At 46.3% G+C, this 72,089-nt stretch overlaps 1 protein-coding gene across 1 annotated transcript; it reads right to left on the bottom strand.

Moving 5' to 3' along the window:
• Positions 1 to 13,099: 13,099 nt before the first annotated feature.
• Positions 13,100 to 38,709, bottom strand: LOC135972100 (histo-blood group ABO system transferase 1-like). The gene is made up of 7 exons (XM_065565452.1): positions 38,638 to 38,709; positions 22,721 to 22,759; positions 21,013 to 21,051; positions 19,024 to 19,062; positions 16,925 to 16,960; positions 15,526 to 15,660; positions 13,100 to 13,983 (listed from the first exon to the last, which is right to left on the bottom strand). The coding sequence occupies exons 1-7, from the start codon at positions 38,700 to 38,702 to the stop codon at positions 13,272 to 13,274; spliced, it is 1,065 nt and encodes a 354-aa protein (XP_065421524.1). The 5' UTR covers positions 38,703 to 38,709; the 3' UTR covers positions 13,100 to 13,271.
• Between the last annotated feature and the right edge of the window lie 33,380 nt (positions 38,710 to 72,089).

Here is a 72,089-nt window from a genome sequence, read left to right on the forward strand (position 1 = left end):
AATCTGTACTCTCAAAGTGCCTGAGAGATTGTAGGGATGAGAATTAGAAAGCGTGTTCCATAAATGTATCTATCCTCTTTAACTCAATTCTTTTTGAACCTCTCCCTTGTTACCTCTCCCACAGTAGGTCAGAAAAAATGGACAGGGTAATGTGGTAAAGTTTATTCTGGTGACATAGCACTGTCTACCCCAAACCGCCTCTGCCTGTCTCTGTTCCAGCCTCCCTGCTTCTTCCCACACAGTTCCACCCCTCTCGAGAGCACGCCACATCCCCGCTCTTCCCCCTCCCTCCCAGCACCTCCAGCATTGAATGGAAAGCTGATCACAGTGGGTGGGAGGCACTGGGAGGGAGGGGGAGAAGTTGATCAGTGGGGCCGCCGGCAGGCGGGAGGCACTGCAGGAGAACTGGCTGCTGGTATTGTTACGTATCCACTAATTTAATAGTTGGCACCTATGATCAGTACTGCACTGCTGAACATGAGAGGCTGATAGAACTCTCCAGAACCTCACATTCCCATATGTTACATGGACACAGTGCGGGATTATAAACACTCTGCCTCAGCCAAACCATGCAGATTGTCTGCATTTCTTTTCCACATCAGCGCTGACAATGGGAATTTTCAACTTAATTTCAATGGGGGCTGTTTGACTAAATCAACCAGGCTAACAAAAAAGCCTATATACTAACATGTGGTAAGTGTGAACCATAGATGTGTCTGATTCAGACAGTGAGGGTCCCTGTGAGTTTACAGTATGCAAGATGGACAAAGACATTGGAGAAAGGAAATGTAAACATTTCCATTCCATATGTGGGGAACAGAGGTATGAACTGAAGCCTAGATTCTCAAAGTGGTTTAGGAAGTCAAGGGTAGTTAATAGTTTAAATATCTTTGAGGATCTGGACCTGAGAGATATAGTCTAGGATTTAGGATGTTCAGAGACAACTAAATGTTCCATTCTATGCATCCGATGAAGTGGGCTGTAGTCCACGAAAGCTTATGCTCAAATAAATTTGTTAGTCTCTAAGGTGTCACATTCTTTTTTTTTTAAGGGAGGGAAGTGTCCCATTCTTACTGAAATTCAGCGAAAGCTGTCTTAAGCTCCCACGTTAAGTTGTTAGAATATAGATATTCAGGACTCCTTCTAAAGGTCTATACTTTAAGAACTTAGGTGTATTTTTATCACTTACCTAGTTACAGGCCTATAAAACAAAGAATCAAAATCACAGTCTGCCTTTGTATGAACCTTCTCTCACTAGGATAGTCTGAGGCTTGTTCTTAGGCTAAGGCCTTCGGCTAAGCAGCAGGGGCAGCAATAAGCTGGGAAGATATGGTCACATCCTCACATCCTAAACCAGTCACATTGAGATAAGGTGTTAGTGGGCTGTTAGGAAGACGATCCTGTCCTGATAGTGCCCATCACCACCAGATAAAGAAACAGATCTTAAGATGGTTAAAGAAAACTTAGTTTGATAACATCCTGTCTGGCAAGAACTCACTTATCAATAGTTGTGGTTGTGAAACCCTCATTTCTTTATTGTTTTGTCTTTATGGTGCTCACTTTTCTATTGTTAATCTATCTGGATCTCTAATTGTTTCTGTCTGCTATATAATTAATTTTGCTAGGTGTAAGTTAATTAGGGTAGTGGGATATAATTGGTTAGAGAATTATGTTACAATATGTTAGGACTGGTTAGTTAAATTTCAGTAAAATGATTGGTTAAGGTATAACTGAGAATATTACTATATAAACTGGAGTCAAACAGGAATGTGGGGAGGGAAATTGGAATCATGTTTTCTAAGGCAGGGGGAATGTGAACAGAGAATAGGGAATGGGGAACAGGGACACAGGCAAGGCTCTGTGTTGTCAGAGTGGGGAAGGAGGACATGGGCTAAATGCTCTGTGGCATTATATCTGGGATGGGGGACATGGGGTAAACGCTCTGTGGCATCAGAGCTGGGAACAGAATACTAGGGGACAGACTCTATTGGCATATAGAGATAAGCCCGACTGGTGTGAAGTACTTCAGAATATGCTTGCTTGGAAACGAACCCCAATAAATATTGCATTGTTTGCACTTTGGACTTCTAGTTTCTGTCTATGTGATAAGAAACAGGAGAGAGGTTGAAGGGAAAGTCCTCTAACATAAGTGACTTTTCCAAGGTCCCAAAAGAGGTGGAGATGAGAAGTCAGGTTTGTTGGGTCACATTCCAGAGCCTTGACCATACACAGGCTTGGAAGGATTACGTTTTTTATCAGTAAATAAAGAATAAGAGATGGATAACTGAAGAATGGAAGACGTGTTGTGATCGGCGCAATCTCTATTAGGGCTAAAGGAGGTATTAGCAGGAGTGTTGTAAGCAAGACACGAGAAGTAAGTCTTCTGCTCTACTCCACATTGATAAAGCCTCAAATGGAATATTGTGTCCAGTTCTGGGTGCCACATTTCAGGAAAGATGTGGACAAACTGGAGAAAGTCCAGAGAAGAGCAACAAAAATGATTGAAGATCTAGAAAACATGACCTATGAGGGAAGACTGAAAAAAATTGTGTTTGTTTAGTCTAGAGAAGGGAAGACTGAGAGGGGACATGATAACAGTTTCCAAGTATTAAAAGGTTGTTGCAAGGAGGAGGGAGAAAAAATGTTCTCCTTTACCTCTGAGGTTAGGATTAGAAGTAATGAGCTTAAATTGCAGCAAGGCAGTTTAGGTTGGACATTAGGAAATACTTAACTGTCAGGGTGATTAATCACTGGAATAAATTGCCTATGGATGTTGTGGAATCTCTATCATTGGAGATTTTTAAGAGCGGGTTAGACAAACACCTGTCAGGAATGGTCTAAATAATACTCAGTCCTGCCATGAGTGCAGGGGACTGGACTAGAGGATCTCGCAAGGTCCCTTCCAGTCCTACGATTCTCTGATTTTCCAGGATAGTGTGTAACTTATTCTATAACAATCCTGTAACACCCACTGTCCTCTCAGAAATGTAGGCTGGGATTTATTTCCACAGGATCTCAGTGTTCCTCTGTGGAATTCCTTCTGCAGGACAGAGAGAATCTCCATGTTTTGCCTTCAGGGCCTCGTGCTGGAGTGACTCTGTAGCCTGATTTAGGGTGTAATGATAATATTAATTTGGATAATATGATAATTCAATTAATTAAATAAATTTTATTTGATTTACTAATATTAATAATAATTATTATTATCAATATTAATAGTATGGGTTTTAGGCTTGCCAATCTGTTTGATCAGAAGATAAAAGTTTTTGTCCTGAATCAGGCTCCACAGAATTTATAAAGGACCCTTAGGGGTATGATAGGAAGCTCACACTGAGACAGATACAGTCTTAAAGACTTTTTATTAAAATCAATAATAGTAAGTAAATGGTAAAATACCCAGAGTTACAAAAGTTACAATTGCATTACTGCTATTCAAAAGATACATATGATAATATAGTATTATATGCAACAAAGCTTTGGTTAACATACTCACATCCTTTCTTGATAACCTGGTGGTAAGAAACACAGGACCAGCCTTACAGTTCAGGTTTCTCAATTCTTGAGTGAGGGATGCAGTGCTTAGAAAATGCTAGGAGCTATGAAAGCTGACCATGGTTTACTTTACTAACTTAAACCTAAATCAAAACCTAATAAACAAAGAATAAAACTTAGGGAAACCAAGCTTAGTCTAGTTCCCTTGAAACTTAAAGTTTAAGAAGAACAAGTACAGCCTACTAATAGTAGCAGTCATCGCAGATAGATAGAATAGATAGAGTGGAGGAAGTAAGTGAGAATAGACTAAAGTGAGAATGTAGATGGAGTAAAGTGAGAACCGGAATACTCTATTGAGGTTGGTGACCTCTTTTACAGGGCAAATGCCAGAAATCCTTCCTCTTATGCCCAAATTTCATTCCTCACCCACAGAAATGTTAGGGTACACTTATCCCATAGGTTAATATGTATGTGCGTGTTGATGACAGGTATGTACGCACATCAGTCTCTTGTGGTGTACTTGTTAAGTCTGTGGATATGGCATTCTCCATTGTCTATTGGTCTAAATAAAAGGTCATGGACATAGGCGTGGGTACTCATCTATTTAGGTAACAAAATAAAAGTCAAATTTGCTTTCTGAGAAAAAGGTCTTAATATAGATAGGCTAACTTTGCCTTAGCTTAACATACAGGATATGGCCTGTAGGTCTCTTGCATTACAGCCAAACTTAATTTAATATAAATTTTATAAACCTATTACAATAAACCAAATACTTAAACTATAAGAATATATATATATACACACACACACACAAGCAAGCAGGTTAGTTCTATAAGCTACAACTCCTTTAAAATCAGTGGGGAGACTTCAGATTTACCCTGATGTAACTGAGGTCAGGATCTGCCTCACTGAATGGTGCCTTTCGAAAAATAGAAAAGCCTCCATAAAGTCAGTGGAAAATGTTGGTACCTGAGTACATTTTTTTGAGTTGATGTCTTTCACCTCCTTGTTTTGCAATCTGCAGATAATGAGGGTTTAGCATGGGGGTCATCACAGAGTACAGCAGAGCAATGAGTTTCTCCCCATTCAGCGAGTGGCTGGATTTGGGTTTCAGGTACATTGTAAATAAAAAGCGGACAATATTAGCTCCCGTAAATGTAAACAAACATGTATGTCTTAGCAACTGGCTGAACAAGAAGTTAGACTGAGTGGACTTGTAGGCGCTAAAGTTTTACATTGTTTTGTTTTTGAGTGCAGTGTGGAAACAGGATTAAAGGATATAAATATAGGCCTCTCAGTTGTAAGAAACAGAGCAACTGTCATGCTAAGTCTTAGCCGAATATCGCAGGACCTGTAGAAGCAGGGTTCACATCAGAAGTGGGTGGGAAGACAGCAGAATAGAGTCAGCATGACCCAGCCTTGAGATAGCGATGTTTTGAGAACAGAAGTGAGAAAATACAGGAATGGGCAGGACATAACATAAACAAACTGCAATGTTTGTAATTAATGCATGCCACTAAAATGTATAAATGCTTGTGTGATATTGTTTGTACTTTGAAGAAACTGAGGCAGAGATGCTCTCTGTCAGCTGTGTTCTTCCCTTGCAATTGCATGTCCTGAATAAAGCTGTCTCTGATTTTGGTGCTTCCAACCTGACAGTGATTTGTTTCTTCCACAATATTTGGTGCCATGTGACTTGGATGGCTACGCCCAGCTGAGGCAGTGACCGCTACTATGGACCTTCCCCCTTCGAACCCCAGGTGCCAACTTAGAGGTAAGAGACCTTCTGAAATCTCTATCCACAGTTGAAAGGCCCTTACCAAGTTTTGCCAACTACCAACATTGCTGTGAAGTGTCAAGAACTAACTGCCTGGACCTATGGTTTTTACTGCAAAAAGGCCCCTCCACCTCAAGATGACCCTCCGACTGCTGATCAGGCTGTCCCTCCTTTTGGTATGTCTTTTCCTCCTTCTGGACAGCAGGAGAAAAGGACAAGGTGATGTACTGGTAACCTCTTCCTTGTCCACTGACAGAGCTAACCTGCATTCAGTATTTGCTACAGAAACCAAAGCACTACAGGGTGATATGCTGGTAACCTCTCCCCTGTATGATGCTGAGCCACAATTGCTTCAGGAAAGAAGGAATACTCGCTCTGCTGAAATTGCCAAAGCCCAGGAATTCCTGACTACAAAAGACATTAAGAACAACTGACCTTGGTGAAGAAACAAAGAATTATACTCCAGCACGAAGAAACTTGTTGGACCCCATACTTGGGATTGTGGTATTGATTGGATTTTGGGGTTTATTCTACAGGCTGCACCCTGTGTTTTGGATAAGTACCTTCAGCATGTATTGCCCTCCCTAACTGGATTTTAAATGACAAATACCAAAGGCACCCTTGTTGCCACTGCCCCCGCCATCTCTTCCATTACACTATTACCCCTGTAATACATCCAAATACAGACAATGCCATATATCTGATAAAACCCAGTGGCCAAGGTCTTCACACTTTAGTGATTTATTTACATATTGTTTGAAAAAAATATTTTTAAGGTTCAGGATAGCCCATATAAGCGAACAATTGAGGGGGAAATGACTGGTCAGGGGAGATAAAAGTATGTGACATCACTAGAAATGAGCTTCAAAAATGTGAAATTAAGATTTTATAATGGGGTTGATATAATGGCCATTCCAGCGGTCTGAAGTATATCAGGGGGAAGGGGTCCTTATTGTTTTGGTTACCCAATTAGTAAATAATCAGATTTATACTCAGAGAGTGTGTTCTCCCACTGGAAATTTTACTTGTACTGAAATGATCCGAGTTACTAATAATTTAACCTGTACTATATTACAATATACCCCTTCCTATGCTATTAATGTTAATGCCTCTCTAAAGTACCTGAGAATATTTAAATAATAGATGTGGTAAAATGCTATCCCCGAGAGAGATGTACTAGGACATCGAATAACAATAATTAATGCCTCACTAGGGTCTGTATAATTTACCCTGCCCCTCTCCAGCTTTCAAATCACTTTCATGTATCCAAATTGCTCAAAGGGGGCTGCTATTTGGTTAGCAGAGCAAAGGGCACAGGTCTCCTCTAGAGAGTAAAGAGATTTAGCGGGACACTTATGGTATGGTGCAAATAGTGCAGCAGCAATTTGGAATATTCTTAAGGGCCAACAACATGATAAGAAATTAGGGCAACTAGAAAAGGCCACTGATCTTATTACTGGAGCACAGCTGACCCAGGTGCAAGCTGAAGTTGGTGAATTACATATTTCTGCCCTTAGTTCAATGACCCAGGAACTGTTGACAGAGATAGTATTAAAAATCATTGAGGGCAGGAAAGGAATTGCAGTGGGATCTAGCATGTTTGGAGATTCAGGATTTCCTGAATGACCAGCTAATGGCCATTGGGAGTGATCTCAAGCATCAGGCGTGGCTTACTGCCCTTACAGTACTTCAGGAGTGCCATCTGATTTGTGACCGTGGAGACATACTTGGAGATTTTCAGGATGTATGTGCAACTACTCATAGTGCTCCTTCTAAGCATATGGGCCGGTAGGAGGGGTGTGGGCTCCCACATATCGAATCCTGCCGGGTCCATGGGGAGGAGGATTCACCATGATATTTGGGAGATTAGACTCCCTGGTAACGCCTAGCCGATTTGTTGTTAGTGCTCCTGGAATAACACCTGATATTTGGATTGGACTAGGGAATCAGTGGACATTTTGGCCCTTGGAACCCCCACAGCTTTAGTGTGTAAGGAAATTGAAGCAAGGGGAAGTTGTCACAATCTTCAACAAAGTTTATTGGGAAGATATGGGACAAGGACCTACCCTGACAAGATAGTTACTGTTCCAAGCTAATGATAGCTGTGTATATGTTAAGGCCACCACTTTGCTAGATTTAGAAGTGGGCTGTAGTCCATGAAAGCTTATGCTCTAATAAATTTGTTAGTCTCTAAGGTGCCACAAATACTCCTGTTCACTTTGCTAGATATGCATTTTAATCTCACCGTGACTGCAGGAAATTACATTATTTATTGGCCTGCAGAGAATACCTTACAATAAGGGTCAAATCCATGTGCTTCAGAATAACAAAACTCGAGACAGAGCAGAGAGAAAGAGAAGAAAAAGCCAAAGAGGAGGCCCACGAGAGAGATGGAGCTGAAAGAAAAAGAGATGGAGGAGAGAGAAAAAGAAAGGAAGCATGAACTGGAAGTAGCAAAGGCTAAGCAGGATGCACCAGCCAATGCTAACAACCCCGCTCCAGGTACCACTACCCATCCCAGAAAATTCCCCACCTACAAGGTAGGCGATGATACTGAGGCCTTCTTAGAAAATTTTGAAAGGGCCTGCCTTGGATACAGCATCGCTGCAGACCAGTACATGGCAGAGCTGAGGCCGCAGCTCAGTGGACCCTTAGCAGAGGTGGCGGCTGACATGCCTAAGGAACACATGAACAGTTATGAACTTTTTAAAAACAAGGCCAGACTCAGAATGGGGCTAACACCCGAGCATGCCCGTCGGCGGTTCAGAGCCCTAAAGTGGAAACCCGATGTGTCATTTACCCGTCATGCCTACCACATTGACAAAAATTGTGATGCCTGGGTATCAGGAGCAAATGTTCAATCTATGGAAGATCTGCTTTCCCTAGTAAAAATGGAGCAGTTTTTAGAGGGTGTTCCTGAGGAAACAGAAAGGAACATCCTAGATAGGAAGCCCAAAACTGTAACTGAGGGGGGGAGATTGGAGCCCAATGGGTGGAGGTGGCAGAAAAGAAAAAAACTAGTAGCAGTTGGAGCGAATATCAGAAGGGGCAAGCCGAAACAAAACCTTACCCCCGGGGACAACCCAAGGCCCCACCCACATCCCAAGGGAAACCCCAGACGCCTTCTCACCCCACCACACCAGTCTCCACCAACCAACATCGTCCCGGTGATACCTTAGCAGGGCGATGTTTTAAATGTAATGAACTGGGACATATAAAGGCTCACTGCCCCAAGAACCCCAACCGATTACTGTTCATTACACCCCAGTCACACCAAAGCTCCCCAAACCCAGATGCCTCTCTCATACCCTCGGAGCGAAGGGAAACCTTGAGAGTGGGCGGAAAGAAGGTTACCGCTTGGAGGGACAGTGGGGCTCAAGTGTCAACTATCCACCAATCCCTAGTGGACCCCAAACTCATCAACCCAGAGGCTACAGTGACAATTCAACCCTTCGTGTCACAGTCTGTAACCTTGCCTACAGCCACGTTGCATGTCCAGTACAAGGGCTGGTCAGGAATGTGGACTTTTGCAGTCTATGACAATTATCCCATTCCCATGCTGCTGGGGGAAGATTTGGCCAACCATGTGAAGCTAGCCAAGAGGGTGGGAATAGTCACCCGCAGCCAGGCTAAGCAAGCTTTCACCCCCATCCCTGTTCCTGAGCTGTCCACCAGGGCCCCGTCTGTGTTACCAGAGACCCAAACAAAGGTGGTGGAACCGGATCCCCTGCCAACGACTGCAACAACCGTAGTGGATCCAATCCCAGAGACCCAGCCAAAGCCAGTCCCAGAACCGGAACTGGCAACGCAACCAGCACCAGAACCATTGCCAGCCCTGAGTCCAGCGCTTGCAAACCCGTCTACAACTCCAACGCCAGAGCGCACCAGCGAGCCTGAACTGGCAGAAGCAGCAGATAACCCTACCCAAGAGGCTCAGCCAGAGCCTGAAATACCACATAGTGCACCAGCGGACAGCGGTTCACAGTCAATGGAAACAGCCCCAGCACCTGCATCGCTTCCAGAGGGACCAATCCCCAGTCCACAGTCCAAGGAGGAACTGATGTCTCCAGCATCAAGGGAACAGTTCCAGGCCGAGCAGGAAGCAGATGACAGCCTTCAGAAAGCTTGGGAGCACCCCACCGCCTCTCAGCTCTTCTAACCGATCCCGGTTTGTTGTAGAACAAGGACTTTTATACAAGGAGACTCTTTCTGGTGGGCACCAGGAAGACTGGCATCCTCAAAGACAGTTGGTAGTTCCCATTAAGTATCGGGTAAAGCTCTTGAGCTTAGCCCATGATCATCCCAGTGGCCATTCTGGGGTGAACAGAACCAAGGACCGGTTGGGGAAGTCCTTCCACTGGGAGGGAATGGGCAAGGACGTTGCTAATTATGTCCGGTCTTGTGAGGTGTGCCAACGAGTGGGAAAGCCCCAAGACCAGGTTAAAGCCCCTCTGCAGCCACTACCCATAATTGAGGTCCCATTTCAGCGCGTAGCTGTGGATATTCTGGGTCCTTTCCCAAAGAAGACACCCAGAGGAAAGCAGTACGTACTGACTTTCATGGATTTTGCTACCCGATGGCCGGAAGCAGTACCCTTAAGCAACACCAGGGCTAAAAGTGTGTGCCAGGCATTAATAGACATTTTTGCCAGGGTAGGTTGGCCCTCCGACATCCTTACAGATTCGGGAACTAATTTCCTGGCAGGGACCATGGAAAACCTGTGGGAAGCTCACGGGGTGAATCACTTGGTTGCCACCCCTTACCATCATGAAACCAATGGCCTGGTGGAGAGGTTTAATGGAACTTTGGGGGCCATGATACGTAAATTTGTAAATGAACACTCCAATGATTGGGACCTAGTGTTGCAGCAGTTGCTTTTTGCCTACAGGGCTGTACCACATCCCAGTTTAGGGTTTTCACCATTTGAACTTGTGTATGGCCGTGAAGTTAAGGGGCCATTACAGTTGGTGAAGCAGCAATGGGAGGGGTTTATGCCTACTCCAGGAACTAACATTCTAGACTTTGTAAGCAACCTACAAAACACCCTCCGACATTCTTTAGCCCTTGCTAAAGAAAACCTAAAGGATGCTCAGGAAGAGCAAAAGGCCTGGTATGATAAACATTCCAGAGAACGGTCCTTCAAAGTAGGAGACCAAGTCATGGTCTTAAAGGCGCTCCAGGCCCATAAAATGGAAGCGTCGTGGGAAGGACCATTCACGGTCCAGGAGTGCCTAGGAGCTGTTAACTATCTCATAGCCTCCCCCACCTCCAACATAAAGCCTAAGGTATACCATGTTAATTCTCTTAAGCCCTTTTATTCGAGAGAATTAAACGTTTGCCAGTTTACAGCCCAGGAAACAGATGACACGGAGTGGCCTGAAGGTGTCTACTACGAAGGAAAAAAGGATGGTGGCGTGGAAGAGGTGAACCTCTCCACGACCCTTGGACGTCTGCAGCGACAGCAGATCAAGGAGCTGTGCACAAGCTTTGCACCAATTTTCTCAGCCACTCCAGGATGGACCGAACGGGCATACCACTTCATTGACACAGGTAATGCTCACCCAATTAGAACCCCACCCTACCGGGAGTCACCTCATGCCCAAACTGCTATACAAAGGAAGATCCAGGACATGCTACAGATGGGTATAATCCGCCCTTCTAATAGTGCATGGGCATCTCCAGTGGTTCTAGTTCCCAAACCAGATGGGAAAATACGCTTTTGCGTGGACTACCGTAAGCTAAATGCTGTAACTCGTCCTAACAACTATCCAATGCCATGCACAGATGAGCTATTGGAGAAATTGGGACATGCCCAATTCATCTCTACTTTAGACTTAACCAAGGGGTACTGGCAAGTACCACTAGATGAACCCGCTAAGGAAAGCTCAGCCTTCGTCACCCAGGCAGGGGTGTATGAATTCAATGTACTCCCTTTCGGGTTGCGAAATGCACCCGCCACCTTCCAAAGACTTGTAGATGGTCTCCTAGCAGGATTGGGAGAATCTGCAGTTGCCTACCTCGATGATGTGGCCATTTTTTCTGATTCATGGGCAGAGCACATGGAGCACCTGGAAAAAGTTTTCGAGCGTATCCAGCAGGCAGGACTAACTGTTAAGGCTAAAAAGTGTCAAATAGGCCAAAACAGAGTGACTTACCTGGGGCACCAGGTGGGTCGAGGAACTATAAATCCCCTACAGGCCAAAGTGGATGCTATCCAAAAGTGGCCTGTTCCAAAGTCTAAGAAACAGGTCCAATCCTTCTTAGGCTTGGCTGGATATTATAGGCAATTTGTACCCCACTACAGCCAAATCGCCGCCCCGCTGACAGACCTAACCAGAAAGAAACAGCCAAATGCAGTTCAGTGGACTGATGAGTGTCAAAAGGCCTTTAACCAGCTTAAGGTAACACTCATGTCTGACCCTGTGCTAAGGGCCCCAGACTTTGACAAACCATTCCTAGTAACCACAGATGCGTCCGAGCGAGGTGTGGGAGCAGTTTTAAGGCAGGAAGGACCGGATCAAGAATTCCATCCTGTCGTATTTCTCAGTAAGAAACTGTCTGAGAGGGAAAGCCATTGGTCAATCAGCCATTGTGTACGCGCTGGAAAAGCTACGCCCATATGTTTGGGGACGGCGTTTCCAACTACAAACAGACCATGCTGAGCTACAGTGGCATCATACCGCCAAAGGAAATAACAAAAAACTTCTTGGGTGGAGTTTAGCTCTCCAAGATTTTGATTTTGAAATACAACACATTTCGGGAGCTTCTAACAAAGTGGCTGATGCACTCTCCCGGGAAAGTTTCCCAGAGTTAACTGGTTAACAATTGTTCTTGGAATGAAACATATTGTTAGTTTTTTATATAATCAGTAATATGTCTAAAGGTACATGTGTCTTATTAATTCTGTTTTCTCCTAGAATTCCAGGAAGAAATCACAGCCAGTGTGGAACCGAACATCCAACACTATCTGTGATTTGGGGGTTGTGTCATAACTATAAAGGGAAGGGTAATAGCTGTCCTGTGTACAGTACTATAAATCCCTCCTGGCCAGAGACTCCAAAATCCTTTTCCCTGTAAAGGGTTAAGAAGCTCAGGTAACCTGGCTGGCATCTGACCTAAAGGACCAATAAGGGGACAAGATACTTTCAAATCTTGGGGGGGGGAAGGCTTTTGTTTGTGTTCTTTGTTTGAGAGGGTGTTCATTCTCGGGACTGAGAGGGACCAGACATCAATCCAGGTTCTCCACATCTTTCTAAACAAGTCTCTCCTATTTCAAACTTGTAAGTAAATAGCCAGGCAAGGCGTGTTAGTTTTCCTTTGTTTTCTCAACTTGTAAATGTACCTTTTACTAGAGTGTTTATCATTGTTTGCTGTACTTTGAACCTGAGACTAGAGGGGAGTCCTCTGAGCTCTTTAAGTTTGATTACCCTGTAAGGTTAATTTCCATACTGATTTTACAGAGATGACTTTTACCTTTTTCTTTAATTAAAAACCTTCTTTTTAAGAACCTGATTGATTTTTCCTTGTTTTAAGATCCAAGGGGTTTGGATCTTGATTCACCAGGAGTTGGTGAGAGGAAGGAGGGGAATGGTTAATTTCTCCTTGTCTTAAGATCCAAGGGGTTTGGATCTTGATTCACCAGGAGTTGGTGAGAGGAAGGAGGGGAATGGTTATTTTCTCCTTGTTTTAAGATCCAAGGGGTTTGGATCTTGATTCACCAGGAGTTGGTGAGAGGAAGGAGGGGAATGGTTAATTTCTCCTTGTTTTAAGATCCAAGGGGTTTGGATCTTGATTCACCAGGAGTTGGTGAGAGGAAGGAGGGGAATGGTTAATTTCTCCTTGTTTTAAGATCCAAGGGGTTTGGATCTGTTTTCACCAGGGATTTGGTGAAGGTTTTTCAAGGTTTCCCAGGAATGGAATCCATTGAAATGGTGGCAGCAGAACCAGAGCTAAGCTGGTAGTTAAGCTTAGAAGTTTTCATGCAGGCCCCTACATTTGTACCCTAAAGTTCAAAGTGGGGATCCGGCATTTCGGACCTGACGTCTTTCAGATCTTTGCGCACTGACGACAATCTCTTCACCCTGATGATTTGAGGTTGGGGCAGCTCCTCATCCCAGTAGTACTCTGGGGACAGAAGGCGTGTGGGCTTGTGGTACAGGAGGTATTTATTCAGGTGGCTTTCCTCGTGCCATTTGGCTTCAATGCCATTGGCTCTGTCCTCCGTGACCCCTTTGAAGCAGGCTGTGGTCAACTTGTAGACTTCAGACACACTCCCTCCGTAGAAGCTGGCTGCATAGTAGAAATCCCCTTCCCCACTGGGGATGGCGGCTCGCGACTCTGGACGTCTCTCATAGGAGTTGCTATCCCGGGGCTTCGTGTATTGCCAGGAGCTGATGGTCCCCACAAGCGTGTCGATGATCTCCACCCCGATGTGCTCGAACATCTGGACGTCGATGTCCATGGAGTAAAGGTAGTCTACTTCGTAGTGCCAGTGGGTGCGGATGTGGTTGCTGATGATGTCCATGCGGTTCATGGAGATGTCCTGCCACCGTGAGTAGCTCTGGACAGTGATGGTGAAGAGTTTCTTCTCAGGGGCCAGCTTCATGGATGGGACCTTCTCCGGCTGGTCAGTGAAGAGATAGAAGTTGACCCTGTGCCCAGAGAGGAAGAATTTGTTGGCAGAGCCAAGAAACCCTTCTATGAACCGGACGTATCTGAAAGGAAAATGAGTGCAACAGTGAATGCAATGAGTTACCAGTGTGGAATGAATGGAACAGACAATCACTGAGTGATCCATCCCCTCATCCACACCCAATTTCTTGCAATTAGAGGCTAGGGACACTCAGAGAATGGGGCTGAATCCCAGCCCATCCTGGCTAATAGCTGTTGATGGACCGATCCTCCATGAATTTATCTTGTTCTTTTTTGAACCCTGTTGTAGTTCTGGCCTTCACAACAACCCCAGGCAATGAGTCCACATTCTCATGCTTGCTTTCTCTGGCTCAGTCTCTAATTATTTAATCTACAAGGAACAGCTTCAACAAGACAGATTGAGGGCACTCCACATCAGAATGTCCCACAGCCCAGTGGTTCAGGCATTGACCAGAAAGTTGGCAGATCCCTGTTCAAATCTCTTCTCCTCCTCCTCCTCCTGAAGCAGAATGGGGACATGAACTAGAGGGTCTCCCACAGCCCAGAGGGAGTGTCCTGAGGCAATTGGGTTCCTGGTCCTTGAGTGGGGCACCTAGGCTGCCATGATAATAATAATAGTTTACTTGCAATTTGATTTGGCATCTTCTTAATTCCCTTAGGGTCTGGTCTTCAAAGTTATTTAGGTCCCTAACTCCCACTGAAATCAATTGGAGTTAGGTGCCTAAATTCCTTTAAAAATCTGGCCATTAAGGCCTTGTTGAAATCCCGAGCCTTAAAAAATAATCATTGTTTTAAATATAGGCCTCCAGTTCCTTTCATAGTAGGAGCTGAGTTACTGCACACAGGATCCTCCCTTTAACAATTTTATCTTAGGTCTTAAGCATTCCAGATATTTTCTTTTGTGGCCCTACAGCCTGTTGAAATGGGTTAGTGAGACCAATGCTATCTGATAAGGAGTGGGTGGACCCCAATTCATGAATCCCAGGGCAGGTCTACACTACAGCCCGGATCGAATCTCTGAGATCGATCCAGCGGTGGTCGATTTAGCGGGTCTAGTAATGACCCGCCAAATTGACTGCAAATGGTTCTCCAGTCGACCCTTGTACTCTACCCCTGATGAGAAGAGTAAGATAAGTTGATGGGAGAATTTCTCCCCCTCAACCCCCCACAGTGTAGATCCCACAGTAACTCGTCCTAAGGTACATCGACTCCAGCTACATTAATCACGTAGCTGGAGTTCCATAGCATAGGTTGACTTACCACGGTGGTGTAGACATAGTCCCAGTGTCTCTGTGCTTTAATGGCTATCTGCACACCCCAGCCACAGGCCTGGTCTACACTAACACTATAAGTCAAACTCAGTTACGTACTGTAACTTAAGTTGAAATAGCCTCTGCCTCACATTGAGGTGGATTACAGACATTGACACCGCTGCATCAATCACAGCAGCGCCGATTTAGCCGTGTAGTGTAGACAAGGCCTCAGTACGCATGGAATAGAGCTAGGATCATTATAGGGAGCCTTTCAAGGATGTCTATCATGCTTCATAGTGCAGCACAGCTAGGCATAGTGACACAGGTCTTGATGTGCAAGGGAAGTCGTACTTTTTGACTGCAAACGTGGCCACCCCGACAACGAAATTTTTTTGTCTGTACTGGGCATTCAGGATGTCTCTGTTGAAGGTGCCTTCCCACATAATGGGAGCCAGCCAGGGGGACATCAGCAAGACATCAGTTCTCCTACACGAAATGAGAGAAAAAACTCAGTAACGGCCAGACTGAATCAGACCGGGGTCCATAGGGCATGATATCCCCTCTCTGTCATTGGCCAGCAGTAGACGCTTCAGGAGAAGGTTCCAGTGACCCTCTTTGGGTAAATTATGGAGCAATTTATCCATAAGTGACAAGTTGTTTGGTAGGTAGACAAAATCTACCTACCAACCAACCCAAGTTGTACATTTTCTCCTATAGATCTGAGCACATGATGCAGCGGGAAGCAAATAATGGCAAACTTCATGACTTTTCAGACAAACATATTCACAATTTCATGCCAGGATGTTTTGGTCTCTCAGAAACAATAGTTAATGTTCACAATGGCTGGAGCACATGACTTATGAGGAGAGGCTGAGGGAACTGGGATTATTTAATCTGCAGAAGAGAAGAATGAGGGGGGATTTGATAGCTGTTTTAACTACCAGAAATGGGGTTCCAAAGAGGATGGATCTAGACTGTTCTCAGTGGTAGCAGATGACAGAACAGGCAGTAATTGTCTCAAGTTGCAGTTGGGGAGGTTTAGGTTGGATATTAGGAGAAACTTTTTCACTAGGAGGGTGGTGAAGCACTGGAATGGGTTACCTAGGGAGGTGGTGGAATCGCCTTTCTTAGAGGTTTTAAAGGTCAGGCTTGACAAAGCCCTGGCTGGGATGATTTAGTTGGCAATTGGTCCTGCTTTGAGCAGGGGTTTGGACTAGATGACCTCCCGAGGTCCCTTCCAACCCTGATATTCTATGATTCTATAAATTTACAAAGGAACAGAGGGGAGTGAAACATTTGAGTCATATAAAAACACAGTGATTTGACTGCATAGCGCCCCTTGAAAATCCAAATAAGATTTTTTTTATGCATTGTGACAAGTGGAAATGTTAATTATTTACATAGGAAGCCAGATCAAATTCTAATGTGTAAAATGACAAAAAGTTGTATTTTTCCCCTTAAAAAAACCTCCTTTAAGTGAAAATAGATCTTTTGCACTTAATAGTGTGTTCTACTGAAAAAAAGTCTCTGTTAAACTGGCAGTTGACACAAAATTGAACTGAAATAATTCTGAGAATTCCCTATCTAATTTATGTTGGCAGGGCTAACTCTGTAGGTTCTTAGAGTGGTTCTTATCTCTGTAATTGCTGAGCAATAATCTGGTCTACATATAACTATCATTTTTTTTCCTATTTAATTTTTTTTTAATATTTATCCAATTTAAAACAAAATGTGAGATGGGGAGACTTACTGAGGCTTGTCCACAAATGGCTGAGGATATGACATTCTGTTGAAAGAAGACATGAATTACTGTGATATAACTGTATGTATTTAGTATCTTTAACCTTCCATAATGACCAATAATTAGAAATGGGCATCTGTACCATATAACAGGCACTAGAAAAAATGAGTATGGTAGAGTTGTACTCTACATAGACTTGTAAGTAGAGTCAGGATGAGCTCTACCCTGACATCTGGTGGTGAATTATGGCAAGTGTGGAAAAGAACTTCAGGGGCTGATCTTGTTTGCATAGGCACACCTACCCACCTAGCATGAGCCCACAGCAACCGAAAGTGGTTACTTTGGCTGGTGTGGGATCCCCAGTTTCTCTGTTATTGGGGCAGGAAGAATAAAGTGTTGTTACCCTGATTATGTGAATCAAGGCCAGTGGAACTGTTGTATGACAAAGGGACTCACCGTTAACTAAGTAGCACTTGATAGACAAGGGGCATGGGTTCCAAAACCCAGTGAATTGAGATGGGCTGGGGGCAGGTATTTGTACCTGATGGTATGGGTCCCCTTTTGTGGGCCAGAAACACCAATTTCACCATTTCCTCTCTCCACTGTTAAATAGCAGAGCTAATTTTGATGCCATTAAGAGTCTAATTACAGGTTGCTATACTGAATTCACTTTGGGCCAATGGTGCACCAGCACTGGAGCTCCTCCTATTGTGAGCTGAGATCACTGAGTGGTGTGTTAACTAGTGCGGGAGCCTGAAGATTTATTGCTAAGTGGCTGCCAGAGCAGTTTGTGGGACAGTTGGTGCAGCCCACAGGATGGCGAGTGGAGCACTTTGCGGGACAGCTGGAGGAGTGGCTCATGGTGAAGGCTGCAGCAGAACCCCATGAATTGGCAGGGCAGTTGGCTTTGGACCATGTAAGGTGCCCCTTAATACCCTGTGTTCCCCTTTCTCTCCTCCCCCCCATTTTCACCCAGGCTGGGGGAACCGGGGGGGTTAAGACTCTGCAGATAAACTTTTGAACTCTGGGGTGGCACTGACCACAGACAGAGAGTTTTGGGGTGTTGGACTTTTGGGACTTTGTGGGTGGGTCTTTTGCTCATGGTTTGTGTTATGAATCCTGTTTGTGGTGTTTTCCCAATTTAATGATGATGTGTTTACTTCATGTTGTTAAACATTTTCTGCTACACTCGGACTCTGTGCTTGTGACAGGGGAAGTATTGCCTCTTAAAGGCCCCCAGGGGGTGGTATGTAATTGTCCCAGGTCACTGGGTGGGGGCTCGAGCTGCTTTTGCATTGTGTTATTGAAACGGAACCCCTAGATACTGAACCTAGCCCTTGTTGCTGCCAACTCAGATGGACAGAAGAGTTACAGACTAATTCTGTGAATAATTTCCTTTTTAATGTACTGATTAAAGAGATGTTCTTCATCTCTATGGCCTAATCTGGAAACCACCATAAACAGCGGGGGAGGGATAGCTCAGTGGTTTGAGCATTGGCCTGCTAAACCCAGGGTTGTGAGTTCAATCCTTGAGGGGGCCACTTGGGGATCTGGGGCAAAAATCAGTACTTGGTTCTGCTAGTGAAGGCAGGGGGCTGGACTCAATGACCTTTCAAGGTCCCTTCCAGTTCTAGGAGATGGGATATCTCCCTTAATTTATTTATTTATTTAATTTATGATTAATAGGTATGGAGACAGTAGCTGATCTCAGGGAAGAACCACCTTTCACTTTATCAAGACCTTATCTAGACACAGTCTTTCCATATATTTATCACCTGTATAGCACACAGAGCTAGCATTTTATTTAGCAGTAATGTAAGGAACCTACAGGACTGTATCCTGCAAGACACTTATACATTACCTAACCTGTATGCTGTGAGACATTGCCTTCAGGAGTTAGCATAAAGCTTCAGGGCTGTAAACTTTGACAAAGATAAATGGCCCAACAGTCACCCATAAATTTTGTGGAACTGGGAATAGAGTGTGTAATGGGGAATTTTCTACATAATGACACCAGGCTACACCTGCATCAATCTTCTTTGCTTTGTTCACAATCTCAGCTGTTTATTTTGCTTTATATTAATGAACGCAGGGCACCCCATCCTTACCGTGGAAGCACTGAGAAGGTCTCATTTAAGTCAGTTTGTCTAAGAATGAGAAAGAAACCAGAGATGTTTCATTGCTCTCTTAGCATCACAGAAATTATGGAACAGATCCTCGGCTGGGGTAAATCAGTGCCAATCCATCGACATCCCTGTGATTTACATCAGCTGAGGATCTAGCCCAATAAGGCTAAACTTTTCAAAAATACATTCTGATCATTTAATTTACTTTATGGGGGCCTTAATTTTAGGATGCCCAGTTGATCACCTGGTCACCTAGGCCAGGACTTTCAAAGCCATGTTTATTTGTATTTAAGATGTTTATTGTTTAAGTGCCTAAGATCCAGCCATGAGAGGGCCCCCAAAGTGCTAGGCAATTCTCCCATTCATTCAACAGAAATTGTGTGGGTCCAACTCCCTTGGTTGGCTTTGAAAATTGCAGCTTGTAAATTTGAGTGGGAGCAAAGGCCCACGTTCCATAGTGGGAGAGGTGGATAAAGCTCCTATCTGTGCCCCAATCAGGTACCCAGATCCCTGAGGCAGCTTTGGAAGGCTCAGACTTGCTATATTTTTAAGGGGTGATACGCACACACAGCTCTCACTGACTTCTTTTTCCCTGGTGGGTTACTCAGCTTTTTTTACACACATGCCCAGGTTATGCAAAGTTGAGCCCAAAAATTATAGGCAGCTGAAATTAAAGTCAACTTTAGAAAACTGAGGCCTGAATTTAAGTGTCCGGCAGGCCTGGTGTACACTTAAAAACTAGATCGTCCCAGCTATGTTGCTCAGGGCTGTGAAAAATTTCAAATCCTGTGCAATATAGGTAAGTTGGTCTAGCGCCCGTGTAGACATGGCTAGGTTGACGGAAGAATTCTTCTGCCAACCTAGCTACCACTTTTTGGATAGGTGGATTAATGAAGTCAACAGAAAAACCCCTTCTGTCTACACTAGAAATATCTATACCAGGGATTGGCAACCTTTGGCACACGGTTCACCAGGGTAAGTACCCTGACTGACCGGGCTGGTTTGTTTACCTGCCGCGTCCGCAGGTTTGGCCAATCGCAGCTCCCACTGGCTGCTGTTCACCGCTCCAGGCCAATGGGGGCAGCGGGAAGCAGCGGCCAGCACTTCCCTCGGCCCACGCTGCTTCCCGCAGCCCCCATTGGCCTGGAGCGGTGAACGGCGGCCAGTGGGAGCCGCGATCGGCCAAACCTGCAGACACGGCAGGTAAACAAACCAGCCCGGCCCGCCAGTGTGCTTACCCTGGTGAACCGCGTGCCAAAGGTTGCCAATCCCTGATATACCTTATGGTGCTACAATGGCACACCCATAGATGTGCCACAGTAGTTGCTGTAGTGAAGACATACACACATCAGTGGCTATGATATTTATCTTCCTAAAGGGATTAGCACAAGCTAGTGAGAAATACAAATAAGGAAGGAGAGGACAACCTCTCACTGAATATGCATTAGACATAGTGGTGTCAGTGTAACATATTATAAAAATTGTATCCCAGTCTGTGGGCAGGAGGAGAGAGAGATGTAGCCCTTGGGTGGTGCAGGGATGATGGCCACTGGTGATGGTGATCAGAAAGACAATGGCTAATATTTCCGGATGTTCTGCAAGGGATGGTGTGAGTATGGATGTTCTGATGGACATTCTGTAGTATCTCTATCTACTTTCTTGGGTTAGAGTGTGTGTGACTTTGCTAAATGTATTAATAAATTATTACAAATACAGAGGGTTCCTAAAGTCTGAGTGTTGCAACCGTGCACATTGGGGTTCCCAAATGAAGAGTAATTTTAATAATTCTGGGCATGATCTTGGGACCAGAACCTGTTGAACCTCAGAGTGATAACTGTTAATTTTTAAAGAATCAATATAATTAATACACCAATTCATAAATCAGGCTGGACATGCATCGATCTTCTTTGCTTCATTTGCCATGGCCACAATCTCAGCTGCTTATTTTGCTATATATTAATGAATCCATACCGTGAAATCACCAAGGAGGTCTCATCTAGGTCAACTTGTCTATGAATGAGAAAGAAATCAGAGTTGTTTCATTACTCTCTTAGCATCAATGGACCAGATCCTCAGCTGGTGTTAATCAGTGCCAATCCATCAACATCCATGTGATTTGAACTGGCTTTGGTTCTAGCCCAGCTGTAGTCAATAGGCAGACAGCATGCAAACACCAGACCTCCAAACACTTTTAAAAGGACCATGACATTTGTTTAGTTATTATAATTCTTATTATTGTTATTATTTTTGTATTCTTTTCTCTGGACTCTGGACCTTGACTATACTTTTGTCAAGAAACTTGGACCTTGACAAAGAATAATTGATTACCCCTGATCTAGCCCAATAAGCACAAACTTTTCAAAAATACATTCCGATAATTTAATTTATTTTTTTGTGGGGGCCTTAATTTTAGGATGAACAGTTGTAGTCACCTTGGCCAGGATTTTCAAAGCCTCCCATATTTGTAGTTAACATGTTCATTTCAGAAGTGCCTAAGAGCCAGTCAAGAGTGGGTCCCTAAAGTGCTAGGCAATTCTCCCATTCTTTTCAACAGGAATTGTGTGGGTCCAACTCCCTTGGTTCGCTTTGAAAATTGCAGCCTGTAAATTTGAGTGGGAACAAAGGCCCACATTCCACAGTGGGAGAGATAGACGGAGCTCCTATTTTTGCCCCCATGAGGTACCAAGATCCCTGGGGCAGCTTTGAGAACCTAAGTCTTGTTATATTTTTAGGGGAGGAAAAGCACACTCAGCTCTCTTTGACTTTTTATCTTCCATGATCAGGTACTCAGCTTGTTTTATGGCCATGTCCATGTTATCTAAAGTTGAGTTCAAAAATCACAGGCAGCTGAAATTGGGTTTGACTTTAGAAAACTGAACTCTGAATCAAAGTGTCAGGCAGGCCTGGCGTGCACTTAAAAATTAGATCAACTGAGCTACGTCACTCAGGGCTGAGAAAAAAATTCACATCCTGTGTGATATACGTAAGTTGGTCTAATGCCTGGTGCAGACATGGCTAGGGTGACAGAAGAATTCTTCTATTAACCAAGCTACCACCTCTTGGATAGATGGATTAACAGCATCAAGAGAAATTCCATCAAATTAAGAAAAGTCTACACTACAGTGTTACAACGGCACAGCCATACCTGTGCCACGGTAGTCGCTGTAGTGATGACACATCCTCATCTGTGTCTATGAGATTTTTCTTCCTAAAGGGATTATCACAAACCAGTAGGATTAGTCTGCCCATGGAGCCAGGTTCCTAGGAGAGAACGTGGGCTGGACCAACAACTCCCGTTGGACAACAGGGAAAGGTAGTTTAATGTTGAAATGTGCTTCAACAAACCAAAATGAATTGCTTCCATTTCAGGAAAGTCAAAATGTTTTGTTTCATCAGAAAAAGTCAAGACAAAGTGTTTTGACATTTGCAAATTGATATTTTTTATTTGTGTTCTGCAGAAAATTTCAAATATGTTGTCCTATTTTGGAACAAAACATAAATGTTGGAATGTGGGAATTCCCCACAGGACAGGAACTCTGAATTTTGCTCCACTCTAGTTACTACTTAACAAGGATAAGGGTAGTAGAAGGCCCCTAGTCAAGCCATAACACAAAAGTGGTGAAGATAAATACAGAACACAGCTATGGAAGAGCTGGATTTAGGTAAAAGATGTCCTTACCTTACAGGCTGGCATGAGGGCTGGCTGATATGTGTTATACTAGGGAAACAGAAGAGCATCACAGGTTAATATAAATGGAATGATCCTTTCAGGATGTCAAGTATCAGGGGGTAGCCGTGTTAGTCTGTATCTACAAAAACAACAAGGAGTCTGGTGGCACCTTAAAGACTAACAGATTTATTTGGGCATAAGCTTTCGTGAGTAAAAACCTCACTTCTTCGGATGCATAGAGTGAAAGTTACAGATGCAGGCATTATATACTGACACATGGAGAGCAGGGAGTTACTTCACAAGTGGAGAACCAGTGTTGACAGGGCCAATTCAATCAGGGTGGATGTAGTCCACTCCCAATAATAGATGAGGAGGTGTCAATTCCAGGAGAAGAAAAGCTGCTTCTGTAGTGAGCCAGCCACTCCCAGTCCCTGTTCAAGCCCAGATTAATGGTGTTAAATTTGCAAATGAATTTTAGTTCTGCTGTTTCTCTTTGAAGTCTGTTTCTGAAGTTTTTTTGTTCAACGATAGTGACTTTTAAATCTGTAATAGAATGACCAGGGAGATTGAAGTGTTCACTTACTGGCTTATGTATGTTACCATTCCTGATGTCCGATTTGTGTCCATTTATTCTTTTGCGGAGGGACTGTCCGGTTTGGCCAATGTACATGGCAGAGGGGCATTGCTGGCACATGATGGCATATATGACATTAGTGGATGTGCAGGTGAATGAGCCCCTGAGACATGTAGGGTCCCATTTACAGCTGTGTAAATCCAGACTGACTCTATATAGCCCCTCACGGCAGCACACACCCCTCACTCGCCATCTGCACAAATTTACACTACTCTCCCAGCACAACACAACCCACACGCAGCAACACAAACATCACGAAATAAACCCAAACATAACTCTGATGTCTAGAATGTCGAGTCATCGTGAAGTGATAGAAACAGCTACAAGAATGGTGGAGGAGTCTTTGTTCAGAATATCATCGGGTTCAACCATCACTGGGATTCACGGTCTGCTGCTGTCCAGTTTTTAGGTCCTCAGCCCTTTTTGGCTTTTTATACACATGACTTTACGAATTACACCCAGGAAAAAGCATGAGTTTTCAGCTACTAGTTATTAGGTTACAAGAATAGCACCAACTCTTCAAATTGGCATACCTCAATTGATTTCAGTGGAACTCTGCTGATTTACACCCCTGTGGGACTTGGTCCCATTGATTTCAATGGAAGTAAATTTACACCAGGTGGGGATCTGGTCCCTTGTGTTTAACTTGTGTGATTTGGGGGGACAACTCAGTGACTTTGTGTTTCATTGACCCTAGATCAGGATTGGGCAAACTAGGACCTGCGGGCCACATCCAGCCTGTCAGACCTTTTAGTCCAGCCCTCGAGCTCCCACTGGGGAGCCGGGTCAGGGGATTGCCCCGCTCCGTGCATCCCATGGCTCTGCGTGGCTCCCGAAAATACTGGCATGTCCCCCCTACGGCTCCTAAGCATAGGGGCAGCCAGACAGCTCCGCACACTACCCATGCCCCAAGCACCACCCCTGCAGCTCCCACTGACTGGGACCATGGCCAATGGGAGCTGCAGGGGTGGCCCCTGTGGACAGGGCAGTGTGCAGAGCCGCCTGGATGGCGCTGCACCTCTGCATAGGAATCGTAGGGGGGGACATTCCACTGCTTCCAGGAGCTGCGGGGGTGGTGCCTGTGGATGGGGCAGCGCGTGGAGCCACCTGACCGCATGTCCATGTAAGAGCCAGAAGGGGGACATGTCACTGCTTCTGGGAGCTGCTTGAAGTAAGGACTGCCCGGAGCCTGCATCCCTGACCCCCTCCCACGCTCCAACTCCCTGCCCCAGCCCTGATCCCCTTTCTGCCCTCTGAACCCCTTGGTCCCAGCCCGGAGCACCTCCTGCTCCCTAAATCCCTAATCCCCAACCCAACCCAGGAGCCCACACCCCCAGCCAGAGCCCTCACCCCCATGCACCCCAACCCCCTACCCCACCCTGGAGCCCCCTCCCTCACCCTGAACTCCTCATTTCTGGCCCCACTCCAGAGCCCTCAGCCCCAGCCAGAGCCCTCACCTTCTCCTGCACCCCAACTCCTAATTTGATGAGCATTCGTGGCCTGCCATACAATTTCTATACCTAGATGTGGCGCTCAGGCCAAAAGGTTTGACCACCCCTGCCCTAGATGGTATAGTAAATCTTTTGACATCTAAAATAATGAAGAGACAAGGTGGGTGAAGTAATACTTTTTATAGGACCAACTTTGGTTGGTGAGAGAGACACGCTTTTGAGATTCACAGAGTAAAACCTGTGTAGTTATAGGACAAAATGTGGGGGTTAGTGGGTTACAGATAGTTGTAATAAGCCATAAATCCAGATTCTTTTAGTCCTATGACTACAGGGGTGTTAATAGGCCTGTGATGGAGTGCACTCACCCCACACTGGGCAGGGAAGGGTTAACTCCACACTGTGGGCTGAGGAAGCAACATCCCCTGAGCCCTATTGGGCATGCTCCTAGTGTAGCAGCACTATAAAAGGGGAACAACTCAGGTCAGTTTGGGCAGACAGCCAAAGAAGAAGGAACATAAGCCCTGACATTAAAAGACAAAGTAATTGAAGCCCAGATACAATCCCAGATTGAGACCCAGAAGCATGAACCGGCTGTGATAGAGTGGAAGAGACAGAACGCTTCAGCAGCTGGCTCCACTTCCCCAAAAATCCATAAATGGGAGTGATTATGTCCACCATATGATGAATCCAGTGATATTGCTGAGTATTTCATCACCTTTGAGAGACTGCACTCTCCATGCGATTTCTGAGGCTCAAAAGATGACTATTTTACTTGCAAAATTGAGCTCTGGACATATTCAATAAGATCCCTATTGCTGATGCTTAGAACTATGGTATATTTAAGGAATTGGTTTTGAAACAGTTTCAGATTATACCTGAAATTTACAGGGTTACATTCAGGAGCCTTAAGAGAGGAACGGGATTGAGTAATGTGGCTTATATAAATGAAATGAGGGATTTGTTAGACAAGTGGGTGAGGGGAAAAGGCATTACAAGCTTTGAAGAAATGTGTGATTTGGTTGTTCAGGAGCAGTTCCTGAATATGTGCAGTGATGATGTAAAACCGTATTTGTGGGAGAAAAAGGTGGATGCAGTGGGTGAATTAGCTGGGTTTGTAGACTCTTATGAGCAATCACAAGCTGTGATTAAACAGAAACTACTGGCAGAGGGGTTCAGCGTTGGTGGAAAGCAGAATCACCATTTTACCCCTGGGAATAAGGAGGCTGGTGTTTATCTCCCCATTCCCCTGTTACTTGCCCCAGGTCTCCTGGGCAATAAGGGTATCCCAGAAGGTGCTTTCACTGTAATTCCCCAGAACTCCTGAGGAGCACCTGTCCCAAATTAAAGGACAGTAAACCTCCCTTGTCCCATGTTAGCTCAGTTGTCCTCAACCCTGAGGCCCCAGAGGGCACTCCCACCTCTTATCACAACAGCTTGGTGGACACGGGTCCTTGTGAAGCCAACATGGAACACATCAAGGTTATCAAGATTGATGGCACAGAGTGTCTGGGGTAGAGGGATACTGTGGCTCAGTTCTCTCTGGTCTGACCAAGTGTGGTTCCAGATGCTAGTGTTTTGACGGGGCAGAAAACCCACATTAAGAGGAGGGGTGGCAAAAGTTTCCTGTACCTCTGGCAAAGGTTCATGTGGAGTGGAAAGGTCTGGAAGGTGATTTATTGGTGAGGATGCTCGAGGACATCCCCCGGACACGTTGCTGGGAAATGATTTTTTCAGCAATACTAGGACTGTTAGTGTGGTAACTTGCAGCATGAAGAAAGGCTGTGAGGGGCTCCTAGAGAGGGAGGAGAGAGCACTGCCTGTGGATGAAGAGGCTGTTCTGATGACTGTAGGTCTGATGCAGCTGAACAGCTAACACATCCTGCCCCAGGGAACATGGGGGTGGGTGACTCAGGCCTTGGCTACACTGGCGCTGTACAGCACTGCAACTTGCTGCGCTCAGGGGTGTGAAAATGCCCCCCCCTGAGCGCAGCGAGTGCAGCGCTGTAAAGTGCCAGTGTAATCAGCGCCTGCAGCACTGCAAGCTATTCCCCTTGGAGAGGTGGAGTACTTGCAGCGCTTTGAATTCTCAAGTGTAGCCAAGGCCTCAGCGGGAATCCCGAGAAACAGGGCGGGGAACTTGGAACCCACAGAGGAGGTGGGGGAGGGTCCTATTAACAAGACAGTGTTGGAAGGTGGGGTGCCAAGTATGGGAGAGGCAGAGCCAGGCTTCTGCCCAGATGAAGAGGACAGGCTCCCAGGGTGGGGACAGGGGAGATGCAGTCAATGCCTAGAGTAGGGTGACCAGATGTCCAAATTTTATAGGGCCTGTCCCGATTTTGGGGTCTTTTTCTTATATAGGCTCCTATTACCCCCCCACCCCCTGTCCAGATATTTCACACTTGCTGTCTGGTCACCCTAGCCTAGAGACAGGGACACTATCTCAAGGATTGTCTGTCAGGAATTTGAAGCAAAACAAAGGGCTGACCCCTCCCTTGAGGGCATAAGAAAGTGTATCTGGCAGGGAACTCCAGGAAGGGAGTTGGGGAGAAGTTTTTTGAAGAGAATGGGAAACTGTATAGGGAGACCCCTGTAGGGAAGAACTGAGGCCCCGGCCAACCCTATAAGCAGTTTGAATTCTTTGCAGAAAAGGACATCCCGGAACCTGAGCACAAAGTGCTGCTTAAGCCACAGAAAATGAGACTCCAGCATAAGGTTTGGCTTTACCTGCTTCTGGGAACTTTTAGTGCCCAAATAATTAAAGCAATCATAAAAGAAAATCCAGTCCTCCTTATAAGCCAATATTTAAGAAATAATTCACTCCCTGCGAACCAATCATAAATTCCTACTCGTAATCCAGTGATCCTCATGGAATGGTATAATAAAAACACTAGTCAACTCTTAAAACCCTTAGGAAATACCAGTATATATGCCTGGGAATGGGGAAGTAAGACTTAAGGTCCACCTTATAAACACCACAAAAATACCAACCACTGGGGAATAGGCGTTAAAATAGAGGGTCCCTATGGGGATAACACCTGGAGTTCCAGCTACTCACAATTACCATATCAGTGGAATGAGCTTGTTAAGACAGAAAGAATATTAACAGTTATTGTAAAGTACTATCCAATACCCTGTAGTAAATCGGAATCTAAATAAAAAGAACAGGAGTACTTGTGGCACCTTAGAGACTAACAAATTTATTAGAGCATAAGCTTTCGTGGACTACAGCCCACTTCTTCGGATGCATACCAAAGAAGAAGTGGGCTGTAGTCCAGGAAAGCTTATGCTCTAATAAATTTGTTAGTCTCTAAGGTGCCACAAGTACTCCTGTTCTTTTTGCGGATACAGACTAACACGGCTGCTACTCTGAAACCTGGAATCTAAATGTTCACCCTACTCCCTTCCTATTATAATGGCCTAAATAAAAACACATCAACACTCCAATGGCCAAGCAAAATAAAATGTAATAAACACTGTATTAGGAAAAGTTAAATTTAAAGGAGACATTATAAACACTGTAGACCTAAAGGAAAATAAAAATAAGTTAAGTTTCTTGTCACAACTGCAAAATAGTCTCATTCACAGGTAGAGAAATAATATTGTCAATTTGGTACAAATAGAATTAAGAAATAAATCTGCCTTGGCCATAGGATGTACTAAGATGCAAATTCTTAGTTTAGCATTAATAAAATACAAAATGTTTTGGGTAATAACAGGAATGTTTGGGTATTAATGCATCTTTTAAAACAACAAAAAAGGTACTTGTTTAACACTTACAAATATAAAGAAATGCAGTATGTTACCAGCATGGTTAAGCCTGATTTGTTATTAGGTAAAATTATTGTTAAAATTGCTCACCAACAATCTGTGGAGACAAAAATATAAAAAGTGAGCCCACTTCCAAAATTGACCATGGGATTCTTTTGGCTACCGCAGGTTATAGGTCAATGGGCTAAAAAAAGAAAAAATATTAAATACCCAAGTGTCAAGCCTGCTTCCCCACTTTGAACTTTAGGGTACAAATGTGGGGGCCTGCATGAAAACTTCTAAGCTTAACTACCAGCTTAGATCTGGTCCGCTGCCACCATCCCAAAGCTAGTTCCCTTCCCTGGGTAGCCTTGAGAGACCTTCACCAATTCCCTGGTGAATACAGATCCAAACCCCTTGGATCTTAAAACAAGGAGAAATTAACCATCCCCCTCCTTTCTCCCACCAACTCCTGGTGGATCAAGATCCAACCCCCTTGGATCTAAAAACAAGGAAAAATCAATCAGGTTCTTAAAAAGAAGGCTTTTAATTAAAGAAAAAGGTAAAAATCCTCTCTGTAAAATCAGGATGGGAAAATAACTTTACAGGGTAATCAAACTTAAAGAGCTCAGAGAACCCCCCTCTAGCCTTAGGTTCAAAGTACAGCAAACAAAGATAAACACTCTAGTAAAAGGTACATTTACAAGTTGAAAAAACAAAGATAAACTAACACGCCTTGCCTGGCTGTTTACTTACAAGTTGGAAATATGGGAGACTTGTTCAGAAAGATTTGGAGAACCTGGATTGATGTCTGGTCCCTCTCAGTCCCAAGAGCGAATGACTCCCAAACAAAGAGCACAAACAAAAGCCTTCCCCCCACCAAGATTTGAAAGTATCTTGTCCCCTTATTGGTCCTTTAGGTCAGATGCCAGCCAGGTTACCTGAGCTTCTTAACCCTTTACAGGGAAAATGATTTTGGAGTCTCTGGCCAGGAGGGATTTTATAGTACTGTACACAGGACAGCTGTTACCCTTCCCTTTATAGTTATGACACCAAGTGTGTACGGAATGAAGCCCTCACAAATGGGTGTGCTTGTCCCTACCTGTCACCACAGAACCATGCACCAAGAACACATCATTGGAAACGTATGTATAAAATAAACTAAAAAAGGTGACTCAGTTTTTACAACAGACAAGAGAATATAGGGAAGCGTGTCATTCAAATATTACATGCCAATAAAGACATGCTAAAAATTGCTAAGTCTAAAAAAAAACTAACAGCCTATCATTGGTACAATATTTTTTACAGGCTGGTCCCTGACCTCTAAGGTTATATTGTCTATCATGTCCACCCATCGCTAGTTGTGTTAATATAATCCTGTGTTTGCTTCCTAGGATTATGTTGTATGTGCTGTTAAACAAACAAACAAAAGTTTGTTAAATTACAACCACAAGCTAAAATTGTATCTCAGAATATTGCTATGAAGGAATTGTATAAAATATGACCCACTCAAGAATTGTTCTTGAGGGGTCAAAAGGGGGACATGTAGTAGTAGGATTTTATGTTTGCATTTTATATAATTTAGAATGAAGAATAAAGAATAAGAATGTAGCATGTATTAAATGTATTGGTGTATGATTTGATCATATCCTGCCAGCCACCCTTTACGAATAACAGAAAGGGAATGACCTAATGAGCCAATGGGTAGAGATAGATCAGCCAGAATCTGTGTCTGGAGTGATTCCAAAGCAGTAACAGACCTTTGAGGGTCAACAATTTGTTGTAGGTTTAGCATTTTAAAATAAGTAAAAGAATGCCATGATTGTTTTCTTTTGCATTGCAATTTGATGTTCCTGTTCAAAATGTTCTGTGTAAATTAATTCTGTTTTGTAAGTGAATAAGGAATGTTTGTGTTAAGAGATAGGTGTGAAGGCCGTAGCTGAACCAGATATTAAAGGGAGGAACCAGAGACAGATGCAAGGGTGCCAGGGGGTTGCAATGTGCCCCTATTGAAGCATCAGAGGAGGGCAGATTGATAACTCTAAAGATGAGACAGGCACCTATCAATGGGGACAAAATAGAGGTAATCAAAACCAGCATGGAATAACTCCCTGAGGAACTTAATGTAAAGAATAAGAAGGACAATTTAAGAAAACAAACATTTGTCAAACAACAATTGATTACAGCATGATGGTGCAAAACTCATTGGTCCCAATGAAGAAAAATCACTATATAAACAGAGTGCCTTGCCATGAAACTTTGGGTTCGTCCTCCCAAGACTTCCTTGGAGCATCGTGTCACAAATGACGATACCCAGCTCCTCCCTACCTAGCTGGCCTAGCTGGCCACTAGATCCAGACTCTGGACTGGTAACTATAACATTGACTGGTGTGACAGTGTGTGTGTGGTGTGATTGAATGCATATGCTAAGTGTTGTATCTTCAATAAACGTGGTGTATTGCCTTTTCCCCTAAAAAAATCCTGTGTGCTTCTTATAAGCATAACAGTTGGTTGTACCCAGCCAACACCAGGGGGAATTAGTGCTGGTAGCACGGGGTAGTCCCTTCGCTGGTCACTTGGGGATACAAAGGATTTATGACAGGCTGAGGAGGAATTTCTACTGGCCAGAGATACAGAATGATGTGAGGGATTATTTTAGGACTTGTGCGGTGTATCAGGAGAGGAAGAAACCGGTGGGACCCCAGAAGGCTCCGCTGCGTCCCTTGCCTGTCATACAGGAGGCGTTCCAAAGGGTGGCAATGGACATCATGGGTCCTATGCCACATACCCCTCGGCAGAGGAACAAGTATATCTTAGTGGTAGTAGACTTCACCACTCAGTATCCTGAGGAATCACACTGTCTAACATAGAAGCTGAGACAGTGGAAAGAGCCCAGCTCACCATATTCAGCAAAGTGAGTTTCCCTAAGGAGATTTTGTCTGATCGGTGGGCAAATTTGATGTCGCAGTTGTTCAATGAGCTATGGAAGGTGTGTGGAGTGAAACAGCTTAAGACGGCCCCCTATCACCCCCAGGCCAATGGGCTGGTGGAAAGGTTCAATGGGACCCTAAAATCCATGCTGGGGATGTATGCCAAGAAAAGGGGCCAGAGTTGGGATGAGTTATTGCCATTCCTGCTGTATGCCTACAGAGAGGTACCCCAAGAATCCACGGGATTTTCCCCATTTGACCTTCTATATGGGACGGGGGACCTCTCAACCTCATTAGGGATATCTGGGAAGGATGCAACAAGGTGAGGGAAGAACCCATGACATTACGTTCGGAGTTCAGGAGGGAGTTGAAGGACATGATGGAAATTGTCCAAAACAACCTCCAGAGCAGTCAGGCCAAGCAAAAGGTGTGGTATGATAAAAATACTTGTAAACACACTTTTGAAATAGGAGATTTGATAGTGGTACTCAGCCCTGCAAAAATGTTCAAAATGCAAAACTCCTGGGAGTGGCCCTTTGAAGTGGTGGAAGTGGCAAGTGAGTACACTTATAAAGTTAAAAAGCCCTTGATGATACTGTGCCCCAATTGGTACATGTAAACAGACTCAAGGCCTATCACAGTAGAGTGGCCAGGGTAAACATGATGTCTTGTGTCAAAGGGTAAACTGAGGCACACCCACTCACTGATGTGATGGGTGAATGCCAATATGGATCAACTCTGGAAAGTATGGAAATCTGTAGTGAACTGACACCAGTCAAAAAGGTGGAAACTTTATCAACGCTGCAAAGATACAGTGAGGTATTTTCCAACAAACCAGGGAGGACACACTTGCTGTCCCATAGAATCCTCATGAAAGGGGCACAGCCCTGCCCCCCATTCTGGGCCTTACAGGGCCACTGGCAAGGTGAAGGAGCAAATTTGGGCTGAGATACAAAGCATGTTGTACCTGAGGTGATCAAGGAATCTGACAGTACATGGGCTTCCCTGGTCATCTTGGTCCCCAAAAGGGATAGCACTCTAAGAATTTGTGTAGACTATAGGAAACTCAATGCTGTCACTGTAACAGATGTATGCCCCATGCCAAGAACTGATGACATGCTGGATGAGCTGAGCCAAGCCAAGTACCTCTGTCCCTTTGATCTAACTAAAGATTACTGGAAGATCTCTTTGGAGGGGGAGGCACAACAAAAATCAGCTTTTATCACTGATATAGGGCTGTATGAATTTATGGTGCTATCTTTTGGTCTGGTAAATGCTGGTACAACCTTCCAGAGACTGGTCAACAGAGTGTTAAATCATTTGCAGAATTATGCTAGGGCAGTGGTTCCCAAACTGAGGTTCATGAACCCTTGGGGGTTCGTGAAATGTATCAGGGGGTTCTCAGAAAAAAAATTCTGTAATGGTGGACAGAGCCATCCCTTGGGACATCTGTGGGGGCTGGTAATCTGAGCCCTGTGACCATGAATTCCTGGCACAACAAGTTTAAATGGAGATATACCTATCTCATAGAGCTGGAAGGGATCCTGAAAGGTCATGAAGTCCAGCCCTCTGCCTTCACTAGCAGGACCAAGAACTGATTTTTGCACCAGATCCCTAAGTGGCCCCCTCAAGGGCTGATCTCACAACACTGGCTTTAGTAGGCCAATACTCAAACCACTGAGCTATCCCTCCCCCCAAGACTTGTTGTAACTGTGCGTTGTTTCCCTGGACTGCTCAAGACCCGAATGCTTGTGGGAGGAACTCTTTATTTGAGTTGGCTTCGTAAATACCTTCATGTTGTTTAACGCCTGGTACTCCTTGAGGAAACATGTAGGAGGCTTAATCGAAGCGATATGAGCTACAAAAGTGAAATCTTGGAAGAATGTTGCTGTTTTCATAATGTAATAAAATTTACAATATAATGATAAATAATAATGTAATAATAAATAGTGTGTAATAAGCGTGTCATAAAAAACCCAAGTTATTTCCAAGATCACTGCTTCTATAATTTATGCTCAGGTAAGGGAGAAAATCCATGGAAATATTCATTTTTAGGAGGGGGTTCGTGAGATTTGATATTTTAGTGAAAGGGGTTCATGAGCTGTTAAAGTTTGGGAATCACTGTGCTAGAGAATACATAGATGACATTGCTGTATTCAGCAACACCTGGGGTGACCACAAGGAGCACCTGAGAGTTGTGCTATAAAGCTCAAAGAAGCTGGGCTAACTGCGAAACCCTCTAAGTGCAAGATGGGGCAGCCAAAGTCCCTTATCTGGGGCATTTGGTAGGAGTGTGTGAAATATCCCCTGACTCTCTTAAGGTGGAAGCCATCATAAAATGGCCCATACCCCAGATTAAAAGGCAAGTCCAATCCTTCATAGGCTTGGCAAACTATTACAGGAGGTTTGTGGAGGGGTTCAGTGACATTGTATCCCCAATCACAGACTTATGTAAAAAGCATCAACCTAATAAGTTAATTTGGTCAGAGGTGTGCCAGAAAGGTTTCAACAAGGTAAAAACACTTTTGCCTGTGGAGCCTGTGCTTGCCAGCCCGGAGTTTGATAAGATTTTTGAATTGTGTACTGATGCATCAGACACAGGGTGGGGTGTTGTGCTGATGCAGACAGGGGAGGACACCAAGGACCCCATTGCCTTCCTAAGCAAAAAGCTGTTCCCTGCTGAACAGAATTACTCTCTCATAGAGAAGGAGTGCTATGCTATTGTGTTGGCTGTCAAACAACTAAGGCCTTACCTCTTTAATAGGAGATTCAGGATTCTAACTGACCATTCACATTTGATATGGCTTAACCAGACTAAGGGCACAAACTCCAAACTGCTTTGCTGGAGCCTGGTCCTGCAGGAATTTGACATGGAAATTATATATATTAAAGGAAAAGAGAACTGGGTAGCAGATGCCCTGTCCAGAAAAGAGGAATTTTAGTTATACTGCCTCCACCATGGACAGTGTCCAAGTCTCTAGCAGTAAGTTCAAGAGGAGGATGTGATGTTGCACTCAATATGCTTTATGAAAATATGCTTATGAATGTGAATATGATCTAACTGGAATATGCTTTATGCAAAATGTCTCTTGTAAGGTATCATTACAAAGCTTATAATCTACTGAGTGTGTTCATCCTATTTCTATATCTGGACAGGGCTGGCTCTAACTTTTTTTGCTGCCCCAGGCAAAAAAGAAGAGCGCCGCCCCGCCGTATCCCCCAGCGAGTGACACACAGCCAAACCCACCCCCACCAGTACTGCCAAAATCCCTGCCCCCCCAGCACCACGCCGCCTGAGACCCCACCCCCCGAGTGGCGCACAAGCTCCCGCCCCCCTCCGAGTGACTCTCCGTGCCAAGCCCCTGCCCCCCCTCCGAGCGCCGTGCCAAGCCCTGCCCCCCAGTACCGCAAAAAGCCCCCGTCCCTCCGAGCACCATGCTGCCCGAAGCCCCACCCCCGAGTGCCGCGCGAGCCCCTGCCCCCCCAGCGCCGCACCGCCTGAAGCCACACCCCTCCAAGCGCCGCCTGAAGCCCCCGCTCCCCTCCGAGCACCGCGCACCCGCCCCTCCAAGCGACGTGCCGTGCCAAGCCCCTGCTCCCCCTCCGAGTGCCGCACCAAGCCCCCGCCCCGCCCCCCCAGCACCACGCCAAGCCCCCACCCCTCCGAGCGCCGTGCCACCCAAAGCCCCATCCCCCGAGTGCCGTGCAAGCTCCCACCCCCACAGCGCCATGCTGCCTGAAGCCCCTGCACCCCTCCAAGCACCACGCCCCCGCTCCACCTCCGAGCGCCACACCAAGGCCCTGCCCCCCTGAGCACCCCGCCACCGAACCAAAATAAATAAATAAATAAAAATCCTAGAGCCGCCCCGCTCCAAGGTGACGCCCCAAGCACGTGCTTGGTCGGCTGGTGCCTGGAGCCGGCCCTGTGTCTGGAGGTAGGAGAATAAGATATAAACTCGTATTACTGATGTAAACATATGAAGTGGAATCCGTTAAGGGTGCTTCAGAATCAATGAACTGTAAATGGCTCAGTTTACTTGCAAACCTTCCTGTGAATGTGTGGGCCAGCCCAGGAAGAATGGAGGCTGGGGTCTCACAGGACAGGTGACCATGTCACATGATACTGGACTCCATCTTAAATCTTGTACTTTTCCATTTAGAAAGGGAGCGGGGGACCCAGAGAGACAAAAGATTCCCGCCTTGTGCCAAAGCTATAAAAGGGGGTAGACCAGGACAAAGGGGGCGAGCAGTGATGAGAACATCACTGCTTACCACCTGAGATGTCTGCTGGAACTAACAAGGAATGTACCAAGGGAAAGGATTGGGTCCAGACTAGGAAAGAATCTAGTCTGTGAAAGAAGCTTATTGGAACATCTCTGAGGGTGAGATATTACGTGTAATCAGTTTCTTAATGTATTAGGCTTAGACTTGCAATTGATTGTTCCTTCCTAAATGGAGTACTTTGCATTTGTCCTTAATGAATTTCATCCTATTTATTTCAGACCTTTTCTCCAGTTTTTCTAGATTATTTTGAATTTTAATCCTATCCTCCAAAGCATTTGCAACTCCTCCCAGCTTGGTATCATCTGCAAACTTTACAAGTGTACTCTTTATGTCATTATCTAAATCAGTGGTTCTCAAAGCTGGTCCACCGCTTGTTCAGGGAAAGCCCCTGGCAGGCTGGGCCGGTTTGTTTACCTGCCACGTCTGCAGATTTGGCCAATCGCGGCTCCCACTGGCTGCGGTTCACCGCTCCAGGCCAATGGGGGCTGCGGGAAGGGCGGCGAGCACATCCCTCAGCCCGTGCCGCTTCCTGCAGCCCCCATTGGCCTGGAGCAGTGAACGGCGGCCAGTGGGAGCCGCAATCAGCCGAACCTGCAGACGCAGCAGGTAAACAAACCGGCCCAGCCTGCCAGGGGCTTTCCCTGAACAAGCGGTGGACCTGCTTTGAGAACCACTGATCTAAATCATTGATGAAGATATTGAACAGAACTCAACCCAGAACTTATCCCTTCAGGACCCCACTTGATATGCCCTTCCAGCACAACTGTGAGCCACTGATATCTACTCTCTGGGAATGGGTTTCCAACCAGTTATGCACCCACCTTATAGTAGCTCCATCTAGGTTGTATTTTCCTAGTTTGTTTATGAGAAAGTCATTTGAGACAGTATCAAAAGCTTTACTAAAGTCAAGATATACCACATCTATCACTTCCCCCTATCCACAAGACTTGTTACCCTGTCAAAGAAAGACATTAGGTTGGTTTGACATGATTTCTTCTTCAAAAATCCATGCTGATTTTTACTTATCACCTTATTATAGTCTAGGTGTTTGCAAATTGATTGCTTAATTATTTTCCCCATTATCTGGGTACTGAAGTTAAGATGACTGGTCTGTAATTTCCTGGATTGTCCTTATTCCCTTTTTTATAGATTGGCACTTTATTTGCCTTTTTTCAGTCCTTGGAATCTCTCCCACCTTCCCTGACTTTTTCAAGTTAATCACTAATGTCTCAGATATCTCCTCAGTCAGTAGAATGTATTTCATCAGGCCTCACAACTTGAAGATGGTTAACTTGTCTAAGTAATTTTTTACTTGTTCTTTCCCTATTTTAGCATCTGATACTACCTCATTCTCACTGGTGTTCACTATACTAGAAATCCAATTGCTACTAAACTTTTGGTGAAAAATTAAACAAAATAGTCATTTAGCTCTTCTGCCATTTCCATATTTTCTATTATTGTTTTTTTTCCTCCTCTTTGAGTAACTGACCTACCCTGTCCTTGGTCTTCCTCTTGCTTCTAATGTATTTGTAGAAATGTTTTCTTGTTATCCTTTATGATTGTAGCTACTTTAATCTCATTTTTGCCTTAGCCTTTCTAATTTTATCCCTACATGCTTGTGTTGTTTGTTCATATTCATCCTTTGTAATTTGATCTAGTTACCACTTTTTGTAGGGTTTCAGATCACTGAAGATCCTACATCCTACATTTGTACCAAGATAGAGCACTAATACCTTATCCTTTTCCTCTGGGACATTCCAGGTACTGGTCTGGGAGAGAAATGACCACCACTTGCTATGGTAAAACACTCACATGTCCTAATCTGGATAGTTTCTCTATTTACTTAAGCCAAAACTTTCTTCAGCGAACACAAGGTGTGATGCCATACTTAGCATAAGTGAACAGGATTATAAAAAAGGTACGGGTCAATTTAAGCTATATAACTGCTATAGTGTTTCTGCTAAATGCATGTTAATAGGTATATGGTGAGAATAATACATATTATTAATGTGATTATATATATTTATATAGATGCTAGCCACCATACATTGGTCAACAGCAGCTGGGACTCTGGCTCAGAATTTTTTTAGTCAAAATTAAAACCCTACCATTAATGCTGGATTCTCTCTTAGCTGGACTCTGCCTTCTAACTCTATCCCTGACTTTAACCCCTTATTCTGACTCCTATTGTCTTCACTGGATTTACTCTGCATACTCAGATTTAGCTGAGAGCAATCTGCACATGCACCAATTTCCTGAGTAGAACTTATCATAAAAATGAAGAAAAACAAATTCTGTGGAGGAGGGAAAAATGAAATTTTTGAGTCATTTTAATTTTGCAGTTTTTTTAAAAGACATGATTTTCTATTGTTTATTGGAAGTTTTTATTGGTTGGCTTTCCAAAGTCTTTTTAATTTCAAAATTTTCCAGTTTTGTTTGTTTTTCACTTTTCTTACTTTCCCCTCCTCTTTCATTTGCCCATTTCCTCCCCTTTTGTGTCTGAACAAGCAGGGCAATAAGGACAAAACGACAGAAACAACCCTAAAAATGCCAAAAAAAACCACCCCTGCTTGCACCCCCAAACAAGAACAACCCACTTCACCCCAAAAAAGTCAATTTTTTTCCATTTCCTAATTTGACTGGAAAAGGGAATGTTTATTTTTATGAATACTTTCTGTGGAAATTTTCAATTAATGGTTTTGGATGAAAAGATTTTGGATATAAAAAACATTTGAAAAAGGTTCCAACATGCTCTACTGAATCTATTCTCTCCCTGTGCCTATTCAAGCCCCAAGAGAAATGAAAGTCTAGCTTATTGACTGGTGTAAATGGATTTATGCCACCGGAGGATCAGGCCCAAGCATTTCCTGAAACACTTACCCAAAGTATCCAATGATCCCAGCCATCACTATTACAATCAGAATGTGTACTTTTCTGATGTTCATGATCTTGGTGCTGAAATGAGAAAGGTGAAGTGCAGAAATGTAATGAGAGCATGGAAAAGAACAGATTTATTCATAATAATGTTCTTACCCAGGCTTCAGCATTTAAAACATGTAAGCCAGCAACAGGTGCTGTTTCTTCCTTTCCCAAGCTTGTTTTAGGTGGTGTAACTGTAACATAGTCTATCCTCATGTTGTGAACTGCTTTCCTCTTTCATAGACTTTAAGGCCAGAAGGGACCATCATGATGATGATGGATTGCTGCTCCAGGCCAATGGGAGCTGCTGGAAGCGGCGGCCAGTACATCCCTCAGCCCGTGCCATTTCCCACAGCTGGGAGCTGCGATCGGCCAAACCTGCGGATGCGGCAGGTAAACAAACTGGCCTGGCCCGCCAGGGCTTTCCCTGCACAAACAGCAGAACAAGTTTGGGAACCACTGATCTAGTCTGACCTCCTGCACATTGCAGGCCACAGAACTTCACCCACCCACTCCTGTAAAAGACCCCTAACCTCTGGCTGAATGACTGAAATCCTCAAATCCTGGTTTAAAGACTTCAAGTTACAGAGAATCGACCACTGACACTAGTTTAAACCTGCAAGTGACCCATGCCCCATGGTGCAGAGGAAGGCAAAAAAACCCATGGATCCGCCAATCTGACCTGGGGGGAAATTCCTTCCTGACCCCAAATATGGCGATCAGTTAGACCCTGAGCATGTGGGCAACACCCACCAGGTAGAAACCTAGGAAAGAATTCTCTGTAGTAACTCAGAGTCCTCCCCATCTAGTGTCCCATGACTGGCCGTTGGGTATTTTTGCTACTTTTGCCTTTTCCCTCTGCATAACTCCTGGGCAAAAAGCACTTTTTGATAGCAGACAGGCAGCAGATTGAGCTCTGACTGCAAACAGTTAGAGAAAGAATCCTTCGATCAGCAGGGAAATAAAATAATCTGACAGGGGGTCTTTTAAAATGTGCCCTAGGCCAGCACTGCCATGCAGCAGTTCCCAACCTCTGCCAGTCCTTTCTCCTCCAGATCAGCAACCCCTGAGCCCTGCCCCTTTAGGGTTACTACCTCTGAGGTACAATGAAAAACCAGGACTTCTGGGACAATCCAGAGGCCATAAAACTAGACAGCTGGCAACATGCACTGAGCATCCTACAGACTTCCTGAGACAGCTCTCTCAGGTCAGGGCCTAAATAGCTTGGAAGAGCTGGTCTCTAGGAGATTTGGGTCAGTGGAATATTTTACTCACACACACACACACACACACACACACACACTCATTCCCTCAAGCAGGGCATAACACATAAACACATGCACACACTGAGCACTCCTCTTTCCGTCCAGCAGAGAACAATTCCCTCTCCCCCAACAACTTCATAATTCTCATTTCATGTTTCAAGGAATTCCTTGTCCTTTTTCATGTGTGTAAGATGTCTGTATATTATGTTATAGCATTTTACAGCTGGCTAAGCAGCAGTTATGCAGATGTAAGCGGGGGAATGGTCCCGCTATTGTGGGGAACTTTCCTGGCTTCTGCACTACCCCGGTGAAGTGGGCTAGCAAAAGGATCCGAGTCCTCGCTCCCACTTCCTTTACCCAGAGGACTCCCTGCCCTTGAGGACTCCCCTTCCACACTCCTGTCTGGCAGTGTCCTCGTAAACCCCGACAAGGCTGGGCCCAGGATTCCTGGGGGGCTCGACCCCCAACCCTGCTGTGGTCACCCAGGACAGGGGCTAGGGTGTCCCCACTCCGGGGTACTCTCTCTGTACTGGGCACCTCCCTGACCCACTGATCATTTCATACAATTTAAAGCAAATACAAGTTGTTTAATTAACAATTAATTTTAAAAAAGAATAAGGAAAAATGGGAAAGGTTAAAGGAAAACACATCACCCCACTCTGTGGCAGGGAACATTACAAACAGTGTTTCTGGAACGTTAGGGCAGTTCAGTCTGTTCCTTGTAGATCCCAGGCCTGCTTCTCAGGCCCTGTCTGTGCTGCAGGGACGCTGGGGGTTGGACACTTGCTCTGGTGGTGGCCACACGCTCTCAGGCTCTAGGTGGCAGGACCCTTCTTCCCAGCGTCGCCCCCGCCCAGTCGGGGTTATGATCCCCCTGCAAGTTTGGCCTGCAAGGCCTCTTGGCTGAGGCGTCTCCCTGAGCTGGGCCCACTGCCCAGGGTCCCCCTCACTCTCCCCAGCTGCTCACCACACTCGGACTGCACACGGCTCCGGACTGCTCCAGCCCCGGCTCCAGCTCCACTCTGCCTCAGCACGGCTGCTGCTGCTGCTCTGCCTTCAGCTCCCTGGGCTGCTTCTCTGGCCTCTCTGGCTCTGGTTGCTGCAGCTCTGCCCCCAGCACAGCTCTGCTCTGCAGGCTGCTTCTGTGATTCTGCTCCCAGCTCTGACCTGCTTCCTGGCTGCTTGTCTGGCCCCTCTGGCTCTGGTTGCTACAGCTCTCCTCCCAGGGCAGCTCTGCTCTCTCTGGGCTGTGCTCTGGCTTTGGGGCTGCAGCTCTGCTTCCAGCCACTTAGCTCGAGCCCTTGCTCTCTCCTTAGCTCGGTCCCACTCTGTCTGACCCAGGCAATTCCAGCTCACAGGGAGGACGGGACCCCCTCTGGCCTCCTGACTCCCTGATCAGCCTGCCCGCCCTGTCAATCAGGCTGATCTGGAGCATTGGCCTCTCCCCATTGTTCCTGGGGACTGTCAGTCTCAGGCTCCTGATTTGCCATCGACCCTTCCCCTTTTAGTGCTGGGAGCTAGCCAACCAAAACACCCCCACTGAATGTTAGTAAGGGGGCAACAGTCCCCTTACATTCCCCCTTGCTAAAATACTGCCACATCCACAATATTCACACCGGTACATCCGGGCCCCATGGTAACAACATATACCCATGTCATTGTATATCAACAACCCATTAGCAATTATCAAAAGAACATTTAGCATATTTAACATTCCACATCTACTTCTTAATACCATACATAACAATATTCATTAAAACACTACATAGAACCAATAACATAATTATCTTTCAGAGTAGCAGCCGTGTTAGTCTGTATCCGCAAAAAGAAGAACAGGAGGACTTGTGGCACCTTAGAGACTAACAAATTTATTAGAGCATAAGCTTTCGTGGACTACAGCCCACTTCTTCGGATGCATATATGTAAATAATTATCTTTAAGTCTGACAGGAAGTATGCCCTTATTAGCCCTCTGGGACCTTCTTAAGACTGGCGGTTCATTACCCATATTTTCTATTTTTCTATCCTCGGGTAATACTGGGTCAGTTTGAAGGATCTGGCCATTCTTGTTAGGGTTTGGGTTTGCCCCACTCTGTATTCGGTTTGTGGGACTAGAACCATTTCCCAATTGGTTTCAGCCTCCTCAGGGTGTACTGATCTACGCCTCCTATGGTCCCTGTCTGGACTAAGAGTACAATGTTTCAACTGGTCCCTATGTACTACTATCCCAGGACCTCCTCGTTCAGGCTGGTTAGCGTACACTGGCAGTTCGTTATTGTTGTGGGTGACCACAGTGGGGGGATTTGGCTTCCATTTGTCCTGTATTTTATTACATCTCCGGCGTCTACGGCTACGAAGTGGTACACAGTCACCAGATCTGATGAGAGCCCCACTGGACTTGCTATCATAAGTCCTTTTTCTACTTTGGGCTGTGTCTTTAGTTGTACTGAGAGCAACTTTCCAGACTGTCTTCAGCCTGTCATGGTGACCTTTGACCTGGTCATCATAATTGGTCACCTCATTCTTAGAAAAGACTTCTTGATGCTTCTCTGGCAACGCCCTTATGTTAGCCACATGTGCAGGAATCAGCCCTTGACGTGCCGCTTGAACTGGAACTGGCAGTCTCCCATCACATCTTTCTTGAAGAAAGGTAACTCGTCCTCCCTTCTCCCTCGTCACCTGCAGCTCATTTCCTGGTACACAGCTGTGTTCGTCAAGGATCTTCCCTCTCCAAGGAGGAATAATGGTCTTCCGTTCTCTGCCCACTTTACCATTTCCCATATGCCTTGTGGGGCCCAGGGAAAGACTCTGCCTCTCCTCTCGAGCCAGTACTTTATTCAGCACAGCATTCTTCATAGAGTGCTCGTGACAGTTCATCTTCCTGGTTCCTTCTCCTGGCAGCAGTAGCTCCTTCAGCTCACTAATGATGTTCATCCCTAGAATCCCTGGGACTCCTTCTCCTATATGGCTCCCTTTTGAGGCTTTGTCTTTCAGGATGAAGATGCATTTTCCTAGGGTTACCATATTTTGTGCCTCCAAATGGAGGACACGCCACGGGGCCCCGGCCCCGCCCCCAGCCCCGCCCACGCCCCCCACCCCAACTCCGCCCCCTCCCCTGCTTCCCGCGAACATTTGATTCACGGGAAGCCTGAAGCAGGTAAGGGGGAGTGTGGGGGGAGGAGGCGCGGCCCAGGCTGGCCCCCCGGCAGCTCCAGCCTGGGTCGGCTCGGGCCCTGGGGTGCCGGCCCTGGCCCCCGGCCGACCACCCCCGGCCCGCCCAGCACTGCCGGCCCCCAGCGGCCCGGCGCACCCCCCGGCTCCCGGCCCCGCGACCCCGGCTCCCGGCCCGGCGACCCTGGCCCAGCCCAGCTCCCGGCCCAGCGGGCCCAGCCCCCCGGCCCCGGACCGGCGCCCGGCCCGGCCCCCCGGCTCCCCGGCCCCGCGACCCCGGACCGGCGCTCGGCCCCGCGACCCCGGACTGGCTCCCGGCCTGGCCCCCCGGCGCCCGGCCCCGCGACCCCGGACCGGCGCCCGGCCCCGCGACCCTGGACCGGCGCCCGGCCCGGCACCATGCCCCCGGCCCCGCGACCCCGGCCCGGCCCCGCACCGGCCCCGCACCACCGACCCCAGCCAAAGAGGCCCCGGCCGAGCCCTCCCTCCCTCCCAATTTTCCCGGACATGCCCGGCTTTTGGGGATTTTCCCCCGGACGGGGATTTGAGCCCCCAAAAGCCGGACATGTCCGGGAAAATCCGGACGTATGGTAACCCTAATTTTCCTGGCAGTGTCTGGCCCATATACTCTATGTCTGCTTCAAGGCACCCCACCACTGGGATTGCCAATCCATTAACAGCTGTTAGACGTACAAACCGTGTGCTGTGCATGGTCAGGTCCTTGTCCTTCAGATATTTTTGAAAATGCGACTCAGTAATGGTGGTGACTTCTGAGCCAGTATCTAACAAACATCTGGTCTTCACCCCTGCTATACATACTTCAGCAGTTAGACAGTCTCCAAATGCTCGCTTACAGAAGTCGCTAGATATGCTGGCACTGCCCATGTTCCTCTCAACACTGTATGCAGAGGGATTTTCCATGAAGGACAGGCCTAGGAATCCTTCTGCCACTGCTTGGCCTTCTACTGTAGAGGGACCACTTGCTCCTGGTGCCCCATTGGTTTCGAGTGCCTGGGACTCTGTTCTCCTTCTCAGTGGACATTCTCGGCTAGTATGTCCTGGCCTTTCACAAGTGTAACAAATGTATCTTCCCAGCTCGTCCTTCAGTGGGGCTCTTCGGGATCCCGGTGCCCTTGGATACTTTGGCATACTAATGGGATTCTTTTCTTTCATCAACTCGGTCATCACTTTCAGCATCTCCCGCTGTTGGACCGCCAGTTTTTGGACAGCTTCACTTAAGCTTTCCAATGTTAGCTCTGTTTGGGGCAGGACCTTTTCCCCAGCAGCTGCATTCACTAGGCCCCCACTTCGTGTATGGGGATTAGGATTGGCCACCTCTGCCACAGGAACTTCCTCTTCTTCTGACCACATAATGGCAGCCTGCATGAGTTCATGGAACTTCTTACTGAGCTCTTCTTTAAACCTCCTTTTCATTTCACGTCGGAGGGAGTCATCATGGAGCCCCAGCACCAACTGCTCTTTCAGAACCGTATCTGGGTCTGGAACTCGCTGAGGGTCTCGCCGCTCCACTTTGCTCATTCTCTCCTTGAGGTCATATGCGTATGCCCGGACAGTTTCACCAGGCTCCTGCTTTCTCTCAAAAAACTCCTTTAGTCGGGTTCCAATAGGTACCTTGTCGCCATACATTTTTAGGAGGAGTTCAAATACCTTTTCCACATCTTTCTTGTCTGCCACTGCCATGAACTTTACTGTGGCCTTGGCCTGGCCCTTGAGGTGCTCCTCTGTGAAGTCCACATGATCTTCTTCAGGTACTCTTAGCACACGCAGAGCCGCCTTCACAGACTTGACCCACTCCTCTACTGTAATGTCTCCTGGTCTAGTCGGGAAGCCACCAAACTCTGTGACCTTCCGCTCCCGTGGGACATAAATAGTAGGGGATTTCTTAGCTTCTGCTGTCTGTTGGTCTATTACTGCCTTGGCCAGCGATAAGGCTTCTCTCTGTTCAGTTCTAGCTTGCTGTAATGCCTCCGCTTGGTCTGATAATCTGCGCTGAAGTTCAGCAAACTGGGTTCATAGTTCTTCAATTCCAGCCATGGTAGGGTGCTCAACTAGGCCCGGACCACGCTACTAGAACTTAACCAGAAAACCAATGGGATGGACCCTGTGGATAGGATCCTGTTCGTGACGCCAATTATGTAAGCGGGGGAATGGTCCCGCTATTGTGGGGAAATTTCCTGGCTTCTGCACTACCCCGGTGAAGTGGGCTAGCGAAAGGATCCGAGTCCTCGCTCCCACTTCCTTTACCCAGAGGCCTCCCTGCCCTTGAGGACACCCCTTCCACTCTCCTGTCTGGCAGTGTCCTCGTAAACCCCGACAAGGCTGGGCCCAGGATTCCTGGGGTGCTCGACCCCCAACCCTGCTGTGGTCACCCAGGACAGGGGCTAGGGTGTCCCCACTCCGGGGTACTCTCTCTGCACTGGGCACCTCCCTGACCCACTGATCATTTCATACAATTTAAAGTAAATACAAGTTGTTTAATTAACAATTAATTTTAAAAAAGAATAAGGAAAAATGGGAAAGGTTAAAGGAAAACACATCACCCCGCTCTGTGGCAGGGAACATTACAAACAGTGTTTCTGGAACGTTAGAGCAGTTCAGTCTGTTCCTTATAGGTCCCAGACCTGCTTCTCAGGCCCTGTCTGTGCTGCAGGGACGCTGGGGGTTGGACACTTGCTCTGGTGGTGACCACACGGTCTCAGGCTCTAGGTGGCAGGACCCTTCTTCCCAGCGTTGCCCCCGCCCGGTCGGGGTTATGATCCCCCTGCAAGTCTGGCCTGCAGAGCCTCTTGGCTGAGGCGTCTCCCTGTGCTGGGCCCACTGCCCAGGGTCCCCCTCACTCTCCCCAGCTGCTCACCACACTCGGACTGCACACGGCTCCGGACTGCCCCAGCCCCAGCTCCGGACTGCTCCAGCCCCGGCTCCAGCTCCACTCTGCCTCAGCACGGCTGCTGCTGCTGCTCTGCCTTCAGCTCCCTGGGCTGCTTCTCTGGCCTCTCTGGCTCTGGTTGCTGCAGCTCTGCCCCCAGCACAGCTCTGCTCTGCAGGCTGCTTCTGTGACTCTGCTCCCAGCTTTGACCTGCTTCCTGGCTGTTTGTCTGGCCCCTCTGGCTCTGGTTGCTACAGCTCTCCTCCCAGGGCAGCTCTGCTCTCTCTGGCTGTGCTCTGGCTTTGGGGCTGCAGCTCTGCTTCCAGCCACTTAGCTCGAGCCCTTGCTCTCTCCTTAGCTCGGCCCCACTCTGTCTGACCCAGGCAATTCCAGCTCACAGGGAGGACGGGACCCCCTCTGGCCTCCTGACTCCCTGATTAACCTGCCTGCCCTGTCAATCAGGCTGATCTGGAGCATTGGCCTCTCCCCATTGTTCCTGGGGACTGTCAGTCTCAGGCTCCTGATTTGCCATCGACCCTTCCCCTTTTAGTGCTGGGAGCTAGCCAACCAAAACACCCCCACTGAATGTTAGTAAGGGGGCAACAGTCCCCTTACACAGAAAAGGACCTGGGGAATACAGTGGATGCGAAGCTGGATATAAGTCAGCAGTGTGCCCTTGTTGCCAAGAAAGCATATGGCATATTGTGCTGCATTTAAAAGGAGCATTGCCAGCAGATTGAGGGAAGTGATTATTCCCCTCTATTCAGCACTGATGAGGCCACACCTGGGGTATTATGTCCAGTTTTGGATCCCCCCACTACAGAAAAGATGTGGACAAATTGGAGAGAGGCCAGCAGAGGGCAACGAAAATGACATGGGGGCTGGGGCACATGACTTACAAGGAGAGGTTGAGGGAACTGGGCTTATTTAGTCTGCAGAAGAGAAGAGTGAGGGGGGATTTTATAGTAGCCTTCAACTCTCTGAGATAGGGTTCCAAATAGGATGGATCTCGGCTGTTCTCAGTGGTGGCAGATGACAGAACTAGGAGCAATGGTCTCAAGTTGCAGTGGGGGAGGTCTAGGTTGGATATTAGGAAACCCTATTTCACTAGGAGGGTGCTGAAGCACTGGAATGGGTTACCTAGGGAGGTGGTGGAATCTCCATCCATAGAGGTTTTTAAGGCCTGGCTTGACAAAAGCCCTAGCTGGGGTGATTTCATTGCTGTTGGTCCTACTTTGAGCAGGGGGTTGGACTAGATGACCTCCTGAGGTCCCTTCCCAGCCTGATATTCTATGATTCTATGATTTTCACAAATTTGCCTTCTCTTCTCTTCTGATCGCCTGAATTGGGCTTCTTTTTCTGTAATCCTCTGTAACTGCAGTTTCCTTCCTTTCTATTATTTATCTGTGTTTTGTTTGTCTATTATTTATATTACTTATTGCCCTTAGCATGCTATCATTTCTCTCAGTACAGTGCAGGTTGATGACCTGAAGCTATTTAATGCATGTTTAATAGCAAGCAATCAGGTTTACTTTTAGGCATTTTTTTATTATTTATATGAATACAAATTTCACTACTGCAAGGAAATTATGGGCTGTATGTTTGAGAGATAATAGGGGACAGACAATAATTATTTAATGACAGTCGATGTTGCGATTCAAAAAATTAAAGCTTTATATCCGTTAAAACAAAAACTGTCAACACCATATAACAAGATAAAAAAGTAACTATTCGTTAATTGAACTTTAGTTCTCAACAGGGGGGCTCTAGCTTTTTTGCTGCCCCAAGCACAGCAGGCAGGCTGCCTTTGGTGGCGCACCTATGGGAGGTCCGACAGTCCTGCGGCTTCAGTGTACCCGCCACCAAATTGCTGCCGAATCCGCGGGACCGGCGGACCTCCCGCAGCAAGCCACAGAAGGCTGCCTGACTGCCGCCCTCTCAGGGACCGACAGGGTGCCGCCCCGTTGCTTGCCACACCAGGCACCCACTTGGAGTGCTGGTGCCTGGAGCCATCGCTGATTCTCAAGCAGCATTTCTTTTACTTTGCCTAGCTGCAAATTTTGATTATCATCGATGAAAATATTTTTCATCAGTTGGTGTGTGTGTGGTGAAATTGATGTTTACTGACATTTGCCAATAAAAAACTGCTGCTTCCAAACCTAACTACAAGGAGTATTGGCTTGTCATTGGGTAACTGGCCCCAAAAAGAGAGATGGGCCCAGCACTGTCTGTGACTAATCAGCTGCCTCCATGCTGAGTTTTTTTTTAATTAAAATTCTTCACACTCTGGACATCATCATAATGTCAGGCAATCCACACATTAAGTCACTTAAAACAGGGTCAAACCAGCCCACAGCATCCGTAACCACTTTATTTGCTTCCTGGGCCATGATTTCCTCTGCCCAGATGAGAGGAGCAAACTGATTGCTCAAAGTGAGATGAGAACAGGGAGAAGGAGACGGGATGGGGACTACAAGGGAAGGAAGGGCCATCTGAGCTATTGCAGAGTACAATGAGGCAGATGCCCCCCTTACCCGCTGCAGGACTGAGACATGGAAAGAGCTCCGCCCTTAGTCCTCACCTCTTTGACAAACTCTGTGAGTCTTTAGGAACCTTGCCCTCAAATGCAATGACCACCTCAAAGGATGAAACCCTGCCCCATCCTCAACTTTTGCCAACAGTGGTCCCACCTGAGACCTCTCCTCTCCCACTCTAGGGTCACCCTAGGCTCCTCTCCCTCTGCTTTTGTGCTTGTTGCTGTTGTGGTGGTTTCTGCATCTTCTTGCACCCAGACCCTACCACTTTTGTCCATGCACAAGTGCTGCCCATCTCTAGAAGGGGAGCATCTTCCGCATGTTCTTCACCAGATCATATAATCATCACGGAGAAGGTTTGAAGATGACACAAAACTTGGAGGATTGTAAATAATAAAGAGGATGGGTCACTGATATGGATCAATCTGGAGTGCTTGGTAAACTAGACTTAAGTCAATAATATGCATTTTAACCTGGCTAAATGGAAATGTATACATCTAGGAACTGTAGCCTATAAGACTAACCTGATTGCTTATATGTGTATATATATATATATATTTTCTTATAGTTTAAGTATTTGATGTAATGTAATAGGTTTATAGCTTTATATTAAAAGTAAGTTTGGCTGTAATGCAAGATCTACCTACAGGCCAAAACCCTGTATGTTAAGCTAATGTGAAGTTAACACCTTTTGAGAGCCTCAGCCAGAAAAGTAAAATTAGACAAAACACCCACGCAGATGTCTAGAGACATTTACCTAGACCAATAGCCTTAAAGGGTGGAAACAGGGTTTTTTCCCACAGACTTAAAAAGTACACCACAAGAGACTGATGTGCGTACATACCTGTCATCCATACGCACATATATATTAGCCTATGGGGTAAGTGTACCCTAACATTTCTGCGGGTGAGGAATAAAATTTGGGCATAAGAGAAGGAGGTCTGGCATTTGCACTATAAAAGAGGTAAGTTATCTCAATAGAGTACCTCTGTTCTCCATTTTCTCCATTTTCTCCATTCTTACTTTACTCCATCTCCATTTCTCACTATCTCTGTTCTCACTTTACTCTATTCTCATTTACTTCCTCCACTCTATCTATCTATGATGACTGCTACTATTTGTAGGCTATACTTGTCCTTCTTAAACTTTAAGTTTCAAGGGAACTAGGCTAAGCTTGGTTTCCCTAAGTTTTATTCTTAGTTTGATTATTAGGTTTTGATTTAAGTTTAAGTTAATCAAGTAAACCATAGTCAGTTTTGATAGCTCTTAGCATTTTCTAAGCACTGCATCCCTCACTCAAGAATTGAGAAACCTGAACCACAAGGCTGTTCCTGTGTCTCTTACCACCAGGTTATCAAGGAAGGGTGTGAGTATATTAACCAAAGCTTTGTTACATATAATATTATATTATCATATTTATCTTTTGAATAGCAGTAATGCAATTGTAACTTTGTAACTCTGGATATTTTACCTTTTACTTACTATTATTGATTTTAATAAAAAGTCTTTAAGATTATATCTGTCTCAGTGTGAGCTTCCTGTCATACCCCCGAGGGTCCTTTATAAATTCTGTGGAGCCTGATTCAAGACAAGAACTTTTATCTTCTGATCAAACAGATTGGTGAGCCTAAACCCATACTAATTAATATTAATAATAATACTTATTAATATTATTAAATAAAATAAAATTAATAAATTAAATTCCCATATTATCCAAATTAATATTATCAGTACACTCTAAATCAGGCTACAGGCTGGCGAGCCAGGCAGGAGACTTAAGGAGTGTGTGGCAGGAATTTTCAGGGATTCCAGGCATCCTTAGACCTCTGAAAATCTCACTGAGACATAAGTAAAGAATGAAAGTTACAGGGAGTTAGAGAGCAAGATTTGTGTGTCTTGCTAACTCACTCTGAAGAACACAGGAACCTGATTTTCTGTGGCTGTGGCTTGGCAGCAGACTCAGTATTTCCATTCTGTATTGTCGTTTAACTTAAAGTTTTGACGTATAGTTTTGAATTTAATCTTGCAAGATAAAGTAATAGTGATGATATTTAATGTGATACGCGCATTTAAGGGGCTTTGTTGGAGGTTGAAGTTATAACAAATGGTACCAATAAGATATAAGCAGTAGCATCGGGCCCGATGACCCACACTGAGTGCTGGCGGGGGAGTTGATAAATCTATGTATTAATTGCCACCAAGAGGCCTCAATAACTCAGAACTTGTATAGTTCTTCAGTCCCCACAACTCTCCCGGGCTACACCTCTGATCCGTCTGCCTCAGTATCCCCAGCTGTTTGGCAGGTCCCGACAGAGGGAAAAGACCTCTCGATCAGCTATGAGCCATTGAGGGAAGAGAGGGGAACACGCCCCCACCCGTCTATCATTTACTTGGGACTTATTGAACTAGGTAGAAAACCAGTTTGGGGTATTATTTCCTGTTGTTTCTGTGAAGGGACACCTTCCATGTCAGAGTAAACCAACAGAGTATTTATTCTAGTTATTGAAAAGCTAGTAAAGTTGTAGAATTGAGATGAATTCTCTATTTCATATTAAAAGTGTTAAAAGTAAAGTGTTAGAATTCAGATGAGTTCTATGTTATGTGTTAAGGTGAGTGGAGTAAAAGCAAGAGTAAAATCTGTTGGAGTTGCCAGCAATATGGCTTTAGAAAACCTTGCCAGAAAATACATTCAGGAACAGGGAGGAGGTTTAGAACAGGTAGAGAATAGCAAGATCATATCTAAGCATCGTAACCCAGGGGTTTTTTTGAGTAATGTATTTGATGTAGAAATGAAGCAGAAAAAAAGAAAGAAAGGCTAAACTGGTGAAGAAAATAGCTGTTAAATGTCTGTTCGTAGCTTAAAGTTTGCTGGGAAAGAAATTTTAAAAAAATGTAGAGTTACTCAGGAAAACCCAGCAAACTTTTGCATGCCAGCTTAAAATCACTAGATGGCTATAAATCAGGTTGTGGTCGGCTGTTGAAAGAATTAGAGAGTTAAAGAGATGTGTTAGAGGAGGATAAAGAATCGGTTCCCATCCCTATTGGCATGGTTGAACCGATGGAGATAAAAAAATCTGCAGGGCCAATGACTAGAAGGAGGGAGGAGTTGAAGATTAAGTCTCAGAAGCCACTGGGAGAGTCAAAAGAGGAAGTTAGCAGTGCAAAAGCTATCAGCAGTCTGCGGGTAGGAAAGTAAGTCTCATGGTGGCACCACAGGAGGCGGAGTTGAGTGTCATCATAGAGGAAGCAACTAGTGAATTAAAGGATGAGGTGAGCAGAGCAAAGGGGGAGGAAATATCCTCTCCTTTGTTAGTGTCCGCCCCTAATATTAAAAACGGAATGCCTTTAAAAAAAACTGTAATTGTTAATGGACTAAAAAAATGTCCTGTGTTAGTGTAAAGATACCTTAAGTATAGGACATTGAGGTTTTATGGAAAGTTAACCCTGCTCATCCAGGATTATCTCCAATGCAATACTTCAGGAACCACGAGCTAATCCCACTGTGAGGATTGAGGAACCCCAAGGGTTAGGCCAAGGTTTTCCTAAATTCCCTAGATACCAGCATTGGCAAAATGACCCTAACCCACATAGTAACCCTGGACCTTCGAGTGGGTGTGCCCCTCAACAGAGTTATGCATTTGAATCCCATATAGGGGCCCGGGACCATGTTCTTTTCTTTTCAGATTCCGCACAGAACAATTCATGCCTGCAGAGACCCAAGTCAAAGACGAGGACTCAGTTGTAATGATGTTAAGCAGATGCTTAAGGCTCAATGATGGGCTATCCGGAAACTCCGAGCCCACATAAATGAGCTGATATTGAAAGGCCAAGGCCCAGCACCCTCAAACCATCCGGTGGCCTCCGTTAACTCATTTCCTTCTCTCTGGTGGACAGCCTCCAGAGAGATAGAAGGAGAACCCATAGATATTTGTCTGCATACTCTTCAAATTACTCGGCATGACACCAATTGGCCCCAAGTGTAGTCATAGTCCCTTTAGGCAGGGATGCAAGAGGGAGACCCACAGTATCTGCAGTGGTAGGGGGCCACCACAGGAATTGTATTATAGATACTGGGGCAGCAATTAGCATTATCCATGTTAAGGATCCTAGATCCTCAAAACACTTGCAACTTTTGCAAGTAATCAGGTTGTTACCACACTTCCTATACCCATTAAAGTACAGATAGGTCACCTAAGAAAGGTTCATACCTTTGTATTAATAAAATTAGCAAACCCTTACATAGAAAAGACTATTAAGTCTTTATTGACATAGTAAGTACTACGATGTAATTTCACTGCCAATTCCCCTATTAGGCCATGAAGAAACCAGATGGTTCTTGGCAACTCAAAATTAAATTATAGATGCCTGAATCAGGTCACACCCATTTGTGCCCCTACAATGGCCAAGATGCCAAATCTAATCAAGTCCTTTAATCCAGAGGCTAAGTGGTTTACTGTCCTTGACATCAGTAAATAGCTTTTGACATTATCATTGGCATACATTTCACAGTACCATTTTGCGTTTGGTTTCCAGGGAGTCCAATATTCCTGGACACATTTACCCCAGGGGTATAAAATTCTCCAGCTTTATTCCAAAGCAAATAAGGAGGGTACTGTCGCAATTTTCAAAACCAACTGTTTTGTTTCGATATGTAGATAACCTGTGTTTAGCAACACAGACTAAAAAGGAGCTTTTAAAAAGGCTTAATGAGCTCCTACAAATCCTAAAGGAAGCAGGGCTAAAGTGCAATCCGGTCAAGGCACAGCTAATGGCCAATCGTGTCTCTTTCTTGGGCCTCACCCTGACAAAAATGGGGTAGAACCCCAGAACAACAGAAAGTAGATGCAATCTAAAGGTTGCCTTTATCACAGGACCCTTTAAAATCCTCTTTGGGTTTAACTGGGTACCACAGGGATTGCATTTTCAATTTTGCTTCCATTGCAGGTCCCTTGTACCAGCTAATGAAAACAAAAAAGAAAGGTGTCCGATGGAAATGGACTGAACAACATACAGAAGCAGTATCACAGCTGAAACAAGCCATTGTCAAGGCTCCGGTGTTGATCACTCCAAATCCTGAGATACCCTATCATCTGAAGGTAGCGGTGAGTGTTAATGCATTAGCAGCTGTGGCTTCACAAGAAAGACATGGGAAAATCAAACCTGTGGCCTATGCCTCATGTTTAATGTCACCAACTGAACTTAAGTATGACAATTGTGAAATAGGCCACACAATAATTATATTTTCTAATTGGCCTCAGCCCGATCATATTACACTCATCGCATAATCCCCTTCAGTTCTTACTGTCCAATAGGGTAAAAGATGGGCAAGTCTCAAATGCTCGCCTAGCCCACTGAACATTATTGCTGCAAAAAAAATATTGCAGTAAAAGCTATTAGGACAACCTTTTTGTTACCCCTACTGCCCTACTATACCAAGGGGAGCCCCAGGTATGTCCCAATTTTGATCAACTGGATCTGAGGGGGGAGGAAAAACAAAAGCTTTTCCAACCATTAATCCAGAAGACAAATTCTGTTAATAGGTATCATTTCTTTATTAATGGTTCTCGTTATTACCATCATGGTAAACCTCATACCAAATTTAAAAGAAATATAAAAATCAAATAAAAAGATAATAAAAGTAATCCTAAAGCTTTCCAAAACGGAAAGAAAAGGATTGCTAACAATAGATCCTTTGTACAAAAGATATGCACCATTAAAATCTCAGGTGTATAAAGGTCCTTGGATGGCTTTGCAGATTGACTTTGTAGGTCCTTTGCCAAGGACTCAAAGAGGTAACCAATACCTATTAGTAGTTACCAATCCCTTTATCAAAGTGGGTAGAGGCATTTCCTCTTAAAGCCAATACTGCAAAAGCCATCGCCAAGGTACTAGTAGAGCAAGTCTTCTCTCGATGGGGGATCCCTGAAAAGAAATCGAACCAGGGATCACATTTCACTGGACAGATCTTTAGAAACTGTCTTAAATTAATGGAAGTCATGTAGAGACTACACATCCCATACAGACCATAGTCATCTGGGATGGTGGAACAAGCCAATCAGACTATAAAAGTGATGTTGAGGAAACTGGTTAATGCTAATGAACGTAACTGGGACATGTGAAAAGATGCCTTCTTGTCTGGATGAGAGGAAGAACAACCAGTTTAAAGCTGAGCCAGCAACCTGAACAGATTAACAATTTGTCATTAGTCTAATTAGATAAACAACTGAATTAGCAAACTAATCTTAGGGCTAGGCAGAAAAGTATGTGTACACTATACAATGAGTAACTTTGTAACAATGTATTTAAGGCGAGCACTCGAATGTGGGTGTGTGCTTGCATTTAACCTTATGCTGTGCCCTGCTTTGGTGGACTGATCATTTATTGAAGGAGCAAATAAAGAACATACTTCTTCAGTTCCAGAGTTGGTCTGTGAATCTGTCATTCTGGGTAGCGAGGAAAATAACCAGTCAACACTTTGGTGCTGTGACTCGCAGTGGAGCCCACTGTCACTCTGTCTGGCGTGGCTCACAACTGTGAGTGCCAACTTCAGGCAGACTGTCAGAAAAACAGGGCAGACCCCTGAAACTGATGATGCGTTCTATAATTCAATTTCCCCAAACCAGTGACAAATGTGAACTGGATCACTATACCAGTCTTACCATGGAGTCACAGACTGTTCCCTCAGACTCTCCGGTCTACCTTGCCACCCAGACACGCTGGACTTTGTGATTCAAGGTCACATAAACCAAAAATCAAGTCACATCAGGTTGCTCCCAGTCCCAAGAGACCAGTTACTTATCCCAGATCTATTGTTTTACACCAAAGACAATGCTGGTCGCCAATTCCATAGTAAACTAACTATAGGTTTATTAGTAGGGCCCTACCAATTTCACAGCAGTGAAAAATGTGTCAGGGACCGGTGAAATAAGCCCTTCCTCATGAAATCTCATATCCCCGTGCTGCTGGGACCCAGGGCTCCTAGCTTCTAGTCTGGCGGGGTTGGGGAGGGACAGGAGTTCTCCTTTCTCCCCTGGTGGGGAGATCAGACCCATCTCGAGAGGCAGAGCAGAAACAAGGGAGGTACACCCTTAATTCTGCATTGCAGCAGCCCCGAAGCTGGGCCTCAGGATTCCGCCCCCCGACAACTCTGAGTTCCAGACTTGGAGCTTCCTCCCCCGGTGGCTCCTCCCAGGGCTCGAGGTGACCTGGTCGGGGCTTCTGCCTGCAGGGCTTCTTCCAGGGCTGAGGCACCTATTTTTCCAGGACCCCCAAATTTGCCAGGGGGCCCTGCCTGACACTGTGAAATTTCAGATGTAAACATCTGAAATCATTAAATTGACCAATTTTAAAACCCTCTGGCCATGAAATTGACCAGAATTGACCATGAATTTGGTAGGGCCCTTTTTATTAGCTAAGAAGAGGTCATGAGAGTTTTTCAGAGGTTAACGCAGGTAAAATATATGCACAGGTTAGTCACAGGTGGCAGTAGGGTTACCAGATGACAGAGGTCAAATATCGGGCGGAGCAAAAAAATACAAGCAGGCGGCAGAGCAAAACAAAAAAACCCTCCCAGAGCACAGGAAATACTGAGAAACCACCAACAGCTCCACGCCCCGCCCCGCCCCCCCCACCAGCTTGACTCTGCTCCATCTCCACCTCCCCCCTCAAGGAGGGGGGGGGCACCACGCAGAGCCCCCCCACCAGAGAGACCTGCCAGGGGGCCAGGTGAGTCCCAGGCAGTGCTAGCCTTACCTGGAGCAGCTCCCACGAAGCATCCAGCAGGCAGGTCCAATCCCTCTGGCTCCTAAGGACTCGCCAGATGGCTCGGGTCGAGGGGAGTGGGGACAGGGGCCGGGGGGCTCACTGATGGAGCAGCTCGCTGCCGGCGCCTACAAGCCCCGCCCCTGCAGCACACAGTGGAGACCTACTCGCCGTCTCTGTGCGTGCCTGGGGAGTGGGGCTGCAGCACTCTGCAGGCTCTTGCTGTCTGGCAGGCGAGTGCCGGGAGTTCAGCTCCAGGGGCTGATCTAGTTTGCATAGGCACACCCACTCGCCTGGCATGAAACAACAGCAACTGAAAGTGGTTACTTTAGCTGGTGTGGGATCCCCAGTTTCTCTATTATTGGGGCAGGAAGAATAAAGTTTTGTTACGCTGATTCTGTGAATCAAGGCCAGTGGAACTGTTGTATGACAGAAGGACTGAGCGAGTCCTTCACCATTACCTAAGTAGCACTTGCTTGACAAGGGGCATGGGTTACAAAACTCCAGTGCACTAGCACTGGGGCTCCCCTACTATGAGCTGAAATTACTAAGAGCTGAAATCACAAAAGAGCTAAAGTTATTAAGAGCTGAGATCACTGAGACTGTGTTAACTAGTGGGGGAGCCTGAAGCTATATTGCTAAGCGGCTGGCGGAGCAGCTAGCAGAGTGGAGCCTCACGGGGACGGTTGGAGCGGAGCTGAGCGACTCACAGGTCGGTGAGCAGGGCGGAGCGGCTGGAGAAGCAGCGAGCAGAGCAGAGTGGAGCCTTGTGGGAACGGCCCGAGGAACGGCTGAAGTGGAGCAGAGCTGAGCGGCTCACAGGTTGGTGAGCAGAGCGGAGCAGCTGCCAGAGCAGTTCGTGGACGGCGGGAGCGGTCGGCCTCGGATCACGTAAGGTGCCCTTTAACACCTGCCCTTTAACACCCTGCGTGCCTTCCCCCCCCCCCCTCCGCTTGAACTCTGGGGCAGCACTGACCAGGGACAGAGACTTTCGGGGGTTGTTGGATTTTTGGGACTTTGGTGATCCTTGGGTTGCTGGACCCAAGAGACTTTGGGGGGTTGTTGGACTTTTGGGACTTTGGTGATTCTTGGATTGTTGGTTTTCAAGAACCAAAGAGAAAGGACACAGCCCAATTTGCTGGGGTGGGTTTTTTGCTCATGAAGCCTGTTTGTGGTGTTTTTCCAATTTAATGCTGATGTCGTTTACCTCATGTTATTAAACATTTTCTGTTACACTCAGACTCCGTGCTTGTGAGAGGGGAAGTATTGCCTCTTAGAGGCGCCCAGGGGGTGGTATGTAATTGTCTCAGGTCACTGGGTGGGGGCTCGAGCCGGTTTTGCATTGCGTTATTGAAACGGAACCCCTAGATACAGAACCCGGCCCTTGTTGCTGCCAACTTAGATGGGCAGAAGGGTTACACCTGTAAGAGTCCAAACAGTCCAGAGATGCAGGATCTTTTCTTGAATCCATACCTGTAGCTTCTTCTCACAGAAAACAATCTGACAGGGTCACTACCCATGTAGTCTTTTCCTTTGATGACAGAGAGTGAGGAATCCCCTTTGAGTCTTTGGCCTCCGGTTGTCACACACAGTGAACACTTGCTTTGAAGTTAGCACTTTTCTCTTAAAGTTTTTCATTTGCATCCCACAAGGCTTCTCTCACGTTTGATGGGTTACTTAGTAACTGGAGGATACACAATGTCAATGTTTGCTACCCCATTATAACAGGATATAGATAATTAAAAGCAATGCACGTAACGGCTCATTCATTTTTATGAATTTAAACTGCAAATACACACTGATATATTTAGCAACTGCTTTGATCTATACTAACACACAAGTGAATTGACTTGGGGCTTCATCATGAGCTGGCACCTGGTGTCAGGGTCACACCTGCAATGGACAATGAGTATATGCCTGTGGGGAGTTGTGAAGGCCTCATTGGGATAAAGTAAGGATCAAAACCTAATTTGGAACTATGTCACGTAACACTGGGTTTTGCTCTCCTAACCTGGTTAGCTTTGTGAAAGTTTGAGTTGGTGACAAGTGAGGTCCCTGACACTGAACCCCAGAAAACAGGGACAATGGAGAGGATTCAGAAGTCCCTTAAGGAAATCATGCTGGATCGCAAGTCCATCCCCTGTCACCCTTTCCCAGCTTCTGGCAAACAGAGGCTAGGGACACCATCGGTGCACATCCTGGCTTACAGCCATTGATGCACCTATCTTCCACATTGTCATAACTATAAAGGGAACGGTGTAACAGCTGTCCTGTGTACAGTACTGTAAAATCCCTCCTGGCCAGAGACTCCAAAATCCTTTTACTTGTAAAGGGTTAAGAAGCTCAGGTAACCTGGCTGGCATCTGACCCAAAGGACTAATAAGGGGACAAGATACTTTCAAATCTTGGGGGGGAGAAGGCTTTTGTTTGTGCTCTTTGTTTTGGGGTCATTCGCTCTTGGGACTGAGAGGGACCAGACATCAATCCAGGTTCTCCAAATCTTTCTGAACAAGTCTCTCCTATTTCAAACTTGTAAGTAAACAGCCAGGCAAGGCGTGTTAGTTTTTATCTTTGTTTTCTCAACTTGTAAATGTATCTTTTACTAGAGTGTTTATCTCTGTTTGCTGTACTTTGAACCTAAGGCTAGAGGGGTCCTCTGAGCTCTTTAAGTCTGATTACCCTGTAAAGTTATTTTCCATAATGATTTTACAGAGATGATTTTTAGCTTTTTTCTTTAATTAAAAGTCTTCTTTTTAAGAACCTGATTGATTTTTTCCTTGTTTTTAAATCCAAGGGGTTTGGATCTGTATTCACCAGGGAATTGGTGAAGAGTTTCTCAAGGCTACCCAGGGAAGGGAACTAGCTTTGGGATGGTGGCAGCGGACCAGATCTAAGCTGGTAGTTAAGCTTAGAAGTTTTCATGCAGGCCCCCACATTTGTACCCTAAAGTTCAGAGTGGGGAAGCAGCCTTGACATGGTGGCAGAGCGGAGGGATTCATTTTAAACCCAAAAGCCATTAAGATTTTTTTTTCCTTCTAGCTGCTTGGAAAGCAGAGCTGAAGGTAGATGCATATCTTATCTCTCCTTGCCTGAAGGCAGAGGTGTTAAATTTTTTTAACAAGGGCCTTTGTTAAGAGAAGGGTTCAATCAATGAGCAAACAACTGGTAAAAGGAATTTAAAAGCTGAATTGTTTTTTTTTCCTACCTCCTCGGGAGTAGCTAGTTAGAAAGTCTCTGTTAACTCAGCAGCAGCCTGAGCTGAGTGCATCCCAGTTTCAGTCAACTGCAAAGGGGTGTGACCCAGCACAAGAAAAAAGGAAAATGACTACCAAAGAAGAAAAAGCCAAAGGGGAGGCCCACAAGAGAGCTATGGAGGTGAAAGAAAAAGAGATGGAGGAGAGAGAAAAAGAGAGGAAGCATGAGCTGGAAGTAGCAAGGGCTAGGCCGGATACATCAGCCAATCCTAGCAACCCCTCTCCAGGTACCACTTCCCATCCCAGAAAATTCCCCAGCTACAAGGCAGGCGATGATACTGAGGGCTTCTTAGAAAATTGTGAAAGGGCCTGCCTTGGATACAGCATCACTGCAGACCAGTACATGGTAGAGCTGAGGCCGCAGCTCAGTGGACCCTTAGCGGAGGTGGCGGCTGAAATGCCTAAGGAACACATGAACAGTTATGAACTTTTTAAAAACAAGGCCAGAATCAGAATGGGGCTAACACCGGAGCATGCCCGTCAGCGGTTCAGAGCCCTAAGGTGGAAACCCGATGTGTCATTTACCCGACATGCCTACCACATGGGGAAAAATTGTGATGCCTGGATATCAGGAGTAAATGATAAATCTACGGAAGAGTTGCCCTTCCTAATGCAAATGGAGCTTTTTTTTAGACGGTGTTCCTGAGGAAATAGAAAGGTACATCCTAGATGGGAACCCCAAAACTGTAACCGAGGTGGGGGAGATTGGAGCCAAACGGGTGGAGGTGGAAGAAAAGAAAAAAACTAGTAGCAGTTGGAGCGAATATCAGAAGGGGCAAGCCGAAACCAAACCTTACCACCGGGGACAACCCAAGGCCCCACCCATATCCCAAGGGAAACCCCAGATGCCTTCTCACCCCACCACACCAGTCTCCTCCAACCAACATCGCCCCTGTGATACCTTAGCAGGGCGATGTTTTAAATTTAATGAACTGGGACATATAAAGGCTCACTGCCCCAAGAACCCCAACCGATTACAGTTCATTACACCCCAATCACACCAAAGATCCCCAGACCCAGTTGCCTCTCTCATACCCTCGGAGTGAAGGGAAACCTTGAGAGTGGGCGGAAAGAAGGTTATCGCTTGGAGGGACACTGGGGCACAAGTATCAACTATCCACCAATCCCTAGTGGACCCTAAACTCATCAACCCAGAGGCTCCAGTGACAATTCAACACTTCGTGTCACAGTCTGCAACCCTGCCTACAGCCAAGTTGCATGTCCAGTACAAGGGCTGGTCAGGAATGTGAACTTTTGCAGTCTATCCCATCCCCATGCTGCTGGGGGAAGACTTGGCCAACCATGTGAAGCTAGCCAAGAGGGTGGGAATGGTCACCTGCAGCCAGGCTAAGCCAGCTTTCACCCACATCCCTGTTCCTGAGCAATCCACCAGGGCCCCGTCTGTGTTACCAGAGACCCAGAGAAAGGTGGTGGAACCGGATCCCCTGCCAACGACTGCAACAGCCGTAGTGGATCCAATCCCAGTGACCCAGCCAAAGCCAGTCCCAGAACCGGAACTGGCAACGCAACCAGCACCAGAACCATTGCCAGCACTGAGTCCAGTGCTTGCAAACCCGTCTACAACTCCAATGCCAGAGGGCACCAGCGAGCCTTAACTGGCGGAAGCAGCAGATAACCCTATCCAAGAGGCTCAGCCAGAGCCTGAAATACCACATAGTGCACCACTGGACAGCGGTTCACAGTCAATGGAAACAGCCACAGCACCTGCATCGCTTCCAGAGGGACCAAGCCCCAGTCCACTGCCCAAGGAGGAACTGATGTCTCCAGCATCAAGGGAACAGTTCCAGGTCGAGCAGGAAGCAGATGACAGCCTTCAGAAAGGCTGGGCGGTGGCACGGAGCAACCCACCGCCTTTCAGCTCTTCTAACCAATCCCGGTTTGTTGTAGAACAAGGACTTTTATACAAGAAGACTCTTTCTGGTTGGCACCAGGAAGACTGGCATCCTCAAAGACAGTTGGTAGTTCCCACTAAGTATCGGGTAAAGCTCTTGAGCTTAGCCCATGATCATCCCAGAGGCCATTCTGGGTTGAACAGAACCAAAGACTGGTTGGGGAAGTCCTTCCACTGGGAGGGAATGGGAAAGGACATTCCTAATTATGTCCGGTCTTGTGAGGTGTGCCAACGAGTGGGAAAGCCCCAAGACCAGGTTAAAGCCCCTTTACAGCCACTACCCATAATTGAAGTCCCATTACAGTGAGTAGCTATGGATATTCTGGGTCCTTTCCCAAAGAAGACACCCAGAGGAAAGCAGTACATCCTGACTTTCATGGATTTTGCTACCCTATGGCTGGAAGCAGTACCCTTAAGCATCACCAGAGCTAAAAGTGTGTGCCAGGCATTAGCAGACATTTTGCCAGGGCAGGTTGGCCCTCCGACATCCTTACAGATTCGGGAACTAATTTCCTGGCAGGGACCATGAAAAACCTGCGGGAAGCTCATGGGGTGAATCACTTGTTTGCCACCCCTTATCACCATCAAACCAATGGCCTGGTGGAGAGTTTTAATGGAACTTTGGGGGCTATTGTCATAACTATAAAGGGAAGGGTAACAGCTGTCCTGTGTACAGTACTATAAAATCCCTCCTGGCCAGAGACTCCAAAATCCTTTTCCCTGTAAAGGGTTAAGAAGCTCAGGTAACCTGGCTGGCATCTGACCTAAAGGACCAATAAGGAGACAAGATACTTTCAAATCTTGGGGGGGGGAAGGCTTTTGTTTTGTGTTCTTTGTTTGGGAGTGTGTTCATTCTCGGGACTGAGAGGGACCAGACATCAATCCAGGTTCTCCACATCTTTCTAAACAAGTCTCTCCTATTTCAAACTTGTAAGTAAATAGCCAGGCAAGGCGTGTTAGTTTTCCTTTGTTATTCTCAACTTGTAAATGTACCTTTTACTAGAGTGTTTATCTTTGTTTGCTGTACTTTGAACCTAAGACTAGAGGGGAGTCCTCTGAGCTCTTTAAGTTTGATTACCCTGTAAGGTTAATTTCCATACTGATTTTACAGAGAAGATTTTTACTTTTGTCTTTAATTAAAAGCCTTCTTTTTAAGAACCTGATTGATTTCTCCTTGTTTTAAAATCCAAGAGGTTTGGATCTGTATTCACCAGGGAATTGGTGAAGGTTTTTCAAGGCTTCCCAGGAAGGGAATTCATTGAAATGTTGGCAGCGGAACCAGAGCTAAGCTGGTAGTTAAGCTTAGAAGTTTTCATGCAGGCCCCTACATTTTTACCCTAAAGTTCAAAGTGGGGATCCAGCCTTGACATGGTGGTAGAGCGGTGGGATCATTTTAAACCCAAAAGCCAGTGAGATTTTTTTTTCCTTCTAGCTGCTTGGAAAGCCGAGCTGGAAGTAGATAGATGCATATCTTATCTCTCCTTGCCTGAAGGCAGAGGTGTTAAGTTTTTTTAACAAGTCCTTTGTTAAGAGAAGTGTTCAAATGGGCAAACAAAGATAAAGGGAATTTACAAGCTGAATTGTTTTTTTTTCTTTCTTTTTACATCCTCGGGAGTAGCTAGTTAGAAAGTCTCTGTTAACTCAGCAGCAGCCAGAGCTGAGAGCTTCCCAGTTTCAGTCAACTGCAGAGGGGGTGACCCAGCACAAGAAAACAGGAAAATGACTACCAAAGAAGTAGCTAAAAAAATAGAACTGGCCAAACTAGAAGCAGAAGAAAATGAAAGAAAACATCAGAGACTGCTTCAATTAACAAAACTCAAGACACAGCAGAGAGAAAGAGAAGAGAAAGCCAAAGAGGAGGCCCACAAGAGAGAGATGGAGCTGAAAAAAAAAGAGATGGAGGAGAGAGAAAAAGAAAGGAAGCATGAACTGGAAGTACCAAAGGCTAAGCAAGCTTTCACCCCCATCCCTGTTCCTGAGCCGTCCACCAGGGCCCCGTCTGTGTTACCAGAGACCCAGAGAAAGGTGGTGGAACCGGATCCCCTGCCAACGACTGCAACAGCCGTAGTGGATCCAATCCCAGAGACCCAGACAAAGCCAGTCCCAGAACCGGAACTGGCAACGCAACCAGCACCAGGACCATTGTCAGCACTGAGTCCAGTGCTTGCAAACCCATCTACAACTCCAACGCCAGAGGGTAGGAGCGAGCCTGAACTGGCGGAAGCAGCAGATAACCCTACCCAAGAGGCTCAGCCAGAGCCTGAGATACCACATAGTGCACCAGTGGACAGCGGATCACAGTCAATGGAAACAGCCCCAGCACCTGCATCACTTCCAGAGGGACTAAGCCCCAGTCCACAGTCCAAGGAGGAACTGATGTCTCCAGCATCAAGGGAACAGTTCCAGGCCGAGCAGGAAGCAGATGACAGCCTTCAGAAAGCTTGGGCGGCAGCGCGGAGCACCCCACCGCCTCTCAGCTCTTCTAACCGATCCCGGTTTGTGGTAGAACAAGGACTTTATACAAGGAGACTCTTTCTGGTGGGCACCAGGAAGACTGGCATCCTCAAAGACAGTTGGTAGTTCCCACTAAGTATCGGGTAAAGCTCTTGAGCTTAGCCCATGATCATCCCAGAGGCCATTCTGGGGTGAACAGGACCAAAGACCGGTTGGGGAAGTCCTTCCCTGGGAGGGAATGGGCAAGGATGTTGCTAATTATGTCCAGTCTTGTGAGGTGTGCCAACGAGTGGGAAAGCCCCAAGACCAGGTTAAAGCCCCTCTCCAGCCACTACCCATAATTGAGGTCCCATTTCAGCGCGTAGCTGTGGATATTCTGGGTCCTTTCCCAAAGAAGACACCCAGAGGAAAGCAGTACGTACTGACTTTCATGGATTTTGCTACCCGATGGCCGGAAGCAGTACCCTTAAGCAACACCAGGGCTAAAAGTGTGTGCCAGGCATTAACAGACATTTTTGCCAGGGTAGGTTGGCCCTCCAACATCCTTACAGATTCGGGAACTAATTTCCTGGCAGGGACCATGGAAAACCTGTGGGAAGCTCATAGGGTGAATCACTTGGTTGCCACCCCTTACCACCATGAAACCAATGGCCTGGTGGAGAGGTTTAATGGAATTTTGGGGGCCATGATACGTAAATTTGTAAATGAACACTCCAATGATTGGGACCTAGTGTTGCAGCAGTTGCTTTTTGCCTACAGGGCTGTACCACATCCCAGTTTAGGGTTTTCACCATTTGAACTTGTGTATGGCCGCGAGGTTAAGGGGCCATTACAGTTGGTGAAGCAGCAATGGGAGGGGTTTACGCCTTCTCCAGGAACTAACATTCTAGACTTTGTAAGCAACCTACAAAGCACCCTCCAACACTCTTTAGCCCTTGCTAAAGAAAAGCTAAAGAATGCTCAGGAAGAGCAAAAGGCCTGGTATGATAAACATTCCAGAGAACGGTCCTTCAAAGTAGGAGACCAAGTCATGGTCTTAAAGGCACTCCAGGCCCATAAAATGGAAGCATCGTCGGAAGGACCATTCATGGTCCAGGAGCGCCTAGGAGCTGTTAACTATCTCATAGCCTCCCCCACCTCCAACATAAAGCCTAAGGTATACCATGTTAATTCTCTTAAGCCCTTTTATTCGAGAGAATTAAACGTTTGCCAGTTTACAGCCCAGGAAACAGATGACACGGAGTGGCCTGAAGGTGTCTACTACGAAGGAAAAAAGGATGGTGGCGTGGAAGAGGTGTACCTCTCCTTGGACGTCTGCAGCGACAGCAGATCAAGGAGCTGTGCACAAGCTTTGCACCAATTTTCTCAGCCACTCCAGGATGGACCGAACGGGCATACCACTCCATTGACACAGGTAATGCTCACCCTATTAGAACCCCACCCTACCAGGAGTCACCTCATGCCAAAACTGCTATACAAAGGGAGATCCAGGACATGCTACAAATGGGTATAATCCTCCCCTCTAAGAGTGCATGGGCTTCTCCAGTGGTTCTAGTTCCCAAACCAGATGGGGAAATACGCTTTTGCGTGGACTACCGTAAGCTAAAAGCTGTAACTCGTCCTGACAACTATCCAGTGCCATGCACAGATGAGCTATTGGAGAAATTGGGACATGCCCAATTCATCTCTACTTTGGACTTAACCAAGGGGTACTGGCAAGTACCACTAGATGAACCCGCTAAGGAAAGGTCAGCCTTCGTCACCCAGGCAGGGGTGTATGAATTCAATGTACTCCCTTTCGGGTTGCGAAATGCACCCGCCACCTTCCAAAGACTTGTAGATTGTCTCCTAGTGGGATTGGGAGAATCTGCAGTTGCCTACCTCGATGATGTGGCCATTTTTTCTGATTCATGGACAGAACACCTGGAGCACCTGGAAAAAGGCTTCGAGTGCATCCTACAGGCAGGACTAACTGTTAAGGCTAAGAAGTGTCAAATAGGCCAAAACAGAGTGACATAGCTGGGGCACCAGGTGGGTCACGGAACTATAAGTCCCCTAAAGGCCAAAGTGGCCGGTTCCAAAGTCAAAGAAACAGGTCCAATACTTCTTAGGCTTGGCCGGATATTATAGGCGATTTGTACCACACTACAGCCAAATCACCGCCCCGCTGACATACCTAACCAGAAAGAAACAGCCAAATGCAGTTCAGTGGACTGATGAGTGTCAAAAGTCCTTTCACCAGCTTAAGGCGACACTCATGTCTGACCCTGTGCTAAGGGCCCCAGACTTTGACAAACCATTCCTAGTAACCACAGATGCATCCAGGTGGGGCGTAGGAGCAGTTTTAATGCAGGAAGGACCGGATCAAGAATTCCATCCTTTCGTGTTTCTCAGCAAGAAACTGTCTGAGTGGGAAAGCCACTGGTCAATCAGTGAAAAGGAATGCTATGCCATTGTGTACGCACTGGAAAAGCTACGCCCATACGTTTGGGGACGGCGTTTCCAACTACAAACAGACCATGCTGAGCTACAGTGGCTTCAGACTGCCAAGGGGAATAACAAAAAACTTCTTTGTTGGAGTTTAGATCTCCAAGATTTCGATTTTGAAATACAACACATTTCAGGGGCTTCTCACAAAGTGGCTCATGCACTCTCCTGGGAAAGTTTCCCAGAATCAACTGGTTAAAAATTGTTCTTGGAATGTGGAACATATTGTTAGTTTTTATGTAATCATAATCTAAAGGTACTTGTGTCTTATTAACTCTGTTTTCTCCTAGAGCTCCAGGAGGAAATCACAGCCAGTGTGGAACCGGATGCCCAACACGATCTGTGATTTGGGGTGTGTGTCATAACTATAAAGGGAAGGGTGTAACAGCTGTCCTGTGTATAGTACTATAAAATCCTCCCTTGACAGAGACTCCAAAATCCTTTTCCCTGTAAAGGGTTAAGAAGCCCGGGTAACCTGGCTGGCATCTGACCCAAAGGACTAATAAGGGGACAAGATACTTTCAAATCTTGGGGGGGGGGAATGCTTTTGTTTGTTCTCTTTGTTTTGGGGTTGTTCGCTCTTGGGACTGAGAGGGACCAGACATCAATCCAGGTTCTCCAAATTTTTCTGAACAAGTCTCTCATATTTCAAACTTGTAAGTAAACAGCCAGGCAAGGCGTGTTAGTTTTTATCTTTGTTTTCTCAACTTGTAAATGTACCTTTTACTAGAGTGTTTATCCCTGTTTGCTGTACTTTGCACCTAAGGCTAGAGGGGTCCTCTGAGCTCTTTAAGTTTGATTATCCTGTAAAGTTATTTTCCATACTGATTTTACAGAGATGATTTTTACCTTTTTTCTTTAATTAAAAGTCTTCTTTTTAAGAACTTGATTGATTTTTTCCTTGTTTTTAGATCCAAGGGGGTTGGATCTGTATTCACCAGGGAATTGGTGAAGAGTTTCTCAAGGCCTCCCAGGGAAGGGAATCCACTTGGGAATGGTGGCAGCAGACCAGATCTAAGCTCATAGTTAAGCTTAGAAGTTTTCATGCAGTCCCCCACATTTGTACCCTAAAGTTCAGAGTGGGGAAGCAGCCTTGACATACATGTCCACCCCACTCCTCAGTACTCTGTCCAATCCTATCCCTTTACCCCCTTGGTGACTTATCCAGCAGCCCTTATGATTGTAAAAACCAAGACAGATGTTAATCACACCCACACCACCCTGGAAGGTAAGCCATTGACAGCAGGGGAATTGCACTTGGTATGGAAAAATCTGGGTCCCATCCCAAGGATGATTGGAATAAGTTTGGTCTGAGGTTTTGAGTTAGGGAGAATACCAATTTCAATTATAAAGATTGGAACCTGGTGTTAAAAGGTGTATTGTGAGGTTTATGCCCACAATTTGCTGGATGTGTAAACAGGCCCACCAACGGGAGAGGGTGGGGGGACAAAGGGAGCAATTGCCCAGGGGCCCAGGTGATTTAAAAGGGCCTGGGAGCTCTGCAGAAGTGGGGCACTGGGGAAGGCAGTGGCTGCCCTGTGCCAACCCTGCAAGGAAATGCCTCCTCTCTGCTGCGGACACCAGTGCCAGGCAAGTAGGGTTGGGTGGGCCCCAGGGAATGCTTCAGGTGTTCTGTCCCCTAGGACTGTGCTGGGAGGGGGGATCCCTGCTCTGCACTGGCTCAGCAGGGCTGGTGAGTGTGGCTTGGGGGGCACGGTATGGGGGAGTGTGTCTCTGTGGGGGAGAGGGTGCTGGGCTGGGAGGCGCTGGGCAGTGGGGGTGGCCTGTATTTTGGGGTGCTGGTCAGTGGGGATTCTGTATGAAGTGCTGTGTAGTCGTAGTGGTGATGCTGTGAGGAAGGGCATTGGGTAGTGCAGGGTGGGGGAGATCTGTCTGTGTTGGGGTATTGGTCGGGGAGCTCTGTGTGTGGTGCTGGGCAGTTGTGGTGGGGCTGTGGGGGAGGGGAGTGCTGGGCAGGGATGGTGGTGTGCAGGGTTCTGGGCAGTTGTGGTGGGGCTGTGGGCGGGAGGGGGTCGCTCGGCATAGCGGGTCTTGGGGAGGCTGGGCACAGGGAGTTGGGGGGTGTTGGGTGGGATGGTTATGTGGCATGGCATGGGCCCACCACAGAGGGGACGGGGCACACTGGCAGCACAGGGCTGGGCAGGCCAATGTGTGTCTGGCGACTGCCAGTTTGTAAACAGTGCCCTCCCAGTGAGCTGGGCAGAATGGGGCAGCCACCTGTATGCCATGTCCCATTGCCCCTGGCTGGCCTCTTACTCTGAGTACTTACCTCCCCACACCATGCTCCATTGCCCCCATTGGGGCCCACAAATATGCTTGGCGCCGGGCCCACAAAAGGTTAATCTGGCCCTGGCTCCTAGGCCCGGGCGGCGTGGTACCGGCGGCAGCGAAGGCAGCTGGGCAGGCACATCCATTTCTAGGAGGCCTATTGACTGTTCTGCCCTGGGGCTCGGAATTGCTGTCCGCAGGTCTGTGTGTAAACACTCACCAACTAAAAAGGAGATTAAGTGGAATTTTGTTTCAGTCAACCACCTACAAATGACATGAGTAGGTTACCTGTTTTGGTTGGGGAAAGCCACACAGAACTTGGGGAATGGGCTCTGATTTACTAGAATTTGGGTAATGGACTGAATGATCAAGTAGGAAGAAACCCCACAGAAAATATTGAATTGTTGTTAACAAGACCACCAGATGAGTTTCGAAAAGCACATCCTACAGTTCCCCCCCCCCCCAGCTCCATGATTATGTCCAAACTGTTCAAATATACATTGAAGGGCAGGGGGATTAATGTTAGTAGATAGTGGAGCAGCAATTTGCATGACATACAACTTTAGGGAAGGAAATGCTCCAGGGAAGATACAGGGGATTGTGGATGTAGAAGAACAAGTCACTATTAACACTGGAGTTCTAATACAATTGGGAAATTTATAAGTACAAGCTCCCTCGGCAGTAAATGACACGGAGGAGTTTCTATCTCCAGCAGAGCCTACAATCTCTGCATAGATCTGGTTATCTTGTGTGTCTGGCAGTATCAACAGGAGGAGGGGAATGACACAGTGATAAATGGTATCCCACTTGCTCTGGATGTGGTTTAACATTACCAGCCTATCAACAGAATGGAAGTGGAAAGCTTTTGATGCGGTGGTTGAGCAAAGGTTGACTGTGGCAGAACAAGATTTACAGCTAAGGCCTGGTCTATACTATGACTTTAATTCAGATTTAGCAGTGTTAAATCGAATTAACCCTGCACCCGTCCACACAACGAAGCCATTTATTTCGAAATAAAGGGCTCTTAAAATCGATTTCTGTACTCCACCCCGACGAACGGAGTAGCGCCAAAATCGATATTGTCATTTCGAATTACGCTTAGTGTGGCCGCATTTCGATGGTATTGGCCTCCGTGAGCTATCGTACAGTGCACCATTGTGACCCCTCTGGACAGCAATCTGAACTCGGATGCACTGGCCAGGTAGACAGGAAAAGCCCCGCGAACATTTGAATTTTATTTCCTGTTTGCCCAGCGTGGAGAGCACAGGTAACCACAGATAGCTCATCAGCACAGGCCGATAATCGAAAAAGAACACCAGCATGGACTGTACGGGAGGTACTGGATTTGATCGCTATATGGGTGAGGATTCAGTGCTAGCAGAACTTTGCTTGAAAAGACGAAATGCCAAAACATTTGAAAAAATCTCCAAGGGCATGATGGAGAGAGGCCACAATTGGGACTCAGATCAGTGCCGCGTGAAAGTCAAGGACCTCAGACAAGCCTATCAAAAAACAAAGGAGGCAAACAGTCACTCCGGGTCAGAGCTGAAGACACGCTGCTTCTACGCCAAGCTGCATGCAGTTCTAGGGGGGGCCGCCACCACTACCCCACCTCTGACCGTGGATTCCGAGGTGTGGGTAATCTCATCAGCTACACCTGAGGACTCTGTGGATGGGGAAGAGGAGGAGGAGGAGGAGGAGGACGAGCTTGCGGCGAGCACACAGCACTCCGTTCTCCCCAACAGCCAGGATCTTTTCCTCAGCCTGACTGAAGTAGCCTCCCAATCCTCCCAAGCCAGTATCCAAGACCATGACCCCATGGAAGGGACCTCAGGTGAGTTTACCTTTTAAAATATAAAACTTGTTTTAAAAGCAAACATTTTTTAATAATTACTTTGCCCTGAGGACTTGGGATGCATTTGCGGCCAGTACCGCTACTGGAAAAGTCTGTTAATGTGTCTGGGGATGGAGCAGAAATCCTCCGGGGACATCTTCATGAAGCACTCCTGGAGGTACTCCAAAAGCCTTTGCAGAAGGTTTCTGGGCAGTGCAGCCTTATTCCGTCCTCCATGGTAGGACACTTGACCACGCCATGCTAGTAGCAAGTAATCTGGTATCATTGCATAACAAAGCTTGGCAGTGTATGGTCCCGGTATTTGCTGGCATTCAAGCAACATTCGTTCTTTATCTCGCTGTGTAATCCTCAGGAGAGTGATATCGCTCATGGTAACCTTGTTGAAATATGGGAATTTAATTAAGGGGACAGAGGTGGCCATTCCTACTGGGCTGTTTGCCTGTGGCTGAAAAGAATTCCTTCCCTGCAGTTAGCCAAGTGCGGGGGGGAGGGGTGGGAATTGGCCCAGAGCTTTTCACATTTGGCTAGCAGGGATCTTCCCTGATACCAGCCACGCGGTGGAGGGAGGGGTAAAGTGATCATCCCATAGAATTCATGGTGGGGTGGGGGGTGTTAGTTTGGTTCCTGCAGGGATCTTCCCTGATACCAGCGACGCGGTGGGGGGAGGGATAAAGTGATCATCCAGAGAATTGGATGTGGGAGGTTAGTTTGTTTTCTGCTGCTGAAGGGGCAGGAAAACTACAGCACTCAACGGGCTTTGCTTGGTATGTGGGAAAGGAGAGTGCAGAAGCTGAAAGACAATGCCTTACAATGGTCGCATGCAAGCCGAATTCTGTTGCCCGGACCTGCATCTGTGATCTCTAGCAGCAAAGCCACAGGCACTCAATATTAAGAGGCAAAATGTGATCTTGCACAGAAATCACATGTGCTATGTAATGTGAATACTTTTGGTCACCGTGAAAGAGTATAAGCATTGTTCTGTAAAATGTATCTTTTTAAAAAATCCTCTCCTTGTTCCCTCCCTCCAGCAGCTACAAATTTTTCAAGCCTCCCTCCTCCATCCCGAAGGCTATCTCAGATAAGGCGTCGGAAAAAGAAGACGCGAGACGAGATGTTTGTGTAAATCATGGAATCCACCCGCAGTGAAAGAGCGGGGGTGGGGGTGGGAATTGGCCCAGAGCTTTTCACGTTTGGCTAGCAGGGAACTTCCCTGATACCAGCCATGGTAGGAAAGATGCCAATGAACGTGAGGACATGAGGGACCAACGTGAGGAGAGGAGAGACGCTCGAGATGAGAGGTGGCAGCAGGAAGATCAAAGGAGGCAGGATGCAACACTGGCGCTGCTGCGTGAGCAAACAGACATGCTCCAGCGTCTGGTGGAGCTTCAGGAATGGCAGCAGGATAAAAGAGTGCCGCTACAGCCCCTGTATAACCCCCCTCCTCCCTCCCCATGTTCCATAGCCTCCTCACCCAGATGTGTAAGAACACGGGGGGGGGGGGGGAGCTCCGTACACCCTCCCATTCCATCCCAGTGGACAGCCCAA

The sequence above is a fragment of the Chrysemys picta genome, chromosome 13 (genome assembly GCF_011386835.1).
Source record: "Chrysemys picta bellii isolate R12L10 chromosome 13, ASM1138683v2, whole genome shotgun sequence".
NCBI classification, from domain to species: domain Eukaryota; kingdom Metazoa; phylum Chordata; order Testudines; family Emydidae; genus Chrysemys; species Chrysemys picta.

Bases quoted from the DNA above. Each gene is read 5' to 3' on its own strand.
- LOC135972100 (XM_065565452.1), bottom strand. From the start codon at position 38,702: ATGAACATCAGAAAAGTACACATTCTGATTGTAATAGTGATGGCTGGG. The intron at 19,063-21,012 runs GTATGGATTCAT...TCTCATTCTTAG, and splicing joins ACCTCCTTGGTGATTTCACG to ACAAACTGACTTAAATGAGA. The intron at 15,661-16,924 runs GTAAGTCTCCCC...CATTTCGTGTAG, and splicing joins CCATTTGTGGACAAGCCTCA to GAGAACTGATGTCTTGCTGA.